General features: G+C 35.1%; 8 protein-coding genes and 1 pseudogene across 9 annotated transcripts in view; 5 read left to right on the top strand and 4 right to left on the bottom strand.

The window, feature by feature from the left end:
* LOC111992300 (calcium-binding protein CBP) overlaps positions 1–291 on the bottom strand; it is a 3895-nt gene extending 3604 nt beyond the window's left edge. Inside the window, exon 1 of the mRNA XM_024024173.2 lies at positions 1–291. This exon is cut by the window's left edge and continues 288 nt beyond it. Coding sequence (XP_023879941.1) covers positions 1–229 — 229 coding nt within the window. The 5' untranslated portion in view covers positions 230–291.
* A 13002-nt stretch (positions 292–13293) lies between these two features.
* Positions 13294–25814, top strand: LOC111992287 (chromatin-remodeling ATPase INO80). 2 transcript variants are annotated; one of them, XM_024024158.2, is made up of 23 exons: positions 13294–13670; positions 13909–13996; positions 14203–14593; positions 14700–15126; positions 15289–15489; positions 15704–15814; positions 16726–17150; positions 17258–17366; positions 17506–17586; positions 17659–17831; positions 18601–18726; positions 19613–19774; positions 19880–19937; positions 20166–20396; positions 20567–20713; positions 21328–21888; positions 22007–22267; positions 22373–22480; positions 23218–23312; positions 23457–23613; positions 23880–24077; positions 24446–24601; positions 25159–25814. In XM_024024158.2, the coding sequence occupies exons 1-23, from the start codon at positions 13611–13613 to the stop codon at positions 25450–25452; spliced, it is 4620 nt and encodes a 1539-aa protein (XP_023879926.1). In that variant the 5' UTR covers positions 13294–13610; the 3' UTR covers positions 25453–25814. The 2 variants fall into 2 exon arrangements, with proteins under 2 accessions (XP_023879926.1, XP_065620326.1); XM_065764254.1 differs by lacking the exon at positions 13909–13996.
* A 57-nt stretch (positions 25815–25871) lies between these two features.
* Positions 25872–27555, top strand: LOC136063608 (uncharacterized). Its single transcript, XM_065764239.1, has 2 exons — positions 25872–25916; positions 26944–27555. Exons 1-2 carry the CDS (start codon positions 25872–25874, stop codon positions 27553–27555), a joined length of 657 nt encoding a protein of 218 aa, XP_065620311.1.
* Positions 27556–28603: 1048 nt separating this feature from the next.
* Positions 28604–29521, top strand: LOC136063607 (succinate dehydrogenase [ubiquinone] iron-sulfur subunit 2, mitochondrial-like). The gene has a single exon (XM_065764237.1). The coding sequence runs from the start codon at positions 28837–28839 to the stop codon at positions 29497–29499; it is 663 nt and encodes a 220-aa protein (XP_065620309.1). The 5' UTR covers positions 28604–28836; the 3' UTR covers positions 29500–29521.
* Positions 29522–31280: 1759 nt separating this feature from the next.
* LOC111992304 (S-formylglutathione hydrolase) lies at positions 31281–39591 on the bottom strand. Its single transcript, XM_065764236.1, has 7 exons — positions 39354–39591; positions 36752–36869; positions 34328–34375; positions 33161–33357; positions 32907–33005; positions 32753–32819; positions 31281–31714 (listed from the first exon to the last, which is right to left on the bottom strand). The coding sequence occupies exons 1-7, from the start codon at positions 39498–39500 to the stop codon at positions 31533–31535; spliced, it is 858 nt and encodes a 285-aa protein (XP_065620308.1). The 5' UTR covers positions 39501–39591; the 3' UTR covers positions 31281–31532.
* Positions 39592–53601: 14010 nt separating this feature from the next.
* LOC136063609 (uncharacterized) lies at positions 53602–58824 on the top strand. Its single transcript, XM_065764241.1, has one exon. The coding sequence runs from the start codon at positions 53602–53604 to the stop codon at positions 58822–58824; it is 5223 nt and encodes a 1740-aa protein (XP_065620313.1).
* A 747-nt stretch (positions 58825–59571) lies between these two features.
* Positions 59572–61601, bottom strand: LOC136063614 (uncharacterized). The gene is made up of 4 exons (XM_065764246.1): positions 61177–61601; positions 60930–61100; positions 60405–60853; positions 59572–60312 (listed from the first exon to the last, which is right to left on the bottom strand). Exons 1-4 carry the CDS (start codon positions 61457–61459, stop codon positions 59800–59802), a joined length of 1416 nt encoding a protein of 471 aa, XP_065620318.1. The 5' UTR covers positions 61460–61601; the 3' UTR covers positions 59572–59799.
* A 2512-nt stretch (positions 61602–64113) lies between these two features.
* On the top strand, positions 64114–70458 carry LOC112027353 (pentatricopeptide repeat-containing protein At5g46100). The gene is made up of 3 exons (XM_065764255.1): positions 64114–64286; positions 65080–66758; positions 69302–70458. Exon 2 carries the CDS (start codon positions 65300–65302, stop codon positions 66734–66736), a length of 1437 nt encoding a protein of 478 aa, XP_065620327.1. The 5' UTR covers positions 64114–64286; positions 65080–65299; the 3' UTR covers positions 66737–66758; positions 69302–70458.
* The window catches only part of LOC112027331 (protein DMP4-like), a 6439-nt pseudogene continuing 4498 nt past the window's right edge, over positions 69306–71246 (bottom strand).

Genomic DNA, 71246 nt, shown 5'->3' on the forward strand with positions numbered 1-71246 from the left:
TGTGAGGGTCGTAGGGAGGAGCGGACGGTGGAGCTGAGCCGTAGGGGGCGGCGACGGGAGCGTAAGGGGAGTGGGAGTGGGGTTGTTGGGGTGGAGCGCCGTAGGGAGCGGCGTAGCCTTGGGGTTGTTGGGACGGCGGTGCGCCGTAGGGAGTGGCGGAGCCGTAAGGGTTTGGTGGCGGTGGCTGGCCGTAGCCGTAGCCGGAGGGCTGGTGTGGATAGCCTGACATGGATTTTTGGTTTCTTTGTTTTTGGATTGAAATTGTTGTGAGTGTGTTTTTCTGAGTCTTTGGGCATGGGGTTTTATAGAGGCATAAATGACATGTTTGGGCTCTAGAAAGGGGATGTTTACACAACTGCCATCGTTATTAAATTTAAAAAATAAATAATAAAAAATTAGATATAATAGAATTTATAAATTTATGTTATCCATCCAGGATAAATTTTTTTACACATTATTCAAAACGTTATTTTTAGCTACGATTGTGTTTTTCTTTTTCTTTTTTTTGTAAATTTCATTAACATATTTGAGGATTGGGTTAATGCCAATTATGTCTAATACTTTTCAAAGTTAATCAATTTGATCCTTAAACCAATTTAGTCTTTAAAACAATTGAGAAAAAATATCTAATTTTGAAAAGTATTAAACCTGATTAGCATTGTCTAAAATCTCAAGGTATGCTAGTAAAATATACCAATTTTTTTCATAACTTAAATAACAAAAATATTAAGCTATGCCAAATCAAGCTCAAAGCCCAAGGTGATTAGTTGGGTTTGTAATTTCTAGATCTCATTGGTTGTGTTAATTGCTATGTTTTAAAAATTGAACTGAATCGGTTGGTTGAATTGGGAACTGAAGGTTAGTTCGATCTAAAAAAAATGCCTAAAACTAGTAAAAATTGAGAACCGGAGGCAAATTCAGTTTTGCCTCTGGTCCGGTTTTTAAAACTATGGTTGTGTCTTTTTTTTTTTTTTTTGATAAACACATACTAAATAATATTAAATATATAATTATCAGCTATAAGGGATATATTTTAAAAGAAAAAGTACACTGTCCTATACTCGTTTTCTGTAAGAAGGATAATTATTTAATAATAATAAGATATTAAATGCATTTTAATCTATATCTTATTAATAAAGGAAATTTTATTTAGGGGAAAGATTTTACTGGATTCAGATCCTATAGATTTCTTAAGGTATTTTATTAAATAGATTTCCTTAAATCTTAACCATTCTTTAATGATTTAATAGTGTAGATTTTGTCATGTCAGCATTCCACTAACAATAATCTTAATTGTTTTATTTGCAACGTTATTATATTATTTTAAAAATATTGTTAGTGAAATGCTAACATGACATAATCTAGACTCTTAAATCATAAGAGAATTGCTAAAATTTAAGAAAATTTATTAGTAGAATGCTCTAAGAAATCTAGATGATCTGAATTCGATTTTGCTTGGCTTAGCTATTGCATATAACGGAAGTGATCATAAGTTGGCAAATTGCATTGAATAAGGGGTACTTTATCATTGGTCATTTCTATTATTTTCTCTCACGCGTATTATATTTACATTAAATTTTATGGTCAAGGATGAGTAAGTACTCATGATATATACGTTTTGTGTCAATTTGGTTTTCAATGTTTTGAAATAAATAAATTTAGAATCTACTAAACAACTTGATGTGTCTCTTAAATTAACAAGAAATTGAACTGTTATATTTATTTCTCAATTTATTTACTTATGGGTCAAGTTAACTTAAGAAAGAATTAAGGAGACAATAAGGCCTATGAATGTGTAAACACTACATTGGACTAATTTGTTTACTATATTTCGTATTTACTTTCTCAGGCTCCCATCGCACAAGAATGGAAAAAAGAAAAATATATATGACCAAAGCAAATAAGTGGATCAACAACACACGTTGCCAAATGCAAATAGAAAATTTGGTAAAATGTGAAGGGGCCCCTATAAGAAATTAAAATCAAATGGGCTTGTAAGTCTAACTACAAAATACTGCTTAAGTTGTTGTAATGTTCTTCACGGAATACATAAAATAAGTACAAGTTTCATGCAAAGTAGAATCAAGAGAGAGATCACACAAAAAAATAAATAAATAAAATAAGTTCAAGTTTTATGCAAAGTGGAATCAAATGAGAGATTACACCCAAAAAAAAAAAAAAAACACTCTTAGCTTATGATAATGTGCGTTTTATCATTGTTATAAAGTCCAATTGGCTTAAGCACATAGTTGTAAATTACTTATACACCACATGTTATTGGCTTATTTACCTATATATAAGGTTTGTCGGGATGCTATAAATCACTGTTTTTGTTGTGAATTGATTTATTTTGAAAATTAATATATCAAAGTTTCTAAAAAGCAAGAGAAAGGAGATTTTGTTTGGGTTGAGGTCTTTGATGATAAGTGATAACTATCTCTATCTTTTTCTTTTTTCTTTTTTTGATAAGTAAGAATTTATTTTAAAAAATCCCATCAAATTTATTAAAAATAATGCTCGCAGCTTTTTTTGATCCTTTAGAAACTTAAATTATACAACCTAATAAAAATATTTGGGTAAAATATCATTTTCGTCCCTAAACTATCACAAAAGTTCGTTTTTCGTCCCTAAACTTTCAAAAGTTCGTTTTTCGTCCCTTAACTATCACAAAAGTTTGTTTTTCGTCTCTAAACTTTCAAAAGTTCTATTTTCGTCCCTAAACTTTTCCAAACGTATTGATTTTCGTCCCTTTCGTCTGACGGGGTGTTGACGTGGCTTTGACAGTGTGCTGATGTGAAAGAGACGAAAATCAATACATTTGGAAAAGTTTAGGGACGAAAATAAAACTTTTGAAAGTTTAGGGACGAAAAACGAACTTTTGTGATAGTTCAGGGACGAAAAACGAACTTTTGAAAATTTAGGGACGAAAAATAATCTTTTGTAATAATTTAGGGACGAAAATAATATTTTACCCAAATAAAAACTTCATACACTGCCTCGAGTCAGCCTCAGTGCTTTGCAATTGCCTAGTTTAATTTTTGTCTTTTATAATTATTTATTTACTCTTTTTACTATCCACTCTGGACGGCGAGTCCACTAAACTAAGACCACTATCCCAACTGCCCAAAGCATACCCCAAGGGCCAAGGCCCCCCACCTATCCCCAACTCAAGAGACAAACAACACTTTGTCTACACAAAAGCCTAGAGGCTAGTTACAAATTTACAAATCAAAGAGTCAGTGGTTCAAATTTTTTTTATTTTTATTTTTATATAATAGTCGGTGGATCAAGTTAAACTGTTGAAGAAATATAATATGTATATATTGCTATCAAAGCTTCAAAGGACATCAGTATTCAGTATATCACATACACAATTCAATATTTAGTTTAGGTCCAGAGAAAAAGAGAGAGAATTGACATGAGGTACCTTGAGTGCTTGAGGTTGAGGCGATGAAGGCTGGGTCAGCGGGTTTGGGGTCAGCGGCAGCTGGGATAGTGGGTCTGTTGTCTGGAGATGAAAGGGGCTGGAGTTCAAATTGTTTCCCAAGTTACGATTTTTTGGTTTAAAATTTGATTTTTTTTTTATTGGGTATTTGGTTTATAGAAATTTAATTTTTATTAACTTTTTTTATTTAAAAATCTGTCTGAGGAGTGAGGACTAATTTTGGGCTTTTAAATTTTTTTTATGAGATTTTAAATTTATTTGGAGGTTTTTATTGGGCTTGTTATTATTATTATTATTTTCATATTTTAATTCAATAAAAAATTTTGGATTTTTTTTTTAAATGAGCCTAATATATTATTAAGGAGACCAAATTATAGACCAACATTTAATTTTATTTAATGGGCTTAAAAAAAATTAGAGTGATCACAACTTTTTTATTTTAAGGATGGATAAATATAAAATTTTAATTTATTATGTATAATTATTTTTTTTTCCCAAGACTTAACATGGCACAACCTGATTGATATATAAAATGAAAAATATATGGGGCTTGTTTGGTAATATTATTCTATCAATATTATTTAAATATTATAAAATTACGTATTGATAAAAAAATGTTATGAAAAAAATGTGTTGTTTATTTTAACAACGATTACAAACATGTCCGTAATTTCCTCCCACGTAAAAACTCAGCAAAAAGGTTTGTACCTTATTTATTTCTTAGGCCACAAGAAAGGACTGTTATTTTGGATTGAGTTAAGAAAAATAATAATCACAAAGTTGGCGAAGCTTCTGGAAAGTGCATGTGCAACAACGTGACGCCGCGTCCATTGAACAACTTCATGCAGAAGATTTTTAAGATGTTTGAATATGATATATATTGATTTGATATGACTAGTGGTAATTAATTTACAAATTACTTCTTCTCAAAAAAAAAAAAATTTACAAATTACTGAGTGTGGGTTTACCAAAATATAACCATCATTCAGCCAACCTCTCAAAAATGCTTTCAAAGTTTGAACTTGTAATTATTATTATTATTATTATTATTATTATTATTATTATGTCTTTAAGATATACGTTAATAAATTATTTTTGAAAATTTTTTATAAAAAAAGAAAAAAGTAATTAATTGTTTGGACAATTTTTTCAATTTTTCATAAATTTTTTTTTAAAATGAATAATTAATATGTACTCTTAAGACCCACATTAACCAAATCCTAATATTATATATGCTTTGCTCAGACTTCAGATAAATATTAATATTTTTTCTATAAAAAAAATAAATATTAATATTCATGTATATAGAAAGTAGTGCTTTAAGAAAATTATTTTTCTAGTGTGCTGTTGAGGTTTCGAAATTTGAGGTAACCAAATCCAAAACTTGATGATGAGTCATTTATCAAAAAGATTGACAGAGGGACACATAAGCAACGCACGATTTTGTTGACTTTTCATCAAAAGTCAAATTTCTCTTGTGGATTTAGCAGACCGACGAAGGGACACATAAGCAATACAACCAGAGCTAGAGTTTCCTTAATATTAATTGGGTTTTACTAATGTGTGCTTAAAGCATATACAAGTATACTATTTAAAAAAAATTATAGAAAAATGAAAAAATAATTAACTGATTTGATAACTATTCCAAAAAAGCTTTGGTGCAAAAGTTGTTTTAAAATTTTTGTCAAATGCAGAAAATGTACAAAGCACTTTTGGATGCCCAAAAAGAGCTATCCTTTAAGGCCCTGTTTGGTTTGCCATTTTAAACAATATTTTTTAGTTTTTAAATAGCATTTCACGCATTTCAACACACTTTTTCACTCACACGTATTTCAAAAAACAATAAACAACAATTTTCAAACTACTCTACCAAACACCCCCTAAACCTTCTCAAAAGCTCTCCAAATGGACTCTTTAGTTCAATGGATAGAGTTTTCTTCTAAATGTGTTGTTTTATAAAATTATTCAAATATAATAAATCATTTTTAAATAAGTCACGTGACTATTATACTATTATGTTTGTCATATAATTAGGGTAGATGTGTACTTATCTAAGTTCTAATATATTTGATTGGAAGAACTTTCATCCAAATCTATCTGGAGAGAAGTTGTATCTATGTTTAATAAATCAAGGTACATAATTTTTTTCCGACAACTGTGACATCAATGATTGACCCAAGTAAAAGTTATGCCCTAATCACAATAAATCATATCAACAATTGTGAAAAATAATACGTCCCTAATATAATTTTGTAATTTGGGGTTAAGAAAAATAAAAAAATTAAAACTTAACATGGATTGTGTTAGGGTACTTTTTTTTTTAACACCTAATTTTATTTGAATACCACCTATTTATTTTCAAATACCACTAATAAGTTATTGGATTTTCCCAAATATTTTTTGCTCTACTATTATGTTAATAACAAATGTTTCATATCTTATCGCTTAAATTGGGTTATGATATAAATTATCACAAAAAGCCCAAGAACTCATATTTTATCCAATTTTATTGTCATTATTTAGCTAAGCCCAAAACCAGCCCTATGAACCCAATACACACATCATATTCTATTTAAAATCCAAGAATACTTATGCTTGACAATATTTGAAAAGCCCATGATTCAAATCCATGACAAAACAATTTTATTAATGGAATTCAAATTCATAATCAAAGCCCATGGTTTAAACTCATGGCAATTTATTTATCCAAAACCCAATTCACGTTAATAATATCAAAGTCCAATTCTCATTGACAATATTAAAGCACAATTCTCGCTGGCAATATTTAAAACCCAATTTTCATTGGCAATATCAAAACCCAATTCTCATTGGCAATATCAAAGCCCAGTTCTTGCTAGCAATATTTAAAACTCAATTCTCATTGACAACATCAAAGCCCAATTCTCATTGGCAATATCAAAACCCAGTTCTCGCTGGTAATATTTAAAACTCAATTCTTATTGGCAATATCAAAGCCCAATTCTTATTGGCAAAATCAAAAGTCCAACTTACGTTGGCACTATTAAAAGCCCAAGCTAATTACTTGGCACTATTTATTGAAAGCCCAAGGTTATCAATGTTTGGCAAAATACTATATCATAATTATTTCACTTAAAAGTCCAATAATGAAAAATACTTTAGATCCTTAAACCTATTACCATAACATTACAAGCTCATGGAATTTATGAATTATCTACTCTCAAAACCCATGACAATCATCTTATAAAAGCCCATGAAAAGATATGATTATTAGACCCATGACATTTATTTATTTCATATTATAAACTCATGTTCACTATCCATCTTACATCACAACATTTATAATATTTATTACCAAAATTCATGGTAATTATTCATCCTACATATCCATTATGATTATCTATAGAGAAACTCATGAGAACATCACATTATTCTATTATAGTGGTTGTTATCATATTTATTTAAAACCCATGATAAATATTATTCTCAAGAAAAATATTGGAGGCCATTATTTAAAAAAGCCCTAAGGAAAATATCATTTACAAAGTAATTCATAGTAAAAATTATGAGAAGTTATTTAAAAACTATGGGAATTAATACCCAAAATCTATCATAAATATTTATTAAAACTCATAGATTCATTTGATTTCTACTAAAACTAAAGCCCACGAGGAGTAAGAAACCCATGACAAAGCATGTCTTTAATGCCCATTTTGTAGGCCCAAGAATCTCGTGGAGAAGGGAGCAAGCCCAAGCAAAGAAAGGCCCATGTGACCCAATTAAAAGTGTTGAAATAGAGCGAAGTTCCAGCCCAAAAAAGTCCCAGCAAGAGGCTTGAAAGTGGGCAACCAGCCCTTGTTCATCCCTAACCAAAGAAACAATAAGGGACCCCTACAAGAGAACCAAGTCTTTGAGGAAGAACTAGGGGCTGTCCCATTAGTATTCTGCCACCATCTGCCTAACGTGAACAGTGCCCAAGGGCTGTCATATCAGCTGAAGTTCAAAGGATGATGGGACTCCATCATCTTTCTCAAGACTGCACCTCCAGCGAAAGGGGAGCTGAAACCAAATCATCCAAACTACAACAAATTGATGTTATAAATGTTAAAAACATCTAAGACATGATTCATAAGCCAAGCCCATGAATCCTAAAGGGGAAAATTTGGGAACATGTGGTTTGGAGGGCATAAAGGGATCTCCAGCGGAACCCTCTGAAGTGGGCTTAAACTTTGACACCTGGCTTGGGGTGTTGAATCCTACTTCCCAGGGTCCAAATCTCAGTTGCAGCATTAGGATTTGTTCTTGATACTTGCCTTAATCCCATTGGCTGAACACAATCTCAGCAATCTTAGCATTTAATGCAAGATTACCCCAAACACTCTAAAATCCCACCATTACCCAAAGAAGCAAGGCAGCCCCAAAAGCAAATCTCCCATTTTTAGGCCAAATCCAAGTTACTAATGCTACTGTCTGGCTCCCTTGAATCAAGCCTACGTTTTTTTGGATTCTTGTTAATTAATGCTTCTCTAAAACTCCATTATAAAAGCAAAAGCATTTCAGCCCACAAGGGGGGACAGACTCCCTCTGAAAGTCCTGATCTATTTGTCATTTTACTGGTGGTTTAACTCTCTCTAGAGCATTCTCATCAAGTGTGCCAAATGCCAAATATTTGGCATTTGGCACACCAAACACCAAAAACAGCCCCTCATGAGATGTGCTAAATGTCTTAAAATTATAAGACATGCTACAGTACGCTCGCAAATATGAGAGCATACAGACAGAAATGCTATAATTCTTTTGATTATTTTATTTACTTTTCTCTCTCCTCCCAACACATATCTCTCTCTGTCTGCAACACAGCCCTGTCTCTCTTTCCTCTTTGGTCTCCATCTCTCCGTTGCTCCCTATTTCTTTCCTACTTTCATTTTTTTTATCTCTCACTCTCTTCCTCTCTCTCTGCATTTCGGTATTATCACCGCAGATCCAACCCGTCTCTACGCCTCTTTCTCTCTTTTTTTTTTCCTGTCAGTATCTCTCTCTCTTTCTTTTCTTGTCACGCAGAAGAAGGCGATTCCAATCTGAAGCAGAGCTCGCCGATTGAAGCTCGACAATTTGAACCTCTGCTCGCCGATCTAAAGCTCTGCTCACCCAGGGGCAGTCACCGATCTTTGCTCGTCGTCCTCCAGTCCCCGATCTTTGCTCGTCGTCCTCCACAGCTCTCGCCGCCCTCCACAGTTTTCGCCGCCGATGGTTGGTTGAGTTTGGTCATTGATTGATTTGTTGGGTTGGGGTTTGTTAAAGATTTTGAGTTTTTATTTTTTTTATTTTGTTGAGGTTTTTTGATTTGGAATTTGTTGGAGGATCCGGTGATTGTGGTTGTAGTTTGTGGCAGTGGTTGTAGTGGTGGTTGTTGTTGTGGCGGTGGTTGTAGCAATGGCTGTTGGTTCTTAGGTGGTGACGACTGCCACTAGTTGTGCATTTGTATATTTGTTGGGTTTTGGGTAAATATATTATTTTAATGTGTAAAAAATATTATTTTAATATATAGAATTGAAGAATAGAAGATGTGATAAATGATGAATTGTAAAATGATGTGCTAAAATGATAAAGTAGGTTTTTGATTTTCAAAATGGCATTTTTTATGAGAGAGCTAATGAGAATGCTCTTAAGATCACTAATCATCCCCTTCAACCCACACTCATTTAACCTCAGATATTTTTTTCTCTCCTTTACACAATCATAACAAATAGATCTATACTTTAGCTTCCTAATGTTATAGTGATTGGACTCATTCTGAGTATTTATCATAGACAATGTCCAAGGATTAAGAGCTATTGCAGACTCTGAGAGACTGTTAAGTGCTGGGGATAGGGTGATGGAGAGTTTTGACCCAAGAGAAGCTCAAAGGGCCCACACTTCAATGAGCAGGCCCAAGCATTGTTTCATCTCGGCCTAGTTTTGTGTTGCCTAACCTAGTCTAGTTCACATGGCTGTAATAGTTTGGTTGAGGGCCCTGGGCCAATATTTCGAATTCAGACCAATTTATTTAGAAACGTTACCTTTTAAATCGTACTTTGTGCAATAAATTAAACTTCCTAATTTTTAGAGTAATGAATTAAATTTTCAGGTTTTAAAAAGTTTAAAAAAAAAAAAAAATCAATTTCAGTCTAATGGAGCGGAATGATGTTGTGAATGGGGTTTAATATGAGTTATGAATTTAATTTTTTACCCTTTCAAATTTTAGGATTGAAATTGTTAGAGCATTAGCATTGGAGAATGCTAATGTCATATGTAAGGTGTATTTAGCATTTTAAGTCTCAAAATCTACTGCATCAGGGAATGCTAAAGCTAAGAATTGCAAAAATTTTTGACATTCTGCTACAGTACAATTCTAAAGATAGAATTGTACTGTAGCAGAATTGTAAAAATAATAATAATATTTTATTATGTTTTTTCCCACGAAATCTTCTCTCTCTTCCTTCTCTGTTTCTCCATCTGCTCTCTTCCTTCTCAACCCACCACTAGCCACCACCACCACAAACTATACCCACCATCAACCAAAACCCACTCACCCACCTACCTTCCATCACCGTGAACCCCAACCCAAAATCAATCCACCACCAACACCATAACCCATACCCATCCACAACCAACACCCAAAGCTATTCCGATCAAACCACGAACCCAACCACAAAAATCAAACCCCAACCCAAAGTCAATCTGCCACCAACACCATAACCCATACCCATCTACAACCAGTACCCAAAGCCACTCCGATCAACCCACAAACCCAACCACAAAAATCAAATCCCACCAAAATCAATCAAAACCCAACAAAATTAAAACTCACTGAAAAACGATCCACGATCCACCATAGAGACCTTGGAGAAACAGACGGTTGCTGCAAATGGAAATGGAAAAGACGGGAATAGAGTCTACGGGCCATCACTCACTTATAGTTGCAAAGCTCAAGCCAGCCACCAGCCACCAACAAGGACAAGCACAACCCACCACCACCCACACAAAATATGATTAAAAAAAGTTAATTGGGTCCGGGCTTGGGTTTGAGAGTGGCGGAGGAGAAGAGGTCGGAAATGGAAGAGAAGAGGAGATGAGGAAGAAGAGAGAAAAGAGAGTAAGCAAGGGAGAACTCACCGGCATGTGGATGGGAGTGGGGCGGCGTGATTTGGGTTTGGTCTGAAGCTTGAAGATGGGTCTCTTGGTCTTGGGTGTCTCTTTCTTCTAACGCTCTCTCTCTTCAGGTGTGTGAGTCCGGAATTAAGTTTTGGCATTATATGGAGAGAGTGGGTTGGAAAGAAATAATATTTTAATAAAAATAGAGATTTGGGATGTAGGATGTATTGTAAAATGGGATGGTATAATGATAAAGTGGCTTTTTGGAATGGTAAAATAGAGTAGAATTGGAATTCCCTGATGCTAATGCTCTTACGTGCCATCATTTTTTTTTTTTTTTTTGATACAATGTGCCAATAGTTTTAAAGAGTACATTTTCAAATCATAATCCATGGGTCGCTTTTAGAAAATTGACTTCTTAAAAAGAAACAGGAGTTTTGACATTGCAGATTTTTCACAGGAACATTTTTTTTTAAACCCTTCATTATGATTTCCACCATCCGTGTAACGTTTGAAATTCCTTAAACTCTATGTTCATATGAGGGAAATGAGATTTAATTTTTCTAGAGATTTTAGGGTCACTCTAATACCAAGTTTCTGAAAATACTATCAATCTATTTTGTAGCGAGTTATCGATAGTTTAGATAGATACTAAAATTATAATAGTCAATGTTTAGTTAAATGTTAATGATGCGTTTCTCAAAAAAAAAAAAAAATGTTGATGATGTGGTGAAATTAAGTTCCCACTCACTCTAAAATTGGTGGGTAATTTTTTTGTAAGAGTTTCACAATAGAGTAATATCATGGAAAAATTAGGGTATGTTTGGTAATTGTTTTTTCCTCTTATTTTCTGTTTTCAAAAACAATTTTCTATTTTTGAGACTAAAAAACTTGTTTGGTAACTCAAAATGGACAAGGGAAAAAAAAATTGTTCTCAAAACTCAATTTGTGAAGGAAACTAAAAACATGCAAAAGACTGTCTTCAGTTTCTAATTTTCAAAAGTCAATGAAAATACACATTTAATTTAATGAATATGTCTCATTTAATGAGTTAGTATTAGGATTCAAATCTTAGTAACAACGTATTTTAGTATTTTCTATTTTTTCTTCAAAAAACTATTTTTTTAATTTCAACTAATCAAACATGTTTTTTATTTCAAAAACACAAGAAAATTGTTTATTTATTTATTTTTTTTTTAATATATTCTCCGAAACAAGTTTTTGAAAATAGAAAACAAAAACTGTTACCAAACATAACCTTATATTGTAAGATTGGCCACAACATATGGGTCCTTTTTATTTTGCAGTGCACAATATCCATAGGTGTGACTTGTGAGGGTCCTACTAAATAAGAGATGGGGTTGCATATACTAATATTACTAAATAATTTCTTTTGTTTGGTTGGGTAGATGAAAAGTGAGAAAATAGAAAATGTGAGAATAATAGAAAAATGTTTCAATTTTGTATCATGCGTGTTCAGTAGAGATAATGAAAAAGTGAAATGATAAAAAATGTGATTTTGAATAAATTTATTGTTATACCCTTATTATATTAGAAGATGATAAAAATATTGTAATAAAAAAGGGAAAAAATAGTAAATTTAATGTGATAAATATTTTCTCCCATACTTTTCCTCACAATTTGGGAGTATAGAATTTACTGGCTTGGAAACTCCTCCCACAGAATTTCCCACCCTCCTTCATTTCCATCAAACCAAATAATTGAAAACTCTCATTTTTTTAATCTCAATTTTCTATCATTCATCTTTTGCATCCAAACAAACTAAAGATTCTTATGATAGTATTTGAATGAATTATAAATCAAGGGAAATGAACAAAGTAGGGTTATAAATGAACTAATATGTATATGAACAACTCAGGCTTACTTAGGAAAAAATTTGTTTATATTTGTTTGTTTAGAAAACAAGCCAAGTTCAAACCTAAAGTCTAAGTTCAAATATAATAATGTGTTCATGAACAAACTTGTGAATATTAGGAGTCGATTTAATTATATATAATATTGTATTTTTACATGTATACTTGTCTAAATATATATTTATATAGACTTGAAATTAGATTGTATAAGTTTGTCAATAGGTTCATATGATATTAAATTCTTATGTGTAGCTTATTAATGATATAAACAATCTATTCATTGTAAAAATTCATGGAATTATAAAGAGATAACATATTTTAGTCATGATTTTACAATATATAGGGAAAAAAAAAAGGTTAATCAACTAGCTTGAGCTTGCTTAACGAGAAAATGAGCCAAACTTAAACATATAATCTTATTTGGTGTTGAGCTCGTGTTTGGAAAAAAATAAAAATAAAATAAATGATCAAACTTGAACTTATAATACTAAAATTAGCTTGGCTTGAATACAACCCCAAAAGGAAAGAAAATAAAGGAAAAATACTCCAAAATTATAAACCCAATTCTTAAAAACTTCGAACAGTCCCTTGCAACACACAAACAAGCAAAACCTACGTACTCCTTTCCACGGGAAAGTATATCCTATTACGGATATATGCTTCCTTCTTCTCATAAGCTAGTAGGACCCATAGCTGATGGGTCCCACAAACGGTGGTATTTTCTTGCTTTTCACACTTCCAAATCCTTTTGGCTGGCTTTCTACCGTTAATTCAATTCCGCCCGCAACCATACTGCCTCTCTTTCCCAGAGACCAACCAAAAAAAAATCTATTAAAAAAAAAAGAAAAAAAAACCAAAAAAGTAATTTGAAAAAAAAAAAAAAATGTTAGCAGCGCACGTTAAGAAATGTTACCAATGGAGCGCACGTTAGCAAGATCCGATGCATCCTACGTCGCCTGTGACAGCCATCCCAAACACGCACACTCTCTCTCCCCCACCTTATCCTACGCACCCCTCCCATTCTCTTCCTTTCGTTTTCAGGAAGAGGAGTTCTTTAGGGTTAGGTCTTCTTCTTTTCATTCTTATTACATCACAATTACTTCTATTCTTCTTCTTCTCCATGCTCTTCGAAGAGGAGCTAGGGTTTTTTAATATTACAGTAATAGCCACAGAAACACATGGAACACAGGAGACAATCCAAGGACTCGCATTCCTACTCGAATCTCTTCAATCTTGAGGTATTTCCCACATGGGTTTTCGCTTTTCTCAATTGGGTTCTCTTTGTTTTCTCCAATTACTGCCTCCTTTTGAAGTTTGAGGTTTAATTTGGTGTTGTTCAGTGGAGAATTTTGGGGTTTCTTGATGTTTCACAGTTTTTGGAATCTTGGGTTTGGTAATATTAAGCTTGAAGTTTTTGTTTTTTGTTGTGGTTTTTTGTTTTTTTTTTTTGAATTTGTGTGTTGGGTTGTGCTGTAGTCTTTGGTGAACTTTCAACTTCCACAACAGGATGATGATTTTGATTATTATGGGAATAGTAGTCAGGATGAGAGCAGAGGTAGCCAAGGTAGGCTTTTTTGTTCTTAATTTTAATTTTATTATTATTATTTTTTTACTTGAAATCGCAATGACCTGTTTGATTGATGCTTGTGATTGCAATTTTAGTTTGCAAATTATGCACTTTATGTATGTATGGACTATTGGTTTAGTGGGGTGTGCACTTATGTATGTATGTTTGCCTGCATTGTGGTTTATTGCTGGTTACACAAACAGGTGGAGTGAATGTGAAACACGGTAACGGGGTTATGCGTGAAAGAGAATTGGGTTTGTTGAAGAAAAGGAGGCAGGGTGAAAATAGTGAGGACGAGGAGGATAGTTATTACGGGACACGCATTACGGAGGAGAGATATCGATCAATGCTTGGAGAACACATTCAGAAGTACAAGAGGAGATTCAAGGATTCCTCAGCAAGTCCTGCATCAACCAGGATGGGAATCTCTGTTCCAAGGAGTAATATGGGTTTAAAAGCTAGGAAACTAGGGAACGAGCATCGAGGAGCATTACATGAAGTTGAATCGACGTCCGACTGGCTCAATGATATTAATCCTCAAAAACAAGGGAACTATCATGAAGCAGATTTTTCACCGCTAAATGGCACTGAAAGGTTTGCCATCTTCTCTGGTTGTTTTATGAGAATTTTTAACCCCAAAATTTTGGAATATTCACTAGTTATTTTGGGTGATATATTTTCATTTATATACTCTTTGCAGAACAACATATGAACCTGCTTTTGTGGATATTGGAGATGGTATCACGTATAAGATTCCTCCAACTTATGATAAGGTGGCACCATCACTGAGCTTGCCGAGCTTTCCAGATATTCAGGTGGAGGAATTTTTCTTAAAGGGTACATTGGATCTGGGGTCCTTGGCATCAATGATGACAAATAATAATAAGTTTGGGCCTAGAAGCCAGGCAGGAATGGGGGAGCCTCAGCCCCAGTATGAATCACTTCATGCAAGATTGAAGGCCTTGTCAGCTTCTAAATCACCCCAAAAGTTCAATCTCAAAGTATCTGATATGAATTCCTCCATTCCAGAGGGGGCAGCTGGAAACATAAAGCGATCTATTTTGTCTGAGGGTGGCGTTTTGCAGGTTTACTATGTGAAGGTTTTGGAGAAAGGAGACTCATATGAGGTTCATATTCCACTCCTGATTGTTCAATGATTTGTTTTTTTTTTTTTTTTATGAAAGGGGGGATGGTGGATCACAGTAGGTTGCCTTTTATTTTCCACAAGGGGCTGGTGAAGGTTAATATTATTATTACTAAATTCAGTTTTGGTTCTTTCTGGGCTGCAGATCATTGAACGGGCTCTGCCCAAGAAGCCAAAGGTAAAGAAAGACCCTGCTGTGATTGAAAGGGAGGAAATGGAGAAGATTGGGAAAGTGTGGGCAAACATCGTAAAGAAAGACCTACCAAAGCATCACAGAATTTTTACAGCTTTTCACCGAAAGCAACTAATTGATGCCAAGAGGTTCGTAGAGAGCTGTCAAAAAGAGGCAAGTATAATCTTATTTGGTCCGTGTAGATTTACAAATTCCATTTTTGATAAACATGTGGGATGTGGTTTTCTGTTCTTCAAACTTTCTTCAATAGTGGTTACTTATCTTAAAAAAAGAAAAGAAAAGAAAAGAAAAGCAACGGTTAATTTCATTCATACGTCCTTGCTGTTATATATCTTGAAGAAATTGTATCATCTGTTGCTTTTATCAGGTGAAAACGAAGATGGGAAGGTCACATAAACTGATGAAGGGTGCTGCGATTCGCACTAGGAAATTAGCTCGAGACATGCTGCTGTATTGGAAGCGAGTAGATAAAGAGATGGTATGTTTCTCATTGTCCTTCATGAAGTTATTTTAACATGCATTACAAGTAACTGCACTATAGGAAATACGATCTGTCAAAGAAGTAAGTTTTTCTGTGGAGGCAAAATGTTGTATTTGAGTGCATCAACATGCTCGCGCACACATGCTTTTTCTTCTGTCTCTTCCATGCATATTTATGTTTTTAGAGTTCTATGCATATGCATGAATGTTGATTACCTGATTATTTATATCAATCAAAAGGAAAGAAAAAAACATATGCATAAATCCACATATACATTCATGTTCATCTGGTGGGCTAAGTTCTTCATCTTCAGTGATTGGTACATCACCTGAATCTGTTATGTATACAAATTACGTCGTAGGTTCTGTAAATATCCTGCCAATCGTCACTTTGTTGACTAAATTTGCCCATATCTCAAAATGATTAATATTTTATCTCATCTTAATTAACTATTAAGCTGGAGGGGAATCTTCAGAGTCCTTGAATAAAAAGAAATTAAGGTTGTCAGTTGTGAATAGAAATCTGTAGCTGTCTTCTAGGTTGGTATTTGATATTTAACAGAGTGTTTTGGTGTTGTGGCACTGCATACTAGTAAAAATTTATGACTGGAACTCTTTCATTCTCTGCTGTCTTTGGACCAAGTGGCATTTTCTACTCCCATAAATAAGGGGTTGAGGGTGAGGTCAGAGGTGTAATCGCGTAGGAGTCACTGAGTTCTATTTATGTATAATCAAAGGGAAAAAAAAAATTGAATGCCTAGCTTATGAATATGTTGGAAGATCATCTATGCGTTACCAAAAAAAAAAAAAAAAATGATCATCATGTATGTTTATTTTAATTTCAAATAAATACTTCAAGTGAATAATTTATTTCAAAGAGTCAGTAATATTCAATCTCTTTGCTTGCAGGCAGAAGTAAGGAAAAGAGAGGAGAAAGAAGCTGCTGAAGCTCTGAGGCGTGAACAAGAGCTACGAGAAGCAAAGAGACAGCAGCAAAGGCTCAATTTTCTTATACAACAAACGGAACTCTACAGTCATTTTATGCAAAACAAGTCAAATGCACAGCCCTCTGAAGTTTTGCCTGTGGGAGATGAAAATCTAAATGACGAAGAAGTACTTCCGAGCTCTTCAGATGCTGTACCTGATGAGGAAGAAGATCCTGAGGAGGCTGAATTGAAGAAGGAAGCCTTGAGAGCTGCTCAAGATGCAGTTTCTAAGCAGAAAAAGTTAACAAGTGCATTTGATAATGAATGTTTGAGACTGCGACAGGCTTCTGACTCTGAGACTTATTTACCTGAGGTTGCAGGAGCTAGTAACATAGATTTACATAACCCGTAAGTTATTCTCTTCTTTCTTCCCCCCAACCTTCTCTCGTCCTTATTAAGCACTTGGGGAAAAGTTTTTCTTATCAGTTAACAAAATTTATATTTTATATTTACAGAACTACAATGCCTGTAACATCAACAGTTCAGACTCCGCAGATGTTTAAAGGTTCCCTTAAAGAATATCAGCTAAAAGGCCTTCAGTGGCTAGTTAATTGTTATGAGCAGGTTGTTAGGCAATTTCTACATTATAATTTAATATCTTTCTCATGATTGTTAATCTAGGAGATCCCTTGTCCCTCAAAAAAATGGTAATTAAGAGTGGCTGCAAGCAAGAGTTCATTTCTTTTGGCTTCTTTTCTTTCAGGGTTTAAATGGCATACTTGCTGATGAGATGGGCCTTGGGAAGACCATCCAGGCCATGGCATTTTTGGCTCATTTGGCAGAGGTAAGTATTGAACCTAGTGTTTTGTAAATATAGATTTTCTTTATAGTAACTCTTGTTGCTTGTCCCATTCAGGAGAAAAATATATGGGGCCCTTTTTTGGTTGTTGCCCCAGCTTCTGTATTGAATAACTGGAATGATGAAATTAATCGTTTCTGCCCTGACTTGAAAACTCTTCCATATTGGGGTGGGCTTCAAGATCGAACCGTACTTAGGAAAAAGATCAAACCCAAGGACCTGTACCGCAGGTTACTTTCTATTTCACAGTTGTTATTTTACTTTCTCAAGAACAAATGATTATGATATGCTAGCCTTTGGATGTGTTTAAGCGCTTTAGATGGTGCCATGTTTTGTTAAATTTTATATTTTTGTAAAGAAACTTGTTAAAGTATATATATGTATGTATATATTTGATAATTAGCTCGTTAAAGTATGTATTTGAGGCATAGACATGAGATTCTTTACCACTGAAATGAGTAAGCTTATAAGGAAATCTGGAACAACTTGATGTTGATGCCTGAAATGGTGTCTGACATGCTTATGAGTTGGTATATCTGGTATATTTGAAGGCAAAGATTGAGAAAATAAATCTTCCTTCTGAAATATCCTCCTTTTCAATAGCTTCAATTTGGACTGTGGAGAATTGAGGAAGAAAAACACTTTGTTTGAGGACATGGTTAAACAACTATCAAATATGCATATCTTGATTTTACCTCATGCCTTCTCCAAAAGCAACATTAGTTCCTTTTTATTTTTATTTTTAACACCAATAAAGAAATATTAATAGTAAACAGATGATCAACTAGCTTCCTCCGTATAGTCCAGGTCTTCTAGAGTATTTGAACTTTTCGTTACCTTGTCAGCTCTTAATGCTTCTTATCTGGATAGCTGAGCAGTCAAAACATTTGCCGTTATTTAATTTAAAAAAAAAAAAAAAATCCATTAAGCTGATTTTTTTCATAAATGAAGTGCATTATATCATTTTTTTTTCTTATATGAGCTTCTTTCTCTTGCCAGGGAAGCTGGATTTCACATTCTCATTACCAGCTACCAGCTGCTAGTGTCTGATGAGAAGTACTTTCGGCGTGTGAAATGGCAATACATGGTGTTAGATGAAGCCCAGGCAATCAAAAGTTCGAACAGGTTCTAGCTTATTTCTTTGTTGTTGTAGTGGCTTTAGTCTTTGAGATGTTTTTATTCTTTGGTCTTTGTTGCTATCATTATGCTTCTTGCATCCCACTAAAGAGTCAACCGTGGGGAGTTATCTTATTTTGTGTGTATGTAATAAAATGGACATATAGTGGGAAGAGAGTAATACCATTAAAAAAAAGGGTCATAACTAGTACCCATAAAAAGAAGGGTCATACCTAGTGCACAAGACTCCCACTTTTGCAGGTTTGGGAGAGGTGATTGGTAGGCAATCTTACCTCCAAATTTTTCTTTTTGGAGACTGATTTCTAGATTCGATCTTGCAACCTGTTGATTTTGGTTGAAGGCACTTGCCATCGCATCAAAGCCTGGCATCTAGAGTAGTACCATAAAAAAATTGAAACAAGCCCAAGAATCTACTGAAATCATTTATTTATTCAGCATTCGTTTAGTAAATATGTAGTCACATAAAGTACAAGTTTTCTCATCCATCTGATCTTTCCTTTCCTCTTTTAAACTCCACTTTTATTTCTTTTAATAAATTGATACCTGCTGTTACTTTAGTTTTCATTTCATATCCATTGTGTTCTTTTTATTTCAATGTGCCTTTTTTATCATCATCATCATCATTCTTGTTGATGTTGGTATTATTATTAGAATTATTTTGTTAAGAGAAATTAAGATTCAACATAAAACGTCATTAAGATAAATTGTATCTTTTTAGTATTGCAGTATCGACATATCTACAGTATCACATAAGAATTCAGTGTTAGCCATTACAGCCCTCCTAAAGTTTCATGAATCATCTATCTGGTGAATAGTTTATGTTTCTAATCCTTTATATTCTCATCATTAATTCATTGGATATTTGACTTGGCAGTATAAGATGGAAGACACTGCTTAGCTTCAATTGTCGGAACCGACTGCTGCTGACTGGTACACCTATCCAGAATAATATGGCAGAGTTGTGGGCCCTTTTGCATTTTATTATGCCAACCTTATTTGACAGCCATGAACAATTTAATGAGTGGTTTTCAAAAGGGTAAGCATTTTTTCTTTGGTTGGTTCATCTTTTCAGTTAGTGTAGCCTACAGTCTACAGAATTATAATATTTTCCTATCAATGATCTTTTACTGCATACTATCAGAATTGAGAACCATGCAGAGCACGGGGGTACTTTGAACGAGCACCAGCTTAACAGATTGGTGAGTTTGCCTTTTTCAGTATTGTCATTGTGAGAGTGAACAATAAAGTTTTTTTTGTCTACTTGCTGCCACGTACCATCCTTAACATATATGTATGCTATTTAAAATAACTACAATAATTCTCAGTTTCTTTTTAGATCATGATCTCTGCTGCCTTCACTTTTGACCTTTGATATTAATATAACTATATCTTTCTAACTTGTATTTTGGTTGCCTTTTTTCTTTCAGCATTCAATTCTAAAGCCGTTTATGCTGCGAAGAGTTAAAACAGATGTAATTTCTGAGCTGACCAGGAAAACTGAGGTTACAGTGCATTGCAAATTGAGTTCTCGCCAGCAAGCTTTTTATCAGGCTATTAAGAACAAGATATCTCTTGCCGAGTTGTTTGAGGGCAATCGTGGGCATCTTAATGAGAAGAAAATACTAAATTTAATGAATATTGTCATTCAGCTGAGAAAGGTATATTCTCAATTCTATTGGCATTCTGTTTGGTTCCCCTTCTTCATTTAAAAAGTATAATTTATCAACTCTGGGGGCAAGAAGTTGTGGAGTTTCATGCATTTTGTCTGTCACGTGGAATATTTCTTTTTACTAATTGTCCATGACGTGTTCCAATTGTGCAATGGTAGGTGTGTAATCATCCAGAGTTGTTTGAAAGGAATGAGGGAAGAACATACCTCCACTTTGGGGAGATCCCAAATTCTCTTCTGCCCCCTCCCTTTGGGGAGTTGGAGGATGTGCACTATGCAGGAGGTCACAATCCTATAACATACAAGGTACTTTCTTAAAGCTTTTTCTGCCTTACATTAATGTTTTTGTTTGTTATATATACTACCAAAACATTAAGCTTCACTGTCATGAAAATGCCAACCCTACTAAATACTCAATTCTTAGGTTTCTCATAGCTTTAAAAGTGAGGAAAGTTGCTTTGCTTTTATTTATTTATTTTTTATAAAATAAGTGAATACTTAATGTGTTTGCACTTGCTTTATGTGTTGGCTATAGACATGACACATGTCTATAGCCACCTAGGCCAGCAGGCCAATATTCTTCTCTAGGAGAGGCCATTTGTTGAGCTCAAATATTTTTTTGTGTTTTTTGGTGAGGGGGGGGGGGGTGTGGGCAATTCAATTTTTTTGAATCCCAGCCTTTGGCAGGCCTCTATATATGTGCGTGTGTGTGTTGTAAATGGGAATTCAAATTTTGGTGGGCCCCATAGCCACCCAAGGGATATTTTGACTCTTCCAATGTGATGAGAATGCACACTCCAGCTTCATTCTCTGCTTTAGTTTATGAGAATGAGGAACTTGAGCTCTTTTTTTTTTTTGGGATAAATAAGGACTTGAGCTCATTCTGTTATGGATCTAACTTTCCTTTTGTATTTTCCCAGATACCGAAACTAGTTCATGAAGAAATTACCCATAGTTCTGAAACTCTTTGCACAGCAGTTGGGCGTGGTGTCTGCAGAGAATCTTTTCACAAACTCTTCAACATATACTCACCCGAAAATGTCTATCGATCTATATTCCTACGAGAGGATAATTCAGATGGATTATCTTTTGAAAGTAGAACTTTTGGTTTTACACGTTTGATGGATCTGTCCCCGTCAGAGGTTACATTTTTGGCTACTAGCTCTTTTATGGAGCGACTACTGTTTTCTGTAATGAGATGGGACCAGCACTTGTTGGATGGACTCATAGAATCACTTATGGAAACCATGGATGATGACCCCGAATGCAGTTACCTTGAGAAAGGGAAAATGAGAGCAGTTGCGCGGATGTTACTGATGCCATCAAGATCTAATACAAACTTACTACGAAGTAAATATGCAACGGGGCCTGGAGATGCTCCATTTGAGGCTTTAGTTGTCCCTCATGAGGACAGGTTTCTATCCAATAGTAGGCCTCTTCATTCAGCATACACATTTATCCCGAGAGTTAGAGCTCCACCAGTATGTTTTTCAAGTATTTCGTTTAGTACTCTTTATTTACTATTCAAAAAAAAAAAATCATTTATCATGTTAAAAAAAAAAAAAAATTTCATCTCCAATTTTTATTTTCCCTATATAGGTTGGTGCTCACTGCTCCGATAGAAACTTTGCCTACAAAATGTCTGAAGAACTACATGACCCCTGGATAAAGAGGATGTTTATTGGGTTTGCACGCACATCTGACTGTAATGGACCCAGAAAGCCAGTTGGTCCTCCTCATCATTTGATTCAAGAGATTGATTCTGAACTACCAGTCTCACAACCTGCTCTTCAGTTGACATACAAGATTTTGGGATCTTCTCCACCAACGAGAAGCTTTGACCCGGCAAAGTTGCTCACTGTAAGCCTTTTCTTTCCTGGTGTCCTTTTTGTTATTTAGTGAATATTGTTTTCTTTTGTGTTGAACTTAATTGCTGAAGTGTTTGGTTATGATACATCTGAATAGGACTCTGGGAAGCTTCAAACACTTGATATATTGTTGAAACGTTTGCGGGCAGAAAATCACCGTGTTCTCTTGTTTGCCCAAATGACGAAGATGCTGAATATTCTTGAGGTAGTTTTAGTCCTTTAATCTTTGAACCTTCTTCTGCAGCTAACATGAAGCTGTCCCAAGTTTAGCCAAATCAGTACCATTTCTGATCAGTCCTAACATGTTTAAGATTTTGTCAAAATCATGATATTGGCAGGTTCTAATAGACAGAGTTGTCCTTTGGAGGAAATTTCCTTCAACCCACTATGTGAGACTTAAAAAACTATCCATGCGCACTTTAGTCACATGACCTACTTAAATAGTCATGTGATGTTTTTAAATGATTTTATAAATCGTGTGATTTAATACGGGGGGGGTCATATTAGCTGCCATGTAATGGGTTGGAGGAGATTCCTCCAACCCAGTTTGGAGGAAAACTTTGTTCAGTCCTAATACAAATTGGTGTTGGTGTTATGGATGAGCCTTTGCATTTGTGTTGCAATGCATATGTTTAGTTATGATACAAAAAGTTTACTTAATAATTCACTTATGAGTTAAAGAGATAAGTTTGTGGTAGCCTGGGTTTGACTTGCCTTGATTTGATATCGGTTAGCAAAATAAACTTTAACAAGGATCTGAGATGAGAAACAAATTTCAAATCATTATCAGGTCTATAAATTGATTTTGCAAGCCAGCTTGGCAGATTGGAAATCTTACCACAATAGCACTGCAGTTAACTACTTCACTTGTCTTTTTTAATGACTTAGCAATTTCTCTGGACATTCTGTTTTGTTGATCATGAATCTTTCATTTACGTGCAGGACTACATGAACTATAGGAAATATAGATATCTTAGACTCGATGGATCCTCCACCATAACTGATCGTCGAGATATGGTCAGAGATTTCCAGCATCGGTATGATTTCATAAACATACTGATTTTTTGAATGGAATTTTAAAGTTGCTCTTTCTCTCTCTTTGGTTGCTTGTTCTTATCATATATTATATACATGTGAGGTGTAAGAGTTTGTTACTAAGATTTTTATTTATGTTGTTGCAGGAATGATATTTTTGTATTCTTGTTGAGCACAAGAGCTGGTGGACTGGGCATTAACTTGACAGCGGCTGACACTGTCATATTTTATGAAAGTGATTGGAATCCAACTTTGGATTTACAGGCAATGGATAGAGCTCATCGGTTGGGTCAAACAAAAGATGTTAGTTCCATTTTTTATTGCTTTAGTTTGGTTTTTCCTTTTCAGAACGCTACAGGCATACGGATGGCTTGAGAGTCTCCAAGCAAAGCCATTTATTTCTTGGCTTAGGGATTCCTTGCTTCCTTATGTGTTTGTTGTTGTTTGTCCATCTCTCTCTCACCCACAAACGCACACATCCACTTGGAGACAAACGTTGGTTTCTCAAAATTTTAAGTTGTTTTAGATGCTCTAATTTAATTTGAAATACTAATGATTTCATGGTGTAGGTTACTGTTTACCGACTTATTTGTAAAGAGACAGTTGAAGAGAAGATTCTTCAAAGAGCAAGTCAGAAGAATACTGTGCAGCAACTTGTTATGACAGGTGGTCATGTTCAGGGTGATCTATTGGCCCCTGAGGATGTTGTATCCTTACTTCTGGATGATGCCCAACTCGAGCAGAAATTGAGAGAAATTCCATTGCAGGTGGGTTTAAAATCTGGTTATCTGTCTGTCTATTGTTCTATTCCAACTTAAAATACACTTTGCAGGAGATTAGTGTCTCTTATGCTTTTCTTGTAAACACACACACACACACACCAAAGGTTCCTGTTTGGCTTCCTTTTCGAGAGACTGTATGTTGAGAATAAAAGCACATCATTTTTTATGTTCCCTGAAAATAGGCTATGCAAATTTTTTTTTCCTGGAAAAAACAATTCTTAAAATATGTTAGTAGACATGGTTTTACACCTACTCTTTCTTTACTTGGAGAAAAAACAAAAGATTTTGGAGACCAAAGTCAAACAGCTACTGGAACTATTTTCAGAAATTTTAATTATCTTTTCTCTGGCCAGGTTAAGGATAGACAAAAGAAAAAACAATCAACAAAGGGTATTCGGGTAGATGCAGAAGGTGATGCATCTTTGGAAGACCTAACAAATGCTGGATCTCAGGGTACAGGACCTGAGCCCTCTCCAGATCCAGAGAAAACAAAATCCAGTAACAAAAAGGTACTGAAATTCTTTGTCACTTGTCTATGTATTTTATGTTTAGTTCTAGTTCTATGTATCCAATCAAATCATTCCTTATTAATTGCTACTTGTTAGAATATTAGTGAAACAAAATTATTAGAGATCTTTGTGTACTGTGGTGGTTTACCAATACCTGCATTGTGTTCTATTACATGGGTTTGACAATTAGAAAAAGTTCATGGGTTCAATTCTCAACCATTAATACATCTCATAACACTGTAGTGAACAACATTCCATATAACTTTACCAATGGAATAATAATAAAAATAATAAATAGGCCTGGTTAGTCTAGTAACTACTCCGTCCCCTGAATGATGATGATATACAGATCTGCGGATCTGCCCAACTCCTCAGGCGGGCAAATTATGCACCCAGTTTATTAAAATTAATCTCATGAGTAGCATTATGAACCTTAGTACTTATAAATAATGTTTTTGGTAAAATTGACACCGTAGGACATTTGTCCACAAATATATATGGCAAGCTTTTCTAAACTTGGTGCATTCAGTGTTGTTTACGTTAATGTCTTTGTGTAGAGAAAGGCTGCTTCTGACAAACAAGCTCCATCAAAGCAAAGGAATCCTCAAAATGTGACTTCACCAATGGACTACGAGTTAGATGACCCCCTTCAAAATTCTGATCCACAAGCACAGAAGCCCAAAAGGCCAAAGAGACCAACGAAGAGTGTAAATGAAAATCTTCAACCAGCATTTACCGGCACACCCATTGTAGTTTCAGAACAGACCCATTATCTACCTGTGAATGAGTTAGGATCTGGTGGTTTCAGAGCAGGGCAAGATATCTCACAGCATACCAACTCGTTCACTTGATAGTTCAATGAAATATAGAAGACTTGCATTCATCAATCAAGCTGTGGGTACATCCAATGGGTGATTACAATGTAGCCTTGTTTAACCAGCAATGAGGGTTTTTTTTTTTCCTGGCCTATGGCTGCTGCGAGATGAAAGAAGCAACCGGCAAAAGCAGGTGGAACCAGAGGATTGTATATACTATTTGTACGGATTAGGTTGTAGATTACTGGCTATATACATAAGAGGGTTGGGGCATGTATAGATGGGTTCTCTCTCTCTCTCTCTCTCTCTCTCTCTCTCTCATTATTTTGGCTGCACAAGCTATATAGTCTTGATGTTGTAGTCAGCCCCATTTTGAAATGTTGATTTAGCGACAGAAATCTCATAGTCTTCTCTCTCTCTCTCTCTCTCTCTCGTGTATGTGTGTGTGCGCGCGCATGTGCCCCCGAGTCGGATCATCTATAAACCCTTCTGAAGACTGGGTATGTGACTTAAACTTGGCAAATCAAGAAATTATATTCTAACAGAAACCAGAGCATAATCTTTCAATATGGCATTATATGGTGACATGAAATTTGCTTGGTCCTTTTAAGTAAGAACATATTATAAAGATGAGATCTAAAATTTCATATAACTAACACAAAACATCAACAATGGCTTTACTGAGTGGTCAAGGGTTTTTTAGTTGAATTAACATCTTTCAATGCACTTGGGTGTTTACGGGGAAAAAGTTTAGCAGCATATTGTAACAATCTAAAAAAAGAAAAAAGATTTTAAGTGTTTTTTAATCTAAGCTTTACTAAGTCGGTGGTTCAGTTAAGGCAGTAACAAATATTTATTACTAACTAGTAAGTTGTCTGCGCAATGCACGGATAATTTTGTGATATTTTATATAAGATGGTTTTAAATAATGTTGTACAAATATTATAAAGAAAAAGTAAACTAAATTAGGTTAAAGAAACATATACATTTTGAGATATTAAAAATTAGTTTAATAGATTCATTGTATATTTGTAGTCTTCTTAAGGTAATATTATGTTTTTTTTAAATCATGAAACAAAATATAAATCTGCTTCGGGTGAGTACACGGTAAAATCTGGGTACAATTTCTTAGCAAAGGAGTACTTGAATACTCAGGTTTCAGGTCAATTGGTGCCAGACAGTGGGATTTGGAAGCTGGTTTGGGGTCTTCGGATCCCAAGTAAAGTAAAAAACTTCATTTGGAGATCATGTAGAGATGCTATTCCTGTGAAGAAAAATCTGAAGAGGAGACAAATCCTCCAAGATGATAGATGTGATCATTGCCATCAAATGCCTGAAACAGTTCTCCATGCATTATGGGAATGCCCGGCCCTTAGACCGATCTGGGACTCCTTTTAAGAACTCTCTTTTCGCAAGAACCGTTCCTTCCATGACACAAAGGAACTGCTACTCTTTGCCAACGAGGAGGGAAAAGATCTGGAGGTGATGGTGGTAACAATGTGGACTATCTGGTCCCGTAGAAACTAGATTAGAGTGCAGCAAAACGATTATCCCATAACCCAAGTCGTTCCAAATGCTCGGCAAGCACTCTCTGTTTTCCATCGTGCAAACAGAGTCCAACAAAGTCACACCACGGTAACTAACACAAGCCAAGTTACTTGGATCCCACCACCAGCAAACTCACTCAAGATCAACTTCGATGGGGCCCTGTTCAAAGATATTAATAAAGCCGGTTTGGGTGTGGTTATCCGCAATGACCATGGACAAGTAATTGCATCCTTATCGGAACAGATCCAGATGCCTTTTTCCTCTGATCTGGTTGAAGCTCTAGCAGCAGCACGGGCCATCTCTTTTGCTTATGAACTCAGTTTTACCAACTACGTTTTGGAAGGTGATTCCGACGTGGTGATAAAAGCTCTCAAGCATAGTGATGACTCCCTATCTTCTTTTGGCCACATTCTTGCTTCGGCAAAAACTTTAACAGATGTCAAGTGTATTACTTTTTCCCATACTCGTAGAAGTGGTAATGCTGTTGCTCATAACCTAGCAAAACATGCAAGGCATGTCTTAGGTTTTAAGGTGTGGATAGAGGATGTTCCTCCACATCTCCATTATGTATTGATCGCCGATTATGGCTGACTTTAATGACATTTCACAATCTTCATTCTCAAAAAAAAAAAAAAATATAAATGTAAAAGAGTAATGGGACTGTGAAAATCAACTAATTTGTGTTGTATTCACATATTTCATACCATGAAATGAAAGTATGCTCAACTCTTAGACCATCTTCTACTTATAGATAGTGCGACATTAAGACACGGTGTGGACAAGTGTGTATGCATGTGTCTTATAGATAATTTAAAATTAAACCATGGTAGAATTTAGATTTATATTGCGCACCAAATATTCTCTCTACTTATATATCAAAAACAAAAACTAATCAACCAAATTACATAAACCTAAATCATATTTAAACCCCTAATTTAAAAAGAAAACCGATAGGGGTTTCGGCGTCTTGATGGTGGTGGGAGGCCAGTTTAATGGAAGTAGTGACCCCTCAAATTCCTCTTTCTCTCTCTTTCAAATGTTTTGTTAGTCATAGGTCTTTTATTTTGGTAATATATACTGAAATAGTGTGTTTTATTTAACAATCTATAACAATTTTGTGTCTCTTTATCTCCTTCAGGACATTATCTGGTTAATTATTACTATTAGTTAGGCGAAAAGCACATTTTAGTCCCTACATTTTTAGGTGATTTCTATTTTAGTCCCTAAATTTTATTTTTACCGCTTTTAGTCCCTATCCTGAAAAACGGATATTGCTGACGTGACAAACGGCAATAATAAATAATATTTGTTTAATGTCCACGTGGCCTAATTAATAATAAAAAAATATTTTTTGACATTAAAAAATGCCACGTCAGCATATAAATTAAAAAAAAAATTTAATAATTTTAACTAAATAAAAAAAATTAAAAACAGAATAAAAAATTAAAAATTTTATGAATTGTGATCTAAGTGTGTCTTGAACAAGAACAACAAGAACACAAACTTAAACCCAATTACATAAACCCAGAAATTTAAAAAAAGAACAAAATTAAACCCCTATATATATATATATATATATAGATAAGTAGAGAGACCAAAAAATAAATAAAGTTACCACTAAATTTGGCAAAAGGAAGGAAAGTAGAAACTGATCATATTAGCTCAGAAGCTTTCCTAATCCCCAAATTAGCCCCGACTCGTGTCCTTATTAACCTCCACACAATACCCTTAAACCCTCCCTATAAATAACCCATTTCCGTCATTTTACCTACAACACCGTCATCTTCCAACTCCCCCAAACAAACAAAACAAACCCATCACAAAACTCACTCCCATTTCTCTCTCTCTCTCTCTGTTCAGCTAAACTCAACAATGGCGACAGCCATGTTCAGGAGGGCACTCCCACGCGCCTCCGCCTTATCTCGATACACACGCGCCCGAGCTCACGCAAGCGAGGCCGAAGCTCTTCAAGTCGAACAAAAGCCACGCGCCTCCACGGCGCTCAAAACCTTCTCGATCTACCGCTGGACCCCGGAAAACCCGACGAAGCCGGAGCTCCAGGACTACCAGATCGACCTCAAGGACTGCGGGCCGATGGTCCTCGACGCCCTAATCAAGATCAAGAACGAGGTGGACCCCACGCTCACGTTCCGGCGATCGTGCCGCGAGGGGATCTGCGGGTCCTGCGCCATGAACATCGACGGCTGCAACGGGCTCGCGTGCCTCACGAAGATCGAGTCCGGATCGTCTGCCTCGACGATCACGCCGCTGCCGCACATGTTCGTGATCAAGGACTTGGTGGTGGATATGACGAACTTCTACAACCAGTACAAGAGCATCGAGCCGTGGCTGAAGAGGAAGAACCCGCCGGAGACGAAAGGGAAAGAGGTTTTGCAGAGTAAGAAAGATAGGGCGAAGCTGGATGGGATGTACGAGTGTATATTGTGTGCTTGCTGTAGCACATCCTGCCCTAGTTACTGGTGGAACCCTGAGTCTTATCTTGGTCCCGCTGCTTTGCTCCACGCCAATCGGTAATTTTTTCACTTTTCTTTTTTTTTTTTTTTTTTACCTTGTGGTGAAATTTTGTTACTTTGGTAAATGGGTTTGGTTCGCTAAATAATATTAGTAAAAGTAGTTAAAAATGACATGTCGGTTAAGGAATAATGCATGTGGCCGAAGCTGACTGAATATGTAATTAATCTGTTGAGGATATATAGCTGACCCCAAGAATTTAGGAGCAAGGCTTTGTTGATGTTGTTGGTGGTGGTGATTGGATTTGGTTAATATGGGTGGCTTAGAGTTATGTATTTCGGACCCAAAAAAAAAAATGATTAAGCAATGGTTGTTTCTCACTTGTTTTAAAATGTTTTTTTAGGTGAAGAATGAAAGTTTAGTAGTAGTTTTAGTTAGTTTGGTTTTAGGTATATAGGATGTTGTGCTTTGGTTATGGTTAATGTGGACTTTAGGTTTGGGATTCTTTAGAATGGTTTGGTTAGGAAAGAGACCATATTTTTTAAATTAGCAAATTAAGGTTTTTTAAAATTAAATTGATCAACCTATGGTAGTTACTACTTTCTATTCTTCTACGACTACAAACTTTGCCACAACTTGTATATGTTTCAACCTATGATTGGATTGCATCACTTATACATGGGACCACCATTGGTACTTGGTGAAAGTAATTGACTCACCACTATATATATATATATATGTAATAAATTTGAGGATTTTGCATTGAAAGGCCTAGATGTATTTATTTCGCTAAACTCATATGTTTATGCTGTTACTTTGATTGTGAGAATCAAACTAAGTTTAATCTGGGAGTCTCTTGCTTTTAATATTCCTTTTTATGTTTTTAAGATATTCTGCATTGAGTGATTATGTGACCCTAGTGTGGAGTCTATATCTCAAGTTGTTTTTAATCATGGGAAGCCTGCAATCTAAGTCCATTGAAAAGAAAATAAACTTTAGTCAGGATTATAGAGATATTTTTGGTATATGGAAAATAGAATTTTTGTTTCCTTGTCTTAACTTGATTGTTCCTTTCAATTTGTGGATTACTTTCTTTTGTTCTGGGCCTTATTGAACTTGTCTGTGTAAATGCATGGTTCACTTTCATCATGCCTTTTATTACACTGCATTATGAGAATTCTTCTGTCCTGCTGTATAAACATGTGAAAAAGACCTGTGTGCTACTTAATATGTCAACTGNCCCTCACCCCCCCCCCCCCCCCCCCCCCCACACACTCTACAAGCACTTATATTTATAGACTAAGCATCGTGCCAATGGTACATAGTAATAATTTACACATTTTTAGTTTGACAAACGTGGGTGATTTTGGAGGTTAAATGTGTAAAATTGATACCTTTACTATTTTGCATTGATTAATGCAAATGCTTTTACGCATCATATGATATACGATACATTGAAAATTTTTCATTTAAAATTTTTTCATTTTAGTCCATTGACTTTGTACAACTCAAAGTTTGAAATTTATATTTTATTGGTTGAAATAAATTAATAACATAATCTCTAAAATTATTTTATAATGTTGAAAATGCAAAACACCATTATTTTGAAGGTAGTTAGCGCCAACTTTTTAACAGCAATAGATTGAAGGACTAAAGTGACCGCATAATCAAAGTTAATGGACTAAAATGACAATTAAACAAAATTACAGGTGTAAAGTTATTTTTGCCTATATTTTACCTGCTTCAGTGAATGGATGGGGTAGAAATTTCTCTAAGGAGTTAGGAGTCACTGGATATGGAACATTTAGCTATAGTATTATCAGAGAGGCATTAGTCACACCATGTTTATCACATAATTATACATCATATTATCAGAGAGGCGTAAGTCACACCATGTTTATCACATAATTATATATCTCAAGTACCAGCATGTTTACCAGTGCATGTATACTAAATATTTCCATGGGAAAATCAAAACCACTTAAATAAAAGCAGAAGTGCAACAATCGTCAAGGCCGACAGTTTTTATGAGAATCTAGTGCCCATAGTCCAGGACAACAGTTTTTAGAGTTCTAGATTCTCGAAAACTGTAAGCTTCATTTAAGGGACAGAGCTTGAGCATGGTGGCGGATGTGATCATCAATGAAGGTGGCAATAAAATAGTAAGAGTGATCATAACCAGGTTGCAATCTCAGAAGGAGTGGAAGATTAGCATTCTTGCATGCCTCTTCAAACTTGTTGGGCAGGAGTTGATCGTGCAAGAATTTGTCATCATCCCCTGCACAAATTTGACAATAAACATTAAAATGAATGGCCACAGTATCCATCATGTATATAAGATTTGAAAACACAGGAGCTATTTTCCTTTTATTTTTTCCGTTTTTCTTTCCCAAATGCTCCTTTTTTCTAGAAGGCAGAGAAGTCACAACATTTAGGCTACATAGAGCACAAATGTGCATCAATGAAAGCAGCAACAAGAGAGTATGATAATATCTTTGCAAATGGAAATCTAAATCCATCCACAGAAATATTTCAATTTACGTGTCATGTACACATTATTCACCTCGACCACTCTCTAAGATTATATTTGGAGCTAAGGAAGATGAGGAGAGAGTATACTCCTATCACCTTCCCCACCAATCCCCTCTCCTCTCCCTCCATCTCTCTCCATCCAAACACAAGGTAAAAGAGTTACTAAAGTACTTTAGTGAGATCCTTCTAGGAACGGTTTATTGTCTTAATTTCTTCCAAAAATTTTCCTTTCTTGTCATGCAAGGTAGCAATCCTTTATACAAATTACAAAAATGCATAAACAAGTCTTATCAACCATATCTGTTAAAAGACTCATTGCATTCTTTACTTAATTTTAGATGTTAAAAGAGTGTATTCAATAAGTAGAAAAAGTAACTATGGGGTGCTTTATTTAGCATAGATTGCCAAGTATCAGTCACCTAAAAGAATAAATTGCTTTAAGACTGTTTTTCATGGCTAGTCATATAGTATTAAACTTTTCTTTAAATCAGCTGGGCTTTAGTGAAATCTTAAATGAGAAAACTGAAAATTACATTTACAAATAAGGAAATTGCTGAAACCATCCTCTATACATGGAATCAAGGTGACAAACAACACAAAATTAACCAACACCACATCAAATTATTACTACTTAAAAAATGCTACTTTAGCTCATCATTGGCCTTGGTAATTGATATCAGCATGCTATAATCACCTACTCATTCGATTGTCAACTTAAAGTGGGAAAGTTTAAAAGACAGATTTATATATGCATGTGAAATTAACTTAAGAATATGACCTCTTACCTGATCGATCAGAATGGTAGCAGATACATCATGGAACTTCGAAATCAGGAAAGTGGCATCATATTCCTGCATTTTAAAAAATTCATTTGTTATAACTAAGGCGCCGTGATGTTATAACTTTGCTGTGATTTCGGAAAATTTCTTAGAAATTACCTCCCAATCGGCTTTGTTGCTGCCTAGATAATTTGTGAAAGCCTTCTGGCCCCAGGGACAGTTTATAGGATTCACAATCGGAGAAAAAGCAGACACCGACTGAAATATGAGTGAAGGAAAGGAAAGAAATCAAAAGCCAAAGTGATTACAAGGGGTTTTCATGTTGAAAGAAAACGGTCAATTTCAGAACTCTGTTAATTTGTAGAAATGTTAAGACCTTCAAGTGCATAGAAGTAAATATTATCATCTATTACCTTATACTTGTCCAGGTTTTTAAGGTAGACTGTTAAAGCACCATGCCCACCCATAGAATGACCAAATATAGATGCCCGTGAAGTATCAAGCAGTGGGAAATTTTCGCCTAAAAGTTTTGGCAATTCTTTGACAACATAGTCATACATACGCCAGTTCTTCCACTTCTCTTGTGTAGCATTCAGATAAAATCCAGCACCTGTTCAAGAAAAACTAAATTAGATACTGCAATTAAAGACTAATTCAACTCCACCAGTGTCTGTACTTAAGTGTGACATGTTTTTCTGATCCTACGCCCGGGAAAAAGAAGGATAGCAGTAGGCTGATGGCCAGCGTAAAATTTGGTAATGTTATTACAGGGGGAAGAGAGAGAGGGGGGGGGGGGGGGGGGGGGGGGGGGTGTAAGAATAGAGGCTAACTTACTCTCTAACAGAACTTGCACTCCCTACTATTTAGTGGGTATTCATATGCGGTAACCTTTGATACATTATTTGATAAAATTCACTTAGCAATGTACTTAATGCAAATGTGTCAATGAAAATGAAGCACCAACCAGAATCAGTTAAACTCTGTCATGTAATGTGTCAGTAAAACGCTACCAAATTGTCCTTATCAACAAGAATGAACAATAATGATAATAGTAACAACAAAAGCAACAATCCTCAAGAGAGACTCATCCAAATTTACACTAAGGCATGCACCAAAGTTCACAATAATTGTGCAAATAAAACAAATTTCTCACATCCATACGAACCACTGTAGTTCTGTATTGTGAACAGTAAAATTACAAGTAGTTAGACGATGATATGCTTGTTTTACTTATTATATATGCAGAACAACATATGAATAGTTAAAGAATAGTAACTAATGATACAAGCCACTTACTGAAAGCAATTATGCATAGATGTCATACTCAATTTACTTACTACCACACTTCTTTAGATAGAAGATATATGAAATCAAACATCTCTGCCATTTCATCATGATTGAGGACTGCCACAGTCACAAAAACATAAAAGAACTACCCCACAGTTCATAATATGGTACTCCAAAATTGAATATTCAAATGGGTCAAACCCATAGCATTTATCTGACAATTCAGATGGTTAAATTTTTCAAAAAGATTTGAGAATTCAGAAAACAAAATTTGATGCCCTGATGTTGCATACCTACACCAAAATCCCAGCTGTCTGCCTCTCCTTCTACATTCAGGCCTCCTGTAATAAGGAATATCGTGTAAGAAACAGTTAGCATTGAACATCTTGGAATGCAACTACTAATCATAAGGCAGTTTAAAACCAAAATTTGACATTTTAACATTAAGATCAGGAAGAAATTTTTTTTTTAAGAAAATAAGTACTGCATAGGCTTGGTTACAACAGCGAATAAATGTGTTCATGCTCATTGAGTTTTTTTTTTTTTTTAAATTGGTAATGTATTCATACTCACCAAGTGTTGGATTACTTGAGCATTATGTTTCCTAACACAATTACTATATCTTTCACTCGTATGCTATATAATGCTATCCTCTACCTCTTTCCTCGTCTCAGCAAATGAGAGAATTAATATCTCAAATTATGACAGATAAATTGTTCAAAAGATTGAGCCACAAAGGAGGTTTGATTGCCATTGTAAGCCCAAGCTTAGTGTTATTAGAGCTAACTTTTGGACAGAAACATTACACCTTAAATAAAATGACTATTTTGGTTGTTTATCATACTGTACATTTGCTTTACCAGTCTCTCAGTGTGTGTGTGTTTATTTTCCATTTGACAAACTAGTCACCTGTTTTTAAAGGATTCTTTTGAATTCAGAAACAAGAAATTTGAACAGAAACAAGATGAACATGGGCATAAAGTCTGATTCTAATTCTTTGTAATTATAAAGGGGAAACCCCTCACAGAGAAGATAACACAGATGGTGAGTTTCCTAAGCCCAATACTTGCATTGAACGCAGTCTAGTTTGAAACAATGTCAAATAGATTTTGCTGATGAGCTCTAGCTCAACCAGCACCTCCTCCCCTTATAAGTTCTAGGCAGAGGGTGAGGTCATGAGTTCAAGATCCATTGTGTGCTAATTTATCAATAAATAAAAAAATAAAAAAATAAAAAAAATCAATGAGATTTTACCTTCTGGTTAGGAAAAACCAAAGGCAATAAGTCAACCCAAAATTTTTCAAAAACAAAACAAACACATCCTTGGATTCAAGATTTCATTAGATTATTTTGAAAAGATCAACTTAGAAATTAAAGTATATATGGTATATCATTAGCCATGGCATGCTAATCAGCCAACAAGCTTTCCCAATTCTTTGAAAATTGAAAGAGGCCCTAGAGAGAGATAGGAAAAAAAAAAAGGGAATATAAAACCTATGGCTAGTTGGCATGATAAGCCAACAAGGCGACAAACTTCAGCTATTTGGCATGATAAGCCAACAAGGCGACAAGCTTCAGCTATTTTGGATAAAAATCATAAAATATTGGGATGGAAAGCTATATTCCAAATTGTAAATACACCATTCTTCATAAATTCAAGCATTTCACTCTGTAGTTATAAGATAGAGATGTATTAACAATAACGCGAAAAGCTTATTCAAGTTACATAATATAAGAAAGAATTTATGATGTATATCACAGGCTTGTCAAATACTTGAATACAGCAGATGTTAAAACAGTTCCACTCAGCTTTCACTTAGTGTTTGTTTGGGAACAACTTATTTAGCTCTTTGCTGAAAGTGTGTTAAAGTATACTTGTACTTTGAAAAAGTTAGAAAAAGTGAGGTTTTATAAAGTTGTACATAAAAGCTAAAAGCTGAGCTTATAAGCTCTAGCCAAATAGACACTTAGCCTACTCTAGTCTTTTTGGTAACTGTCTTAGTTGCACACTAAAAAGCATGGATACTTCAAAATAGCCACCATAACTGAGAATGTACACATTTCTCAGATTAACCACCTTGCACACATCTTAAATGGATATGCCAGGATATTGGAAGGGATAAACATGACACGATAATCAAGTGCTTGAAGAGCTAAGAACACCTATGCTAGCACCCAAAAAAAAAAAAAAAAATGCGTGGATAGGCTTTGGGGGTACAAGTTAAATTTATTAATAAAAAATGGGTTTAAATGTAAAATACAAGATCTAGTGTTTTAGAAAGCTAGAGACCTTCAGAATTCTATATTCCAATATCAAATATGGATCATAGATCAAGTTTTTTCCCCTATTTTATTATTTATATTTCTATATTAGTTTCATCATTTACACATATTTTGTGCATTTTGATTTTTTTTTTAATTTATTTATCTTTAAAAAAAAAAAAAAAAACAAACAAACTAAGATAATGCATATTTTAAAATATTTTGTATCCCTGCCATCCATAGATCCTAAACTTTCAAGAATTGACATATTTCTTTGTGCATATTATATTGTATTTATGTCCCATATCCATATCACTGCTTCATGGGTTGCATGTGACTCTTATAGCATCAAGCAAAACAAATACATCATGGGTTTTGAGTTCTAAATATGTGATTAAAACTGGTGTCTAAAAATAATAACCCAAAGATTGATTCTATATGGGTTGCTGACTTACTTGGGGATGTATCAGGGGCAATCAAAGCAACACCCTCACTTGAAGCAGCACGTTGAGCTCCTGACTTGGCTATAAAGTTCTCATCTGTGCAGGTAAGGCCAGAGAGCCAGTAAAGTACCTGCTCATTGATGAAAGAAAGACCTTTAAACTGTAATTATCATCCATTCTAGAGCCCTCAATTACTACATTGGCATATAAGAGTAAGAAAGTTGATAAATTTATTGCAAATATGTTTTAAGCACATTTTTTTAGAGGGAGAGGGTGGGGTTCAGAAGTGCTTTCTAATTATAATATGTAGTGAACAATGAGCTCTAGCTCAACTGGCACCTCCCCCCCTTGCAAGTGCTACATGGAGGGTGAGTTTGTGGGTTCAAGACCTATGAAGCACGGGTGCGTTTCGGGACTCGGGTGCGGGTGCGGGTGCGGGTACGGGTGCGGGACTCGGCAATTAAAAAATTATTAAAAATATTTTTATTTATATTTTTAATATATTGCTAAATATACTTTTTTATATAAAAAAAAAAATAATAATACAAAATTCTGTGCAATATGAAGGAATTATCTCTCTGTGCTTCTCTTATGGACACCAAAGCCCATTGAAACCTGGTCCTAGTCAGACTAAAAGCCCACTCCATTCAAAGTTTGCCCACTTGGAAACTGAAAAAAGAGATAGGGGGCATAATCACGTGACTCCCCCAGCTCCTAATATCTTTTTGGCAGATCACACTATCTCAAGCAATGGTGAGAATCAGCTTAGCCTGACACAAAACCATATGTCAAACAAAAGTCACAATGGAGGACAGAAAGCTAAGCAAAAATTCCAAGTTTTGGCTGGGGCTAAAGGTAGTCAAGCTAGTACCTCTGACAAGGAGAAGGAACCTCACATACCAGCTCGAACAAGCAGCAAGTTTACAAGAATGCCGGCAACATAATGGAGGATTTCCGGCCAGAATTTGAATGGGGTTAAAAGTCTTCACTGCTGGTGGATCCCAGTCTGATGGGTTGAAGGGCGAAACAAAGGTAGGTCCAAACAAGCCGTTTGGGATAGGGGCTGGAGATATTCCCTTGGACACTGAAGAAATTGAGTTGACGCCGCCTCCAAAAAGGTTTCGCACCTTTTTTTTTTTTTTTAATTTCGGCCTGACTCGACCGTTTCGGCTTGAACCGGCCATTTCGGCGGTTTTAGCCGATACGGCCCGAGTTGGCCCGATTTGAGCTGCGTCGGCGCGAGTCGGAGAATCCACGTGGCAGGACGCGGCACCGACGCGCGGTCAGTGGCGTCCCTCCCGCGTCGCCGCGTCCCGCTGCGTCCAACGCGGGTGCGATGGCTCCGGAGCCGCGTCCGTGCTTCATAGTTCAAGACCGACGGGTACACATGTAACTTTATATAAAAATTATAATATGTGAGAGTGCAATAACACACTTACACACCTCAAGTATTGCTCTTTGCTGACACAATTCGGTGAGTTTTCTTTATTTTATTAAAAAAAAAAACCTAATGTATCACATTTTTTAGCCTCTAGTAAATAATGGTATTTTGGGAGATGATTGAAGATGCAAATTAACAAGGGCACATTAGAGGATTAATAATCGTTTTCCAGATTTGATGACTACTCAGTGTTATCAAGATTCACGATGAATCTTGTTTAAACTAAAATAAATATAGCCACAGACTCAGATCAATGATTAAAAAAACATGGATAAGTCAACAGTTTTGATTTATCTATTTGTTTCAACCAGAAATCCACATAAATAATTAGAAACTTCACACAAAACTTGACAAAATCTCTAATTTCCTTTTTCTAATAAAGCAATGTTCTAAAAACTTGGCTATAACTTCAGTAACTTAAATCAGGTATGGCTTCAGCATGGGAACAAAATCAAAACCACCACCTAATTTTCAATCAAAAACCAGTTATTCAAACTCCATCAATCACCAATTACCAGTTAAATTATAGTGAAGACGTATTCCATGAACAAAAAAGCATGCAACATTTGCACTAACAATAGAACCCAAAACACAAACAAGATTCCATAAGCTAAGAAGCACGGAGACGGATACTGACACAAACACAACACCAGACACGGCAGTTCTTGAAAATTTTGGACACGACATGGTAGGGGTACAACAATTAATTAAGTGTTTTTAAGGTCAATTCTACTCATTTATAAGCATATTTTATGTTTATTTTAAGCTATTAAAATAAATAAGAACTATCAAAATCATTAAAAACATGTCTAAAGTCAAAGGATTATTTAAATAAAAAAAAAAAATATTTTTCCCCCAACACACTTAGGATACGCATGCAGGAGTGTCCACCGTGTCGGACACGCCAAACCCTGAACTACAATATTGATTGTTAAGGTAAGCATGCAAGTTTGATCACCCATAAATTTCAAACACCCACATAATAATCCACACCATATAGCAAGTAAATATTCTTAGATGTAAAATTCACCACATAATGTAGTACAACATTGGCATGGAAATCAAAACCCAGAAATTAATTTTGGGTATAATTTATCTTAAAAGGGAAAAATTGGAAATGGGTATGTGAGGAAATGGAGAAAAAACAAGAGAAGAAGGAGTTTGAGGACTTACAGGGAATTTGGAAGAAGAGGAAGGAGAAGGAGGGAAGTAGATGTAGAAGGTCATGGAACAGCCCAGAGTGGGGCTGAAATGCTTGTACCTCTTGTTGTACCCTCCAAACATCTTTGAGCTACCGATCTCTGTTGGTTTAGTCTCCATTTTCTTTTCTTTGCTTTGCTTTGCTTTGCAGTGGTGACTGGTGAGTGGTGTTTCTCTCTGGGGATCAGAATTCTGAGGAAATGAGCTCTACAGAGCTATTTATAGAGAGCTGGCGTCTATGATTAATTTTGACATAATAATAATAATAATATAAAAAAAGAGGTTATTAAAAAAAAATTCAGTGTGTTTGACATTTCAATTGAAAGCAAACCATAATTTAAGTTAAATTGTAAAACCGTGTTTTCAATATATGATTTACAATTTTAAATTTATAATTGAAATTGTGTTTTGAATACACGTTCCTCAAGTGTTACGCGAATGATGTGTACACTTCGTAATTAATATGCAATAATAATTTTTCATTAGCATTAATTATAACATGCCATTTTTTTTTCTTCCTGTTTTGTGGGTATCATAATGCATGCAATCATGGTTAATTATGGTGCAATCAAGTAGAAGATGTTAATATGTGGTTGTAATGGGTAATCACATTATAATATGGTACACCCTCTCACATACGTATTAATCTTTAGGAGGAAGTTTTATTCATATATTTACTTAGATTAGGTTAGAGTAGAATTTCTATTTTGTATAATATATATATGACATTTGGGTAAAGTTGTTACTCTTGAGTTGATGTATAATAAATTGTTTCAAGGGCTACGAAACTCCTCAAGTGAGGATGAATCACTGTTTCTGTAAAGCAAACAAATACGTGGACGCGATGGCTAGGAAGGGATTCGGATCAAGTCAAGATCTTTTGTTTTTGTATAGTCCATATATGGACCTATGTATACTTTTATTTTATGATAACATTGGTTTATATTATGACATGCTTTTATTTTAGGCCTATAACTGCTGTTTCTACTTAGCTTAATGATATTCGGTTTCTACCACACAAAAAAAAGGGCTACAAATTTGTAAATAAATATCAGTACGCTCATTTGCATTTAGACTCATTTTATTCCTTTTGTAGACACTATAATATTCCAAGAGAACTCTCTCACTTTAATCCCAGCCCCACCAAAGTTTCAGCAGTATCAGTCAATTGGCAGTTGAGAACCCACTTCCCAAAATATTCAAATCCAAGGTGTTCCAAAATCCGAACCACATGTGAGTAAACATTTGCTACTAGACCACTCGTCCTTGATGGATAATAGTTACTTAGACATATATTTGGAGGGTTTTTCAAGAAAAGTTAGTCCTTTTTCTTCTTCTTTTTTTTTTTTTTCAAAATTTTTATATTTACTAATTCTGTTTTTACCACAATTTATATTAGGCAAAAACACTATTTTGGTCTTCACATTTTAGCGTTACAGTCAATTTGATCCCTACATTTTCATAACAATTAATTTGGTCTCTGATATTTTTAAATTGCAATTAATTTGGTCCATATTGTTAACTCACTAATGAAAATTACTTATGTGGTAAATAATGTGCACATTTGGCAAGCTTGACACTAACATGGATTAAAAAATAATATTTAAATTTTTTTTATTAACCAAAAAAAAAAAATGCCTACTCATCATTTTAATAATTACAAAATGCTATGTAAAAAAAAAAAAAAAAACCCGCAACTCTGAAAACAAAATGAATCTAAAACTGATGATTTTCTTTCATTATCTTGCAATCCAAACACACATCCAAAATCTGCAAACACCCCAACAATCCATCAATACACATAAGCTTAGACTTCACAAACTCATAGTGCATATATTCCCATATTCACTCATCCACAACAACTCAATAATTACAGGATACAACCCCACCTACAATTCACGAAGTTGAAACTCAAAAATACAAAGAAATTCCACAACAAGTTGAAGAAATTTAGTTGTTTATATGCACCATCTTAAACCCATAAATTAAACCCAATAAAAAACGAAAGAAAATCCCTAGTTTTAGATTTTTAGATTCATTTTATTTTTAGAGTTGTGGCTTTTTTTTTTTTTTTTTTTTTCTGATGTGGAATTTTGAAGTTATTAAAATGGTGAGTTGGTATTTTTTTTTAATGATTTTTTTTTTTTTTTTTTTCTGATGTGGAATTTTGAAGTTATTAAAATGGTGAGTTGGTATTTTTTTTTAATGTTAGTTAAAATTTTTTAAATATTATTTTTTAATCTATGTCAGCGTCAAGCTTGCCAACTTTGCACTCCATTTACCATATAAGTAATTTCTGTTAGTGAGTTAATGGTAGGGATCAAATGGTAGCAATTTGAAAATATCAGGAACTAAATTGATTGTTACAAAAATGTAAGGACCAAATTAATTGTAATGCCAAAATATAGGGACCAAAATAGTGTTTTTGTCTTTATATTATTGGGACTTAGTTTGGGTTCAATATTTTAGTGTAGTGGATCCGTCAAAATAATGACACATCCATTATGATTTTATAAGTGGTCCAACAAACTTTACCCATATTATGGGGGTAAATAATAACGTTATAGCCATGGGCACAAAGTCTTTTGGTTGAATATTGTATAAAATGATGTTTATTTATGATATGGACACTGTTTAAGCTTATTTCGAAAAATGAGGAGAGATGCGAATTTTGATAATGCTATTGCTGAAATTTTGAGAAAAAGTAAGAGAGAGGAGAGAGACATGATGTGATAGAAAGAAAGAAAAATTGAATTGTGGCAATACCATTACTGAAATTAGGAGAGAGAAAAAATTTGCAATTGTGACAATTCAGTTGCCGATATATGAGAGGAATAGTAAAAAGAGGAATTTGGAAGTTCGGCAACCCTGTTGCCAAAATTTAGAAAAATTTGGGGCCCACAAGAAGAGAGAATTAGTGGAGTGAGGAGACAAAATTTGGTAAAAATTGGTTGTGATTGTTTTTGGCAAGAATAGAGAGGGTTGCTGAAATTTAGAAAATTTTGGGGCACACAAGGAGAAAGAACTAGTGGAGGGAGGGGAGAAATTTTGGAAAAAATTGGTTGTGATTGTTATGATGTTTATTTGTGATATGGGCATAGTTTAAACTTATTTGGGAAAATGAGGAGAGATGCGAATTTCAGTAATTCCATTACCGAAATTCTGAGAAAAAGTAAGAGAAAGGAGACAGACATGATGTGATAGAGAGAGAAAAAAAAAATTGAATTGTGGCCATACCATTGCCGAAATTAGGAGAGAGAGAAAATTTGCAATTGTGGCAATTAAGTATCAACCACTTGGCTACACTAAGCTTTGTTGTTTGTAATGAAAGCTAATAATATTTATTCCAAATATTGATAGTAGCTACAGTTTCTTTTCTAAGATTTGTAGCTTTTAAAAAAATTGGATATGACTGTACAACACACCACACTTTATTGTCAGTATTGAAAGATAAATTTATTTATTCTTAGATTAATTAAATATTTCAACAAAATTTTTTTAAATAAGGATAATTATGACAAAAAACAGATATGTTCGAAGTTTAGAGGTTAAATTCATATTTAATATGAACTAAATACAAAAAATATAATAATTTTGTAAGCATTAATAACCTTAATTTAAAAAACTATCCACTAAAATTTAAGTAATTTTCAAAAATATTGCACGAGTTAGAAAAAAAAAAGGAGATAATATAATTAATACTTCAAGTATGTGGCATAATTTCTAAATAAACATATAATTTTTAATTTATAGAAAAATGTATCTTCTATTTTGAGAGAAGACTAATTATTATAAAATTTTACAATAGAAATAGAAATATATTAATTATAAAAAAAATTAAAAAAAAATGATTTATTTTATTGATATATGCAGCCTGCATATATCAATAAAATAAATAATTTTATTGATAATGCAGCCATATCCAATTTTTTTTAAAAGCCACAAATCTTAGAGAAGAAACTGTAGCTACTATCAACATTTGGAATAAATATAATTAGTTTTCATTACAAACAACAAAGTTTAGCGTAGTCAAGTGGTTGATATTTAACTTAATTAACTCACCTAATTTGAGAGGTTCTAAATATGCCAAAAACAATTATAACCGAATTTTTTCTCCTCCTTCCCCTAATTCTCTCTCCTTGCCGAATTTTCAAGTTCCTCTTTTTTTATTGAATTGCAACAATTGCAAATATTTTCTCTCTTCTAATTTCAGCAATGGTATTGCCACAATTCATTTTTTTCCTCTCTATCACATAATGTCTCTCTCCTCTCTCTTAATTTTTCTCAAAATTTTGATAATGGCATTACCGAAATTTGCATCTCTTCTCATTTTCCCAAATAAGTTTGAATAGTACTCATATCACAAATAAACATCATTTTATATAATATTCAGCCAAAAGACTCTATGGGCACACATTTGTCATTTTTTCTATTTTATGCTTATGGTTGAAAAGAGTATGGGAAGGTATTTAATTTGTAAAAAAATTGAATGTAATTATATATATATATGTATATATATATATATTTTAGGTTGGTGTATATTTATATTTTTTCTGTTCCTACTAGTGAGTTTAAGTTTTGACCCCATAATTGTATGATATATTGGTGGAGACTAAGCAATCCATCAGATGCTACTAAATAACCTTTGTGATGTAAGTACAAACAAGGATGAATGGATTAATGGATGTTCATATGGTGAGACATCATTAAAGTGATTTTGGGGATGATATTACTATAATTATGTAAGGGTTGTACAAAATTCTGAATGCATCAATAGATATTATGATATTACCACAAAAAAGAATGACAACCAAATTTTCTCTCCTCCTTCCACTAATTCTCTTTCCTTGCGAGCCCCAATTTCTAAATTTCGGCAACATGGTTGCCAAAATTTCAAGTTCATTTTTTTATTTATTGAATTGCCATAATTGCAAATATTTTCTCTCTCCTAATTTCGGTAATGGTATTGTTAGAATTCAATTTTTTTTTTCTCTTTGTCACATCATGTGTCTCTCCTCTCTCTTACTTTTTCTAAGAATTTCAGCAATAACATTACTAAAATTCACATTTTTCCTCATTTTTCAAAATAAGTTTGAATAGTATTCATATCACAAATAAACATCATTTTGTCATTTTTTCTATTTTAGGCTTATGGTTGAAAAGAGTATGGGAAGGTAATTAATTTGTAAAAAAATTGAATGTTATTATCTTTGTTTTTTTAGGCTGGTGTATATTTATATTTTTTTTCTATTCCTACCGGTGAGTTTAAGCTTTGACCCCATAATTGTATGATATATTGGTGGAGACTAAGCAATTCGTCACATGATGCTAAATAACCTTTGTGATGCAAGTACAAATAAGGACAAATGGATGTTCATATGGTGAGACATCATTAAAGTGATTTTGGGGATGATATTACTATAATTATGTAAGGGTTGTACAAAATTCTAAATGCATCAATAGATATTATGATATTACTACAAAAAACAATCACAACCAAATTCTTTCCTCCTTCCACTAATTCTCTCTCCTTGTGAGCCCCAATTTCTAAATTTTGGCAACATGGTTGCTGAAATTTCAATTTCCTCTTTTTATTGAATTCTCATAATTGTAAATATTTTCTCTCTCCTAATGTCGGCAATGGTATAGCCACAATTTTTTTTTTCCTCTTTGTCCAATCATGTCTCTTTCCACTCTCTTACTTTTTCTCAGAAATTTGGCAATGGCATTACCGAAGTTTGCATCTCTCCTCATTTTCCTAAATAAGTTTGAACAGTGTCCATATAACAAATAAACATCATTTTATACAATATTCAGCCAAAAGACTTTATGGGCACACATTTGTCGTTTTTTCTACTTTAGGCTTATGGGTGAAAAGAGTATGGGAAGGTAATTAATTTGTAAAAAATTTGAATCTTACTATATTTGTTTTTTTGGCTGGTGTATATTTATATATATTTTTTTGTTCCTACAAGTGAGTTTAGGTTTTGAACCCTTAATTGTATGATACATTGGTGCAGACTAAGCAATCCATCACATGATGCTAAATAACCTTTGTGATGCAAGTACAAATAACGATGAATGGATTAGTGGATGTTCATATGGTGAGACATCTTTAAAGTGATTTTAGGGATGAAATTACTATAATTATGTAAGGTTTGTACAAAATTCCGAATGCATCAATAGATATTATGATATTACTACCAATCAAAATCATTTGATTTTTGGTTGACATCATAATATTTTGCCACATAAATTTGAGGTCTCACAATTTTACATATTATTACTCTTTTTTTCTTTCTTTTTTTGAGAAGATACACATTATTACTCTATTACATTTATATTTAATTAAAATTAAATTATATGATGTATTTAAACCCACTATTAGAGTTTTGGTACATTAAATTTTTTTTTAAAATAGTAGAAATATATAATTTCATGTATAAGGGTTAGCACCAGTGCTCTAGTACATTGGAGTCGACACGATACAGACACATGTCTTTCTTGTATGTTACACATATTTCAAATTATTATTTAAATATAAGAAATGACTCATTAAAGGTTTTTAGGCCTCAAAATGCAAAGATAGATAGTTAACTAAAAATGGCAGATAGTATTTTTCTAAAAAAATTATTATACAAGATATAAATTTTACTCTACCCTAATATAAATGTATATGTGTGTGAAACTCCCTCTTGATAAATTGAATTCCAACCTTTGCCCTCCACCCCACCTCATAAGAACTTTGTACTTGTAGAATCATGCTAAGGATGCGTGATGGTTATGATGGATAATTAATTAGTTATGATTTCAAATAATTGAAATAGTATAAATTCTTATTAATATGAATTTTTATTGATATAATTTTTATTGATGTGCTTAAAAAAACCCTATAAATTTTTACTGATATACACTTGGTTTACAATAGTTTTTGTGTTACATTTACAACTTGCCCATTAAAAATAAGAAGAGATGAGACATTTGTTGGAGCATTTCAATATTAAATAATTAAAATGAATAAATGTTACAATATAAATGTAAAGATATAGGAGCAATATGGAAGATGAGGAGTTAGTGAAAATGTTTAATCCCACATTGAAAAGGAAAGAGACTATTTTATTCTTTTTAATTGTGGTGATTAATGGGCTAACATGAATTATCTCAGATATTGGGCTAGATATGTGCGCAAGGGGGAGGTGAAGGGTGGAGGTATCAAAAATGGAAATGAATTAGCCTTTTGAATGTTCCTACTTGACAACTCATTCAGAATAATTAATATCCAGCAATTAAACCTAGAGAGGTTCTTGGCAAGGAAGGGTGTTCTTTCTGGTGGAGATTTGGGCTTGAATATTTTGTGTAAAGGTCATTCTATCCATACGACACTTGTTGGGTTATTGTATTCTGGGGGAGACAAGTCAGAAAAGGTCTGCATTGGTTATAAAGTTTAGCCAACCAAGGGCTTGAATCTCCTTAAAGAGAGCGAGTGCCGCTCCTCAGTCCAATAGGTAGTAATTTCGTGAGGCCCATTGAGCCTATAAATAGACTCATTCAGACCCAATCCAAGTTACAGTAATATACACTAAAAAATAAAAAATAGAGAAGTTCTTGGCAAGGAAGGGTATTCTTTTTTATGGAGTTTTGGGCTTGAACACTTTGTGCAGAGGTCGTTCTAGCCATACGACACTTGTTGGACTGTTGTATCTTGGGAGAGACAAGTTAAAGAAGGTCTGCATCCGTTATAAAGTTTAGCCAACCAAGGGCTTGAATCTTCTTAAAGATAGCGAGTGCCGCACCTCAGTCCAAATAGTATTATGGAATTTCTTTCTTTACATTAATAATATTCAGAAGTATTATTCAGTTTCTCGTTGTATTATTTCCATTATTGTTGTGTTTGCACTAACAACATTCATTATAACCCAAACACTAACTTAAGAATTACTGACTTAGATACAAATTAATGTATTGATTATAAAATCCAAAATAGACATTTGGTATAACTCAAACACTAACTTAAGAATTACTGACTTAGATACAAATTAATGTATTTAAAGATAAGCCAGGAACTTTGAAGATATGGGATTGCAAAGGATGGCTATAAGACATACATACTTGGTTGAGAACATTTGACTTTTAATTGACTTGTGACACAAGTTTCTCAAGCATCACAATTTTATATGTCATCATTTCTTTATATATATATATATATATATATGTATGTATGTATTGAATTTAATTCTATTCTATATTTAAATCCTCCATTAAAACCATGTACATCATATTTTCTTTAAATAATAAAATATATAAGTCCATAGGTAAACACATGCACAAGCAATTCTTAAGAATAAAAATAATAATATATACAAATACAAGCATAATAAATGTCTATTAACTACCATATTTATCAAATTTCATTTTTCACATTTAAATAACAAAATAAAAAAAAAATTATATAATGTTAATTTTTTCGTGCATTATACAGTATACTGATTAGTTAAATGCCCGAGATAAAGATTCATATTAATTCCCTCCAATATCTTATGAAACTTTTAAAATCATAAATTTTAAATAACCAGATATTTTTTTTTAGATTTATACGTAATACACATATCTTCTATATTTTATGCATCTATCCAAAAAAAGTGTGATAATCAAATCATGCCAATTATGCCCTTGCTCAAATAAACCTTGTTTGATATTTTGTAAATTTTACTTAAAATTTTCAAGCCAAATATACTTGCACAATTTCTTGGTCCTAATACTATGTTAGACTTGTATCATGCCATATGAAGAAACTAATTCAAAATATAATTAAAATTTATTAATAACATAGGTATTGAAAATAAAAGAACAAAAATTACTTTAGGTTACTTGACAATTGCACATCATATAAGACCAAGTTTTAGAATTACTAAAATAACTAATGAAGTCCTTTTAAATTTATTGAAACTTTTGATATTTGAGTTTAATGGAAATTTTGTTTTAATTTTATTAAATATATCTTTGATAATAGAGATTAATAAAGTAAAATATATAAACAATATATATATTTTTTTGGATAAGAATATATAAACAATTTTAATTTACCTACAGCGAGTCACATGGAAAAATTATGTTGTACAACTTGTAAAGTTGTAATATTTAGCTATATGGTGCAAGTATGATGTATATATACAACGTCACTTTTATTTTTCATTTTTTAAATTATGATATCTTATTAAAATAAGATAAAATACATAATGAAATTTCTAAAAAATATATGTATTAGAATTTTTAAGGATTTTTATTGGTATAATTCTTATTGATGTGCTTAAAAAAAACCCTATAGCTTGGTTTACAACAGTTTTTGTGTTACGTTTACAACTTGCCCATTAAAAATAAGAAGAGATGAGACATTCATTATAACTCGAACACTAACTTAAGAATTACTTATTTAGATACAAATTAATGTATTGATTATAAAATCCAAAATAAGAAGAGATGAGACATTCGGTATAACTCAAATACTAATTTAAGAATTACTGACTTAGATACAAATTAATGAGACATTCGGAATAACTCAAATACTAACTTAAGAATTAGTACACTAGAATTTCAATGCTAACTTAACTAACTAATTCCTCTCAAAAGAAAGGGTGAACTTGAGTCCCATTTCGTCAAGCTAGGAACTAACATATAGGTTTAAAGCTTTCGCTAGACTAACAAGACTTAGGCCGTTTTGTTAGTTTACCGTTTGTGATCTTAAACCTGTTGGTACACTAGAATTTCAATGCTAACTTGACTAACTAATTCCTCTCAAAAGAAAAGGTGAACTTGAGTCCCACATCATCAAGTTAGGAACTAACATATATGTTTAAGTTTTTCGCTAGACTAACAAGACTTAGGCCGTTTTGTTAGTTTAACGTCTGTGATCTTAAACCTGTTAGTTTAAACCTGTTAGTTGAGAACATATTTTCAAGACTACATATTTGCAAGGCATGGCTATGCAACATATAGACTTGGTTGAGAACATATTTTCAAGATTACATATTTTCAAGACTACCATTCAAGTCTCTCATTTGTGTATCCAAATCATATTGCTATGCTTTTGCCATTCAAGTCTCTTATTTGTGTATCCAAACCATGCTATTCTTTATCTCCGATTATCAATTTGCCACTCTCAGAAATCATCTTTGAATATCAACGTACAAGTCCTTATAGCATGTATAAAATAAAAGATATTTGACTTTTGGTTTACCTGTGACACAAGTTTTTCAATCACAATTTTATATTGTTAAATATTAGTATTGATATACCATGTTAAATATGCTAGTATGGATGCGAAAGCGAAAACATAAAACATAGAACATAATAACACAAGAGGATTACGTGGTTCAGCCTAACAGTCTACATCCACGAAGGAAACTCTAAATGGCTACATCAATAATATATTATAGTGTAGTAAAAATCCTGTGTTACAATGAATTATAACATATGGATATATATAGTAGACTAAACCCTAGACTAATAGACTTCTAATACAAGTAGGAGACTTGACTTCACACAAAGTAGAATTAAGCTTAGGCCTATGCTAATGGGTTAGTATATCTTTAACATATATGATGGGTTCAAATTACACATGGTGTAACTTTTTAAAAGTTACACATTTTTTAGACCTTTGATTTGTATTAGATCTAAGGTTGAAAAAAACACTCATAGTCATGTATTTATTGTTCTCTAAAAATTAGTAACTATGTCATTAACTCTTCTTATAAAAAATAGAAAAATAAAAAACAGCATTAACTCTACTCTCCATCATCATCTTCATCTTCACTCCCTCTCTCACATGATCTTGTGTTCTATGTACTTTCACCCTCAACAATGGAATTAAGGGGCGAGTTTAGGAAATAAGTGAAATTTATTATTATTATTATTATTGTTACCTCTTTTTCGTGAGCTTTGATAGATTGTTCGGGTTGGTTTGTGCACAAGTCCCAAATCATCAAATGACAATTGTCCCCCACTGACCCAAACAAATTTTCATTCTTTGAATGCCAAGATACATCTTCCACCAACATTTGATGAGCCTGTGAGATGCATTCACAAGTCCCATAAACAAAGTATCAATTCAGCATGACTAACATACCAACATTAACCACCATCAGCACGTATCTTCTGTGTCACCTACACCTACAAACATTCCAGACAAAACACGTATCTTCTTCGTTCAAACACTCCCAGACATAAAATAATAACAAAAATTTCACTTGTTTCTTGAACTCGCCCTTAATTTCCATTGTTGAGGGTGAAAGTATGTAGAACACAAGACCATGTGAGAGAGGGAGATAAGATGAAGATGAAGATGATGATGGAGAGCAGAAGTTAATGCTGTTTTTTTATTTTTCTATTTTTAATAACAAGAGTTAATGACTTAGTTACTTATTTCTAGGAAACAATAAATACATGACTATAAGTGTTTTTTTTCAGCCTTAGATCTAATATAAATCAAAGGTCCAAAAAAGATGTAACTCTTGTAAACTTACACCAAGTGTAACTTGAACTCATCTCATATATATAATTTAATTCTATTATATATTTAAACCCTCCATTAAAACCACGTACATCATATTTTCTTTAAATAATAAAATATATAAGTACATATGTAAACACAAGCACAAGCAATTCTTAAGAATAAAAATAATAATATATACAAATACAAGCATAATAAATATCTATTAACTATCATATTTATCAAATTTCATATTTCATATTTAAATAACAAAATTAAAAATTATATAATGTTAATTTTTTTCGTGCATTATACAGTCTACTGATTAGTTATATACCTGAGACAATCATTCATATTAATTCCCTCCAATACCTTATGAAACTTTTAAACTCATAAATTTTCTAATTTTTTCCTATCAACTTATCTAAATAACAAGATATTTTGTTTTAGATTTACACGTGATACACATATCTTCTATATTTTATGCATCTTTCCAAAAAAAGTGTGATAATCAGATCATGCCAATTATGCCCTTGCTCAAATAAACCTTGTTTGATATTTTGTAAAATTTACTTAAAATTTTCAAGCCAAATATACTTGCACGATTTCTTGGTCCTAATTGTTAGACTTGTATCATGCCACATGAAGAAACTATTTCAAAATATAATTAAAATTTATTAATAACACAGGTAGTGAAAATAAAAGAACAAAAATTATGTTAGGTTACTTGACAATTGCACATCATATAAGATCAAGTTTTAGAACTACTAAAATAAATAAGGGCTAATTACAACTTACCTACCTATGGTTTGGTCGAAATTTAAGTTACTTACTCGTAATTTGAAATTTGACACTTTACCCACCTAAAGTCAGCTCAGTTAGGGTACTATTACCCACCTCTGTTAAAAATGAGGCTAAATATATATTTTTGCTCTCACTTATGTCTCTCTCCCCTCAAAACATAAAAAACATAAAAGAATAAGAGAAAAAAAAAAATCAAAATGTAAGGGTTTTGTAAAATTAAGAAACTAGAGTTATTGGTCTAATGATTAAGAAACCAGAAGCTCAATTGAAGGTTGCTCCCTATCTTAAGTAATGTATATCTTAAGGTTAATCAATTAAGAAACCAGAAGTAATGTATATCTTAAGGTTACTCCCACGAGGTTCCTTCCTATAATAATCAAATGCTCAAAGAGTTGTGGACACCCTTGATAGCAACCAAAGGAAAAAAAAACCATTTTTACTTGTTTTCTAACAAGTAAGCATGTTTATCAAGGGGAAAAAAGAGAGGCGAAAATACTTTTTTTTTTTTTTTTGAGAAACAAACACACACACACAAGGGTGAAGAAAACAGGTTCTAACATAAAGAAGAGGTGAAAATTGGTCCCTATTATTTACTTCAATTCGATCCCTATTATTTTCAATTTGTAATTATTTTGGGTCCAAATTTGGTTTTTATTTATTTTAAATACCAATTTGAAATATGTGTGTATCAGAATTTGAAATTGGTAAAATTGAATTATGTTTTTGTGTTTAGTTGTTAAGAAAGTTCAAGAAAATGTAAGCAATTTATGTGATTTAACTGTAGAAATCAAATTGACTACAAGTTGAAAATAACATAAATTAAATTAAATTCTATCAAAATGCAATGTATGATATTTTTCCTCCTAAGTGTCTGTTTGGCAAAAATTATTTTTGCAAACTTATTTTATTATTCAGTTTATTTTTGCTACTATTCATAGGTCTCATTGCACTATTTCAACTTTTACATTTATCTACAGTACTTTTAGTAAAAAGTTTTAGTTTTAGTAAAATAAGCAGATCCCAAACAGACCCTAAAAGGAATAAAAACTCAAGCATTCGGTGCTTTCATTGCCTAAACTTCTTAATGGGCAAGTAAAATGTCATTTATTTTTAGGTAAGAGCATTCTCATCAAGAGTTTTAAAAATTTTAGCATTTAACACCTAAAAAACCAATTTTATAACATTTAATACATCACTTTACAATACATTTTGATGGTGCCAGAAAATATCCAAGTTCAAATACTCATCCTTATGGTCGTCCACATCAGTGCTCAGAGCTGTGTTCAATACCCTTGTCCCTCCATTACCACCATTACCCCTGCATGCTCGTCCATTGTAGGACGAGCGGGCTGCGTATCTCGTCCTTCAGTTATGACGGACGAGATGGGTTAATAAAGAGCCAGACCTCGTCCTTCATTAATGACGGACGAGGTCAATTCACAGCTGGACTAAGCACCCTTTCAACCAAAAGCTATATCGCTCGAGTCTCAACGCAGTTTCTGAAGAGGTAACCTTTGTAGCAGTTAAGGAAGTTACCCTCTGAATCCTCCAAACTCTACAACGATTAGCAGAAGTAACTGATTTCTACTGCTATATAAAGGCCTTTCGGTGCAGAGGTAAGGGGATCTTTTTTCTTTCTTTTTCTGGGAGAGAATTTTAGAAACATTAAGCATTGAGAGCTTTCCTATCCCCCAGTTTTCTAACTTTACCATCGGAGAATCAAAGGCCGGCCACCACCGGTCTTCTCTGCTGATTTTCTTTGTTTTCTCAGGACTCATTTTACTAGATCAAGAACATCCGGAGACTTTTCAGCCCATTGATTCCTTAGAATTCCTTTGAATCTATCAGATTTCCTTTGGAATTATCAGTTGGCGCCGTCTGTGGGAAGACTTTGTTGAGTTCTATAGTCTCTTTCTTCAACCAAGGGTTGAAATGGTTCGGACAAGATCTAGAGCAACGAGTCCAGGCCCTCAACATAGTCGGGACGCTTCTAGTAACCCTCACCGAGACCGTCAGTCAGCACCTACCATGCAACCGCCATCTTTTCAACATGTGCAATCCATGGCTGCCGCTATGGCGGAACTAACTCGTCAAAACCAAGAGTTGGTTAGGCAACTGGAGTTAAGAAAACAACCTCATGAACGGAACACTGGAGAACAGGCACAGAGTCAAGAGGAGGAAAGGAATGTTGAGACTGACAATCAATCGAGAGGTACCGTTTCACGGAGGGTACCTCACTTGGAAAGAGAAATGGATCAAATGAGAAGGGTAATGGACGAAATGAGGGAAAACATGAGGAAAACAAACCCTGTGGAAGACTTGGTCCACAGAACTGATTCCCCCTTCGTGGCGTCCGTCAATGCCCATCCCTTACCACCCAAGTTCAAGATGCCTCCTTTAGATTCTTATGACGGGACGAGAGATCCTTTTGACCATATTGCCACCTTTAAAACTACTATGCATCTCCAAGGAGTTCCAGACGAAATAATGTGCAGAGCTTTTCCTACTACTTTGAAAGGACCAGCACGGGTGTGGTTTAGCAAAATACCTCCTAATACAGTGGCGTCCTTTGAGGAGCTGAGCAAATTGTTTGTTAACAATTTCATTGGAGGGCAAAGGCACAAACGTTCTTCGTCCAGTTTGCTAACCATAGAACAAGGGGAGAATGAAAGTTTGCGGTCTTTCATCACGCGTTTCAACAGGGATGCCTTGGCGGTGGACGAGGTGGATGACAAACTTCTCCTGGCAGCATTTTATAATGGCGTTCATTCTGATCTATTTATACATAAGTTGTATGAGCAAGCACCTCAAACTATGGCCGAGCTAGTTCATTCGGCCCAGAACTTCATGAATGCAGAGGACGCTATCATAGCCAAGAAGAGGAAGAGAGTTGAGAAAGTTGAAGCCAACACAACGCGTCAGCCAGAGCAAGGTCCTCGTCCCAAGAGGGGACGGACGGAAGACAAGAGAGACCGAGATAAGAAAGCGGGCCCTTCAGCACGAAGTCAACAGTATACCCCTCTGAATGTGCCACTGGAGCAAGTCCTAATGCAGATTAAAGACGAACCTTCCTTAAAGTGGCCAGAGAAGATGAAGGGAGATCCCAACAAACGCAATCGAAACAAATATTGTCGATTCCATAGGGATCACGGGCACGATACAGATGAATGTTTTGATTTGAAGCAGCAAATTGAAAATCTCATCAGGCAAGGAAAGTTGAGGAACTTCCTTGGACGAGATCACAAGGATGAGAAGTTGAAAGCGAAGGTAGAGGAAACATCACGACCACCGCTGGGAGAAATAAGGATCATCCTGGGAGGGAGTCCTACAGGACAGTCGTCCAAGTCAAAGAAGGCGTACTTGAAAGCAGTACAAAACGTCCAACTCTCCGGACGATTGCCAAGGGAGAAAAGTACGGACGAGCAGACGATCACCTTCACGGACGAGGATGCAGAGAAAATCCACCACCCTCACGATGATGCTATCGTCATTACCCTCCTCATTGCTGACTACAAAACTAGAAGGGTGTTGATAGACAACGGGAGTTCGGCGGATATTTTGTATTATCCAGCCTTTCAGCAAATGAGGTTAGGACGAGACCAGCTGCAGCAAGTAAGCTCCCCTCTAGTGGGGTTTGGTGGAATGAAAATACAACCTGTGGGCAGCGTTTCACTACCAGTGACGGTGGGGGCGTATCCACAGCAAGTTACCAAGGAGGTAAATTTCCTTGTAGTTGATTGCTCGTCCTCTTACAACGCCATAATTGGAAGGCCAACTCTGAATAGGTGGAAGGCCATAACATCCACGTACCACTTGTCAGTCAAGTTTCCAACGGAGCATGGAATAGGCCAAGTACAGGGAGATCAGCTAACGGCAAGAGAGTGTTATTTAGCCATGTTGGCTATGGACGAACAAGTACAAACGATGACTATTGAAGAAAAGAAAGTTGTAGCAGAACCTATTGAAGCGTTGGAAGATGTTTCTTTGGACGACAATAACCCGGAGAGATGTACCCGGGTTGGGGCAGATTTGGAAGCAGGTGTCAAGAAAAATCTCATTTGTTTTCTGAGAAAGAACAGGGACGTGTTTGCATGGAGTCACGAAGATATGCCGGGCATAGATCCCAGTGTCATTACCCACCGTCTAAGTATATGTCCTTCGATGAAACCAGTGCGGCAAAAGAAGAGGGTGTTTGCTCCAGAAAGAGAGAATGCTGTTAAGGAGGAAGTTCAAAAGCTGATTGCTGCGAAATTCATTCGAGAGGTATACTATCCTGAGTGGTTGGCCAACGTTGTTATGGTTAAAAAGGCGAACGGCAAATGGAGAATGTGTGTTGATTTCACTGACCTAAACAAGGCTTGCCCAAAGGATAGTTATCCGCTACCACGCATTGATCAGCTGGTAGATTCTACTGCGGGACACAAGTTACTCAGTTTCTTGGACGCTTTCTCGGGGTATAATCAGATCCGGATGGACGAGGCAGATCAAGAGAAGACATCTTTCATCACCAGTCAAGGATTATTTTGTTACGAAGTAATGCCTTTCGGTTTGAAAAATGCTGGGGCAACATACCAACGCTTGGTCAATCTTATGTTTCGTCCACAGATCGGGCGGAATATGGAAGTCTATATAGACGACATGTTGGTAAAGACTCAGGACGAACAAAGGCATCTGGACGATTTGAAGGAGACATTCAATACATTGAGGCATTACCATATGAAGTTGAACCCTAGTAAATGTGCTTTTGGAGTATCATCAGGAAAATTCCTGGGGTTCATGGTCTCCTACAGAGGAATCGAAGCAAACCCTGATAAAATCCAAGCAATATTGAATATGAAACCCCCAAGCAATGTTAAAGAAGTCCAGTCACTTACCGGACGGGTCGCTGCCCTCAATCGATTTGTCTCCAAAGCTACGGACAAATGCTTGCCATTTTTTAAAGTTCTTAAAAAAGCATTTGAGTGGACGGAAGAGTGTCAGAAAGCATTTGAGGAGTTGAAGTCGTACCTTACCAAGGCCCCTTTGTTAAGCCCGTCCGTGCAAGGGGAAGAGTTATATTTATATCTGGCAGTCACCCCGCATGCTGTGAGTTCAGCATTGGTAAGAGAGGAAAACAAGGTACAGAGGCCTGTATACTATACTAGCAGAGCATTGAGAGGAGCAGAAGGACGATATCCACTGATGGAAAAACTGGCCTTCGCATTGATAACAGCCTCCAGGAAATTGAGGCATTACTTTCAGGCCCATGTTATTAATGTCATGACAGATCACCCACTCAAGAAGGCAATGAACAAACTGGAGGCTGCAGGACGTTTGATCCAATGGGCCGTCGAGCTCAGTGAGTTTGACCTAAAGTATCAACCGAGGCATGCCATCAAAGCTCAAGCTCTGGCAGATTTCATCGCAGAGTTTACTCTAGATTGTGATGATACGGACGAGAAGGAAAGCGTCAGATGGGTGGCTTATGTGGATGGCTCGTCTACGCAATATGCAGGAGGAGTAGGAGTGGTGTTGCAATCTCCAGAGGGAGATAAATTAAAACACAGAGTTCGTCTGCAGTACCAGACAACCAATAATGAAGCCGAGTACGAAGCACTCCTCAAAGGGTTGGAATTGGCCAGATCAGTCCAAGCAGAGTCCCTCCTCGTCCTGGGAGATTCTCAGCTAATTATAGGCCAAGTGAATGGTGTATTTGAAGCCAAGGAAGAACGAATGAAAAAGTATCTGAACAGAGTAGTGCGCCTTACTAAGAAGTTTGAAGAAGTGAACTTCGTCCAAATCCCAAGGGAGGAAAACATGGAAGCTGACGCTCTGGCGAAAGAAGCCTCAGCGAGTGAGGCTGTAGACGAGGTAGATGAAATTCAATATATGCCGAGTGTAGACATTCCAGAAGTACAACAAGTGCAAGGCAAGATGAGTTGGATGACTCCAATCGTGTCGTACCTGAAAGATGGACGACTCCCAGAAGAAAAGGACGAGGCAAAAAAGCTAAGGGTAAAGGCAGCCAGGTACGTTCTAATGGACGAGGTTCTATACAAAAGGGGTTTTTCCCAGCCTTACCTTAGATGTCTGGAACCAGACGAAGCAAACTACGTAATAAGGGAAATCCATGAAGGAGCGTGTGGCAATCACTCAGGAGCCAGATCACTCGTCCACAAGATCGTCCGTGCAGGATATTACTGGCCTAGCATGCAAGCTGATGCTAAGGCCTACGTCAAAGTTTGCGACCAATGCCAAAGATTCAGCAATGTCCCCAGACAACCATCAGAATATTTAACTCCAATGACGGCCCCCTGGCCATTTGCACAATGGGGATTGGATATTCTGGGACCATTCCCACTAGGCGTGAGACAAATGAAGTTCCTCGTGGTTGGTATTGACTATTTTACCAAGTGGGTAGAGGCAGAATCCTTGGCTAACATTACACAACAGAATGTCAAAAACTTTGTGTGGAAGAATATTATATGCAGGTTTGGAGTGCCCAGGGTGCTGATATCAGACAATGGACGACAATTTGATAACTCACTTTTTAGAGATTTTTGTCTGCATTTCGGAATTCGAAACCACTATTCCTCACCAGCCCACCCACAAGCTAATGGCCAAGCAGAGGTTGCCAACCGATCCTTGCTAAAGTTAATCAAGACTCGGCTTGAGGGGGCTAAGGGGGCATGGCCAGATGAGTTACCAGGTGTTTTGTGGGCGTACAGGACGACAGCAAGAACTCCTACAGGGGAGACTCCTTTCAAATTAGCCTACGGAACAGAAGCAGTTATACCAGCAGAAGTTCACATGGCTAATCATAGAGTGGCAGCGTATCAAGACAAAGACAACGAGGAACAACTCCGTTTGAATCTTGATCTCATAGACGAGGTAAGGATGGATGCTGAACAAAGGGTGGCAAGGTACAAGAACCTCATGGCTAGACAGTATGATGCAATGGTGAAGCCTAGGCGTTTCAACGTTGGAGATCTCGTTCTGAAAAGAGTCTCCTTGGCAACAAAGAACCCGGCTCATGGAAAGTTGGGACCAAATTGGGAAGGCCCCTACAGAGTCGTCAACTGCAAAAGACAGGGGACCTACTACTTGGAAGCACTGGATGGGAGGAAGTTAGAGCATCCTTGGAATGTGGAGCACCTGAGGAAGTACTATCAATAAAACGCAAGCGAAGATGAACATGACTTCGAACGCGTCTAAATACTACAAACTATTCTACATAAAAGGCTGTTTATTTATTTTGTCTTGTTGTTATGATTAAAGACAATTTATGGTTTAGTCTATGGTTTGGTTTGTGTTTGTTTTTCTTTCAAGGCAGGCATTAGTTTCATGGAACATGTCTCGTCTGTAAATAATGTATTGTGAACAATATTTGTGGAATGTACATAGTATTGTATAAATCCATGATTCAAGCATTGCTTTTGTTCATGACGACTTGGAAAAAGCTAAAAAGCTCAAAACGAGAAAATTCTCTGGACGCGGAGATGTGATCTCAATTTTCCAATGATGAGATGAAGCGCCCTCGTCCAAATTTAAGGACGGGGCAGAGCTGACTCATCAAATTAAATTCTCCAAGGATGAAATAAAGCGCTCTCGTCCAAAGCTAAGGACGAGATAGAGCTGTTTAATTAAATCAGTCTAAGGAACGCTCGTCCATAAAGTGAGGATATAAAATAAACCTGACTACATCATGGACGAGAGTCAACAAGGGCGTTTTGAACGTCCCTAAATCACTTCAAGGAAGTATCTTATGGACGAGATCAAAACACGGGCAAGTCTAAGGACGAATAGTGCCTTCTCACTTGGAAGCCATTTCAAGTGAAGTTTTGTTATCATTTTTGCATGGTTAAGTCACAAATGAAAATTCCAATGAAAATGACTTGAGATTGTGCATGAGACATAGACGAGTAAAACAAAATAATTATGAAATATAAAATCTCGTCCATAAAATAAACAGTGCATAATTGTTTTTAAGGGCGGACTGGAAAAGTCCTAAACACCCTTTTTAACTGTTTTATCAACATTCGTCCTTAAACATGGACGAGTTAAATGTGCTTAAGTTACATATATTTTCTTCAAAAAAAAAAAAAAAAGAAGAAGAAGCAAAAACAAACAACTAAGTCCTTAATCCATCTTCTAAGTGGAGGCATCTGGATTGGGGCCGTCCTGAGGCTGGGTTGTGGCATCGTCCTCTATGTTGGCGTCCTCAGAGTCAAGGCCAAGGAGAGAGCTGGTGGTGGCAGGGTTCAAATTAAGCATAATTGAACTAAAGTCCACATCAGGAAATCTCTCAGCAGCATCTATCCTGAAGTCTTCGAACCCTGCAGCATAGTTGGTGTCTAAGGCGTCTGTATATTGCTTGGACGCCTTAAATTCAGCCACAGCATCTTCCTTGGCTCTGGAGAGAAGAATGCTCTGCTCGTCGGTCCTTCGTTGTAGATCCTCAAGACGAGCATCCTTCTCTGCAGCATTGGCCTTCAACTCTTCAACCAAAGCTTGGAGCCCCTTAGCCTCCTCGGTCGTCTTGGCAGCTGCCTCAGCCCATTGTTTAGCCTCCTCCTTCAACTCCCGTATCCTCGTCTCCAGTAAAATCCTCGTCTTGTCCAACCCAGTGGCCTGTCTGGACGCAGCTATGAACTTGGACATGCCCTGAGGGAATTCAACAAAACAGGTTTAGATTAAACTGAAAGGAAAATAAGAAAGACGTACATCTGGTCAAGACGAGGATAAGAATTTCTTACCTTGAGGAGGTCATGAACACCAGAGTGTTCGAAGTCCTTCAAGGACATGTCATAGCAAACATTGATGTCCTCGTCCGTCACTGCACTTTTGAAGCGCTCCCAGGCCAAGTCTTCGTTTTCAATGATATTGGAAGGGGCCCCCTGGGATGGTTGAGACGAGGAAGGTGCAGTCTTGGATGGAGGAGTCTTGGATGGAGTAGACTCCACGGGAGTAGACGAGTCAACCTCGTAAACTCTGGTAGGCTGCTGAGAGGACGGGGTGGGCTTAGTCACCTGGGACGAGCCATGCTTCACCTTTTTACCTCGCCTGCTGGGGAGGTTCTCCAGATCTAAATTTTTAGAGATAGTTTTTCTCTTCTCCCCAGCAGTAGGACGAACTTGGCGATCGATCTCAGGACGATTCCCCTCACCAACTTCTTTTCCTTTGTTGCCCCTCATAGTTGCCATTCCTGTGAAGAGACGAGGAGGATTTACTTAGAAAAATGAAAATAATAAATCTAAGGAGCACGAGAAACATTTACTTACTTTTTCTAACTGTAATTTCGTGTGCAAGGGCAACGTCAGAAGGTTGAGGACCAAAACCCCACTTTGCAAGTCGTCTGAGAGAGACTAAAGTGTGGAAATCCCTGTCCGCGTATAGACGAGCCCTGTGGACGCGGTCACGGTGCAACTTGCTTAAAGTAGGTCGTCCAACAGCTGCAATGAAATAAATCAACGTTAAATAAGTTAAGTGAAAAGCAAGTAAAAAGGAATGAGAAGCTAAGGGACTTACCCTCAGGACGAAGGTTTCCTAAGTCCCCACTGAAATGACCAAAAGAATCCCGGCCAACGTCTGAAGGATTTCCAGCCCAAAATCCAGAAACGAAGAAAAACTCCGTCTTCCACTTCCTGTCAGACGAGGCCAAGGATCTCACCAATCTACAGTCTTTACTCCTGGCAGTGAATTGGTAAAAGCCAGGAGATTGATGAATCTCGGAGGGTTTGTAGCAGTAGAGGAACTCGTCCACAGTGATAGGACGATCTCCTCCAAACACTTCTCTCCACAAAATTTGCATAGAGACAATTAACCTCCATGCATTAGGGTTGAACTGACACACCCCTAAACCTAACCTAAATAACAGTTCTCTTGTAAAAGAATTTAAAGGAAATCTAAGGCCCCCAAGAAGGTAGGCCTCGTATACACCTATTCCAAAATGAGGATTGCAGCACCACTCTCCACGGACGGCTAATCTAGGATTAAACTCGTCTGGGATTTGGTACCACTCCCTAAGGTTGTTTAACCTTTCCTCGTCTGTCTTAGAGGGAATATCTACAGCGCAGCTATATACAGTTACCTCCGTCTCGTCCGAAGGATTGGACAGAGGGATAGAGGACGAGGCACCTACCTGGGACCCTACGGTTTTCCTAAGTTGTTCTTGAATTTCTTCTAAAGGAACCCCAGGGACCCCTGAGACGTATTCCTCGTCGGTAGTATTTCCCCTACTGCTACTAGTAGTAGTATTACTAGAGCTATTACTGCTTCCGTCGTAATACTCGTCTATGGCTTTTACTGTGCTATCACTAGACGAGGAAATGGTAATTCCTGACATCGTCTAAAGAGGAAATTTTTTAAGAAAACCTAAAAAGACGAGGAAAGAGGGATTACCTGGATCTAGGACGTACTGAAACTATAGACGCGGGAAGTTTTAGACGAGGCTCTAGACGAGGGATGTCAAGGAGGAAAAATCTCAGAAGTAAGAGGGTAATGGGGGCATTCCACTATTTATAGATGTTGACCTGAGCATATAAAACGACACAACCAATCAGGCATTGACATGTGGCATACGTCTCGAAAAAATGAACCGACGAAATAAATCACCAATTACATCGTGACACGTGGCGCTTCTGATTATTTGAAGGGGTCATGCGTCCAGAATAAATTGCACATCCGTGGACGACACATGGACAAGGGGGCAACTGATGGTGCCAGAAAATATCCAAGTTCAAATACTCGTCCTTATGGTCGTCCACATCAGTGCTCAGAGCTGTGTTCAATACCCTTGTCCCTCCATTACCACCATTACCCCTGCACGCTCGTCCATTGTAGGACGAGCGGGCTGCGTATCTCGTCCTTCAGTTATGACGGACGAGATGGGTTAATAAAGAGCCAGACCTCGTCCTTCATTAATGACGGACGAGGTCAATTCACAGCTGGACTAAGCACCCTTTCAACCAAAAGCTGTATCGCTCGAGTCTCAACGCAGTTTCTGAAGAGGTAACCTTTGTGGCAGTTAAGGAAGTTACCCTCTGAATCCTCCAAACTCTACAACGATTAGCAGAAGTAACTGATTTCTACTGCTATATAAAGGCCTTTCGGTGCAGAGGTAAGGGGATCTTTTTTCTTTCTTTTTCTGGGAGAGAATTTTAGAAACATTAAGCATTGAGAGCTTTCCTATCCCCCAGTTTTCTAACTTTACCATCGGAGAATCAAAAGCCGGCCACCATCGGTCTTCTCTGCTGATTTTCTTTGTTTTCTCAGGACTCATTTTACTAGATCAAGAACATCCGGAGACTTTTCAGCCCATTGATTCCTTAGAATTCCTTTGAATCTATCAGATTTCCTTTGGAATTATCACATTTAATATCAAAACTTTTATTTTTTTTACTACTTCATTAAAATATTATTTATTTATAATTTTTTATTCTTTTTGAGAGAGAGCAAAGAGTGAGATCTAAGGGGAGAGAGAGAGAAGAGGAATAAAAAATAATAAAAAATGAGTAGCTACTTGCTGCAGTAGGATGTTAGTAATAACATCTTAGTGTAGCAAGGTGCTAAAAAATTTAAAATTTAGCGCCATTGATGTAGGAGCTTTTTTAGTGGTTTTTTTTGTTGCTAAAAATAGCTTTTAGTATTTATCCCACTTTGATGAGAATGCACTAGTAACATGTCATTGAATGCTTGTGTTTGGAAGAAAAATAGGTGGAAAGAAAATGAAATGAGCAAAAAGAAGAAAAAACACACATACTGGATTATTTTTTCATTGTGATTTCTTCAATGTTGATTGTTTAGAACTATGTGTGAATTTGAGTTAGTTTATTTATTTAAGAGAAATGTCATGTCCATAATATTCTCATAACATTTTTATAATAAATTCTAAATAGCAGGTTGTACAAGTTGTTATTTGTGAGATAAAAAAATAATTTTAATAGTAGGTTCAAATTAGAATCAATAACAATTAATTATGTATAATTTGTTGTAAATATATTGTGTACGTAATACTTCTCCTTATTTAATGTTCACTACTTGACTCACTTTTTTTTTGTGCTTATTTTTATTTTAAATAATTTAATTTTCAAGCTTATGAAAATAAGTTATCTTTTATTTTCTTCTCAAAAAAAAAAAAAGTTGTCTTTTATTTATTTATTTTTGTTTCAATTTATCCAAAAAAAATCGTAAAACTACTGAGAATAAACAAATTTCGTATGGACACGTCCTATTGTTGTAACATTAACACCATTTTTATCAGCATTAATTAATAGATGCCACCTTTCTTTAATCTTTTGATAATTATCCAAACTTATTTTTAATTTTTTTATATTTATTTATGCAAACTTATGTTTAATTTAAGTATGAATTATTCATCAAAAAAAAAATTTAAGTACGAATTAGACAAACTTTTAACATGCCACGTTGCTGTATCCAAACACCCCTGGTAGAAAAACAGAATTGTAAAATTCAAAAAAAAAAAAAAAAAAAAAAAATCATAAGTGTCACACGCCAACGTTGATTTTCACTTTCTTATGTTTTCTCTGCCAATGTCTCTCTGTTTTAGTCAGTGTTCTCGTTGACCCAGTTCTCGTTCCCATGTCCCTGATGTTGTAAAAAGCCCTGCCAAAAATACGGTGAGCTAATTCTGGCTTTAGCTATCTACTCTTCCTCTTAAACGTGAATCCCCCAGTTGCTTTGTCTTATTATATCAGCCTATATTTGTTGCGTTCGCCACCTGTTTGATGAAATGTGTAAGAGAGTTGTATTTGTCATTGTCTTGACAATTACAAACATAACCAGTGGCTTTGTTCGTACATAGACTTTTTGGATGGTTTAAAAGGCTATTAGAATAGAAAAATATTATCTTTCATGGGAAAATTGCCTGAGCTTTTTTTTTTGGGGGGGGGGTGGGTGGTGCCCGGGGGGGGGGGGGGTTTCTGAGTATGTTTGTTGTTTGAAGAGAATTTCAGTTTGTTTTAGGCCAAAATACAATGTTGGTCCCCCTAAACTTTAGCCCATGAGCGATCTTAGTCCTTGAAGTTTAAAGTGATTGCTTTTAGTCCCTAACAGACTTAAAAGTGATCTCTTTTAGTACCTGAAAGACTTAAAAAGTGGTCAATTTTACTCCTTAACAAAGTTGAAGTGCTTGCTTTCTTTTAGTCTATATGGAGTGATGACGCGTTAGTTTTTGGTTTGGCATTGTCATCTAAAGGATCGAAAGCGATCACTCTAAGCTTCAAGGACTAAAATTGCTCCTTGGCTAAAATTTAGGAACCAAGAGTGTATTTAAGTCTTTATTTATTTATTAATGTTACATGTTTAAGGTATTGAGTGTTTCCAGAATTTCCAAGCATCTGATTTAGTTATGACACTATTGGGTCTTGATGAGTATTAAGAACTTCTTGTCATTGTTTATTACTCTTACAGGTACCATGACCTTAACCTTGGTAGACTATGTATTGCAACTTAGAGAAGATTTTTCAATTCAGAAGCAACCTTTTTCCTTACTTATTAGCGTATACTCATTGGATGCTGCAAGTCGTCAAAATTGCATATTTTTGTTGGTAGAGTGTTTGGATATGTGCCGTGAATGAATAGATTTGATTTCATTTAGAATGTGGTGATTCAAGAAAGAGAATTTCCAGTAATGGGTAGTAAGGCTATGTTTAAATGGTCGAAACAAATCACACCTTCCCTAGTTGAGCAGTTGATACGAGCTGAAAGGGATGTACAGAAAGCTGTTCTGATATTTGATTCAGCGACAGCTGAGTATGCTAATGGGTTTCAGCATGATCATAATACCTTTGGTCTGATGATTTCCAAATTAATCTCCTCAAACCAGTTTAGATCAGCAGAGGAGCTCCTAAATAGAATGAAGGAGGAAAAGTGTAATATTACGGAAGACATATTCTTGTCAATCTGCAGAGCCTATGGTCGCGTTCACAGGCCACTGGATGCTGTTAGGGTCTTCCACAAGATGGATGACTTTCAGTGCAAACCAACCGAAAAGTCTTACATTACGGTATTTGCCATTCTTGTTGAAGAAAACCAGTTAAAGATAGCTCTAAGGTTTTATAGGCATATGAGAGAAATAGGCATTCCACCTAGTGTTGCTTCTCTTAATGTTTTGATTAAAGCCCTTTGCAAGAATAGTGGGACAATGGATTCTGCTCTTCAGATATTTCGTGAGATGCCTAATCGTGGGTGTACTCCAGATTCGTATACATTTGGTACTCTGATTAATGGGTTATGTAGATTTGGGAAGATTGGTGAAGCAAAGGAGCTATTCAAAGAAATGGAGACAAAAGGTTGTTTACCTAGTGTTGTGACCTACACTTCTTTGATACATGGTTTGTGTCAGTCCAATGATTTGGATGAAGCTATCGGATTACTTGAAGAGATGATAGGTAAAGGTATTGATCCAAATGTGTTTACCTATAGTGCTTTAATGGATGGTTTTTGCAAGGGTGGCCATTCTTCACAAGCCATGGAGCTGTTGGAGATGATGATAAGCAAACGCCAGAGGCCCAACATGATAACTTATAGTACTTTAATTCATGGACTCTGTAAAGAAGGAAAGCTTAGGGAAGCTTTGGAGATTCTTGACAGGATGAAGCTTCAAGGATTGAAACCAGATGCAGGATTGTACATGAAGATTATTAATGGCTTCTGTGATGTTTTTAAGTTCCAGGAAGCTGCAAACTTCCTTGATGAGATGGTCCTTGGTGGAATCTCACCAAACCGACTGACATGGAGCCTTCATGTTAGGATATATAATATGGTTGTACAAGGCCTTTGTACCAACGGTGATCCAAACCGGGCTTTTCAGTTGTACCTTAGTATGCGGAGTAGGGGCATCTCAATCAATACTGGAACGTTTGATTCTCTGGTGGAGTGTTTCTGTAAGAGAGGAGACCTACACAAGGCTGCTCGCATTGTTGATGAAATGGTGATTGATGGATGTGTTCCAGCTGAAGGGACATGGAATGCAGTGGTTGGTGGATTTTGGGATCGAAGGAAGGTGCGGGAAGCTACTGAGTTGTTGCAGGTCGAGCTGATGAGTAAATTTGTTGAGCCAGAATGATAGATCTGAAATTCATGAGTTAGTAAGTCATTTTGTTGTCTGGCATCTGTTCTTTCTATTCATAAGATGCTTTGAAATGCATTTCTTCTTTTCTGAAAGCATGCATTAGACGGCTCAGGATATTATGATTTGCTTCTTGTAAGACATGCACAACTTTGAGGGTCTTTTGTATTCCTAACTCAGTCACACCCACATATGAAGTGATAAAGAATTTTCACAAATAAGCATTTTAAAAGTTTCATGTCAATAAACTTGAAGTACGTTGCTCTCTTTTTTATAATTTTAATGGATATGAGAGATTTTTAATAGATAAAACCTTTATTCTTATATATGTGAGAATGAAATGGGGAAAAATAATAATACCAAAGCGGATAAATAAAATATAACTTCCCTTGTGTTTGAAAAATTGTTAAATAATTAAATTCATCATTTCCTAATAGCTTAAGTTGTTGGAACAAGTGCTAATTTATCATGGTATAAGAGTAGAAGGTCTTGAATTTGAATCCAATCTCCACTTTACCTCCCATTTAAAAAGTTAAAATTTCACATATTTGGCCCACATGAGGGACAGTGTTAGAATAATGGCTAAATGTCATTTCCTAACAACTTAAGCTTTTGGGTAATTTATCACCTTGGAATGTTGGCAACTTGATGAAGAACATTCATTTTAAGGCTTTGCCATTTTGATTCACTAAATTTGGCCAGCTATATAGATAATCAAATAGAGTTTCTGAGTTTCTCCCCCCAAAAAAAAAAAAAAAAAAAAAGAGTTTCTGGTGCTCAACGTGATAAGTTGATAATTTTTGGACTTGGGATTTCCATGTCCTTGGATAATTGGCAGGATAACTATTGAGGACATGGGGACTGCTTTTTTCAAGTTGTATCTGGATATCTTCTTGTAATTTATATTTCCTTTACCAAAAAAGAGGAAAACTAGGAAGGAGAATGTGTATTGTCTCCATTAACATTAGATATTTATGTATCTATATATTGACACATGCCATCTCTTTTGCTTCAGAACCTAATTCATTTATCTAATGAATTATACACTTTTAATGTACAAGAGTAGTAATTTGATGGAGTGTCTCTTAACATTGACATGTCCAAGTAACTGATATTGTTCATAACAATGTATCATGCTGTTTGGTATTCATTGGGAAATTTTTAGCAGTCCTTAAAACATTATCTGGACCATCCTCTATAACTATCTAGTCAGGAGATTTGATCAAGAGTTGTTTCTGTAAAAGCGTCATAGATGTTGGGAATAGGACTCAAAAACACTCCATGTATTTATTAAGTTTATGAAATCTACATATTCTTTTAAGAGTTTATTATGTTAATTATGAAAATTATGAAAATAAAATTATTGGTGAGTGATGAAGTTGATTTCTGAATTTTCACGCCTACCTAACTAGAATTTAGGGCACATGCCTCAAAGCAGAACTATAGTGTGAAGGTTTTAAAAAATTCTTTAACCCAGTGCTTGCCCAACTTAAGTGGTGTCTTGAGAAGGGTGGCTTGTATAGTCTACCATTCAAAAATTTCTAGCATGTGTACTTTGATTTGCAGATTAATTAATTATTCACTTCCCTTTCATTTCATGAATAGTAATGCCATAAAACTGATGTTGATCAATGGGAATGCTATCCTTAGACTATAAACACACACACGTGCGTGCACAAACAAAAGAATTCAGAAATCAACTCTGCCCTTCCTGCTCTTAGCCAAGCAAGCTTCTTTCTCCCTTTTTTTTTCTAGATATGTAATCTACTTTAATGGAATTGGTCTGGCATTTTGCAAATCTTACCTTCCTACCTACGCTTTTTACAGGAACATTTTCTCTTCCAAAATGTAGATTATCACTTTGGTATTTTCAAATCACCAAATTATGCTTTATGTTACTTGTATAGAGTGGTTTGGGTGAATGAGTTATCGATTAATTGTCACATTCTCCAAAGTGCATCATATGGCTTTTGGCGATTCCAAGTATGTATTGAGCATTGAAGTGGCTCAAACGATCATTTTTTACACTTCTTTTTTTCCTTTCTTTTTGATAATTGCAGTGTGGTGGTTCTTATTGAAATGGTTATGAACTTATGATTTAATTCCGTGGTGTCAATCTTCATTTTTGGCTGAACCAAGGGGCAAATCTCAGATATTATCTGCTTTTTCTTGAAATAACATGATTTAGCAAATTTCACAAAAGCACTGTGGCTGGTGTGCATGAGTGTGTTTGCATATGCATGTGCATTTGAATTTGAATTTACCCTTTGAAGTTCATTCATTATAGTTCTTCAAATTAAAATTGTACATTCTTTAGTACATGGTTCAGTGATTTACTCAAGATTTTGATAAAAGGACTCTGGCTGGTGTGCATGAGTGTGTTTGCATATACATACTCAAAATTATTGATTTTAGCCATTATTTGCACTATAATAGTGATTCTATGATAGAATCCTTCCCCAACACTATTGTCATCTCCTTGCATTGTCAATATTAGAAGTTCTTGTAATTTAGACAGGCAAAAACAGGCTATTTCCAACTAATATAGTGGTTCAATTGCAGAGAATCATCTTGTCAATTCAAATGGAGCAGAATGTAATAATGTTGTGACCAGATGAATCCAGAGTTTGTAGACTTTTAAAAGGCCAGGTTGATACCAAAAAGAGATTTTTTGTTCATTTGCAGAGAGTGGGAAGCCAATTCCATTGCGGTTGGTAGGAAATATAATAAACAGCATACTGCAAATGACACCATTTCCAACTGGCAATCTTGTATTAATCTCTTGGGTCTCATCTGATAGTGTTGGGAAGAAGCAACTTATGACATTCTTATTAAAGGGCGCAACTGCTACAAATACCAATATTGAAATGAAAGCATGCATGAAATCTATGAATTGTAGCTAGTACTCAGCAGCAACTTCAGGTGAAAGGGTGGCTGAACACTGGGTGGTGGCAAACCCATAGTATCCCTTTTTGTAGCTGAAGCTGTCAGTGAAGCTTAGTAGGAAACATGACACCCCACAGGGGGTCACAAGTGCAGCAGTCATGATCTGGCTGACCATGTCACAGTTACTTTGCTTGGTGAAAATGGGTGATAGAAGTTGGCAAGCTAGGACTGATCCAGTGGGTAAAATGTTGGCCAAATGCCCAAATGAGCTCTGCTCTGAAAAGTCTGGCTAATGGCTTTCTGTGTTAGTGTTCTCTTTTGTTTCAGTTATGTGTTGCAGGAGGGCATGTTTTAATTCATCTTGCTGCTTGGAATTAGATTGACAGATTCTACCTTAATCTCCATTTCCTGCAATTAAAAAAAAAAAAAATCTATAACTATCTAAAGAATTTTTTAAAGATAAATAGTTGTTGATTTTTTTGTGTTGTAGTAAGATGTAAAATTTTCCTTTATATTAGTGAAAGAGTTTTAAGTAATATAGGGATTATTGAAGGTATTTCTTCATATTTTTTGTCATAATTTTCTAAAATTGTTTTCATTTTTTTTTTATAAATAATTTGCCCCTAAAGATGAATTAGAATGAAATGATAGACAAAGAAATTATGCAAGAGAAATAGCTTCTATCAGCAGAATTCCAAGATGGACATGAAATTGTCTAAAATTGTAATGCTTGACGTGGTGTTTAGAGCTTTTCATTTAGTTTAAGCCTACATCTACATCTTATTTATCATGCTATATTCACATTTTATTTATTTATTTATAAGATTCACATATTGTTACATATTATTTATCCTGACTTTTGAGTGGAGTTTGTGGTATGCTTTTATGTTAGAATCTCATTTCCTCTCCCTTGTGTGTGTGTTTGTTCCTCATATATATATATATATATATATATAAAGCTAGAGGAGCAACAAATAAATACTTTAATTACCTTGCTCTTTGTAGGTATCATATCTCTTTTAATGCTAGACTAAACCTTCTCCCAAAAAAAAAAGGTCTCTATTTTTCTTTTCATTGGTGTTTTGTTCTCCTAAATTGTTGGAAACCTTTGGAAAGGATAAATAAATGTAGATTTAGGAATTTTCTTTTATTATTTATTTTATGGATTGTTCTTAATGTCAAATAATGTTTTTCTATCTTAAGTTAGTTTTCCAGACAAGTTAGACAATTAACTTTCAGCCTCTTTTTTTTTTTTTTAGTTAGTTTTCCAAAAGAGAAAAGATTGCTTTGCAGTATACGTTGTTTCTATTCAAATATTTCAGATACAAAGATCTTGGACATAACAAAAATGTATAATTAAGCTATTTGATCCCAACTCCCCATTAATTTTGGGAGATAATATTGAACCATTTTGTTCTTCTATTTTGTGTTGTTTTTGGTAAAATTTTACGAATAATGATTGTGAATTGATATTGCATGTGTAAGTGTAATTTCAGTATGATTAAGTTGGAGGATTGTAGTTAGTGATTAAGATTTGGTTACCATTAATGAGTTACTCCCAACGATGGTCTATAAATTATTTTTTTTTTGAAATTTTAAGAATTAAATTTAAAGAAGATTT

This window comes from Quercus suber, unplaced genomic scaffold, assembly GCF_002906115.3.
Source record: "Quercus suber isolate HL8 unplaced genomic scaffold, Cork oak 2.0 scaffold_547, whole genome shotgun sequence".
NCBI classification, from domain to species: Eukaryota; Viridiplantae; Streptophyta; class Magnoliopsida; order Fagales; family Fagaceae; genus Quercus; species Quercus suber.

Coding starts and splice junctions, on each gene's coding strand:
- LOC111992287 (XM_024024158.2), top strand. CDS start 13,611: ATGGAACACAGGAGACAATCCAAGGACTCGCATTCCTACTCGAATCTC. Junction 17,151..17,257: donor AACATAGATTTACATAACCC/GTAAGTTATTCT, acceptor TTATATTTACAG/AACTACAATGCCTGTAACAT. Junction 24,602..25,158: donor CAAAATCCAGTAACAAAAAG/GTACTGAAATTC, acceptor GTCTTTGTGTAG/AGAAAGGCTGCTTCTGACAA.
- LOC136063608 (XM_065764239.1), top strand. CDS start 25,872: ATGTGCCCCCGAGTCGGATCATCTATAAACCCTTCTGAAGACTGG. Junction 25,917..26,943: donor TAAACCCTTCTGAAGACTGG/GTATGTGACTTA, acceptor CGTAGAAACTAG/ATTAGAGTGCAGCAAAACGA.
- LOC136063607 (XM_065764237.1), top strand. CDS start 28,837: ATGGCGACAGCCATGTTCAGGAGGGCACTCCCACGCGCCTCCGCCTTA.
- LOC111992304 (XM_065764236.1), bottom strand. CDS start 39,500: ATGGAGACTAAACCAACAGAGATCGGTAGCTCAAAGATGTTTGGAGGG. Junction 36,870..39,353: donor CCTCTTCTTCCAAATTCCCT/GTAAGTCCTCAA, acceptor ATCAATGAGCAG/GTACTTTACTGGCTCTCTGG. Junction 33,006..33,160: donor AAAACCTGGACAAGTATAAG/GTAATAGATGAT, acceptor CTCATATTTCAG/TCGGTGTCTGCTTTTTCTCC.
- LOC136063609 (XM_065764241.1), top strand. CDS start 53,602: ATGGTTCGGACAAGATCTAGAGCAACGAGTCCAGGCCCTCAACATAGT.
- LOC136063614 (XM_065764246.1), bottom strand. CDS start 61,459: ATGCAAATTTTGTGGAGAGAAGTGTTTGGAGGAGATCGTCCTATCACT. Junction 61,101..61,176: donor AGGAAACCTTCGTCCTGAGG/GTAAGTCCCTTA, acceptor ATTTCATTGCAG/CTGTTGGACGACCTACTTTA. Junction 60,854..60,929: donor CGAAATTACAGTTAGAAAAA/GTAAGTAAATGT, acceptor GTCTCTTCACAG/GAATGGCAACTATGAGGGGC.
- LOC112027353 (XM_065764255.1), top strand. CDS start 65,300: ATGGGTAGTAAGGCTATGTTTAAATGGTCGAAACAAATCACACCTTCC.